The 60,948-nt window shown below is 30.6% G+C and overlaps 6 protein-coding genes across 14 annotated transcripts; 2 read left to right on the top strand and 4 right to left on the bottom strand.

The window, feature by feature from the left end:
* The first annotated feature begins 1,149 nt into the window (after positions 1 to 1,149).
* LOC113868098 (type IV inositol polyphosphate 5-phosphatase 9-like) lies at positions 1,150 to 5,327 on the top strand. The gene is made up of 8 exons (XM_027503663.1): positions 1,150 to 1,313; positions 1,429 to 1,536; positions 1,667 to 2,006; positions 2,149 to 2,333; positions 2,874 to 2,982; positions 3,171 to 3,325; positions 3,946 to 4,060; positions 5,289 to 5,327. The coding sequence occupies exons 1-8, from the start codon at positions 1,150 to 1,152 to the stop codon at positions 5,325 to 5,327; spliced, it is 1,215 nt and encodes a 404-aa protein (XP_027359464.1).
* Positions 5,328 to 6,502: 1,175 nt separating this feature from the next.
* Positions 6,503 to 10,419, bottom strand: LOC113867864 (N-alpha-acetyltransferase 40). Of its 2 annotated transcripts, none has more exons than XM_027503363.1 (9): positions 10,268 to 10,419; positions 10,071 to 10,173; positions 9,449 to 9,528; positions 8,957 to 9,286; positions 8,570 to 8,646; positions 7,731 to 7,773; positions 7,592 to 7,654; positions 6,981 to 7,304; positions 6,503 to 6,673 (listed from the first exon to the last, which is right to left on the bottom strand). In XM_027503363.1, exons 1-8 carry the CDS (start codon positions 10,355 to 10,357, stop codon positions 7,281 to 7,283), a joined length of 810 nt encoding a protein of 269 aa, XP_027359164.1. In that variant the 5' UTR covers positions 10,358 to 10,419; the 3' UTR covers positions 6,503 to 6,673; positions 6,981 to 7,280. The 2 variants fall into 2 exon arrangements, with proteins under 2 accessions (XP_027359164.1, XP_027359165.1); XM_027503364.1 differs by lacking the exon at positions 6,503 to 6,673 and adding an exon at positions 8,191 to 8,333 and having other exon boundaries at positions 7,275 to 7,304.
* A 946-nt stretch (positions 10,420 to 11,365) lies between these two features.
* LOC113867049 (putative 3,4-dihydroxy-2-butanone kinase) lies at positions 11,366 to 20,100 on the top strand. Of its 3 annotated transcripts, none has more exons than XM_027501991.1 (20): positions 11,366 to 11,550; positions 12,182 to 12,255; positions 12,363 to 12,426; positions 12,720 to 12,832; positions 12,941 to 12,988; positions 13,304 to 13,375; positions 13,467 to 13,556; positions 13,661 to 13,834; positions 14,084 to 14,167; positions 14,879 to 14,934; positions 15,545 to 15,675; positions 15,758 to 15,850; positions 16,035 to 16,099; positions 17,451 to 17,594; positions 17,679 to 17,719; positions 17,987 to 18,070; positions 18,157 to 18,230; positions 18,348 to 18,460; positions 18,542 to 18,637; positions 19,720 to 20,100. In XM_027501991.1, the coding sequence occupies exons 1-20, from the start codon at positions 11,511 to 11,513 to the stop codon at positions 19,840 to 19,842; spliced, it is 1,779 nt and encodes a 592-aa protein (XP_027357792.1). In that variant the 5' UTR covers positions 11,366 to 11,510; the 3' UTR covers positions 19,843 to 20,100. The 3 variants fall into 3 exon arrangements, 2 of the variants coding, with proteins under 2 accessions (XP_027357792.1, XP_027357793.1); XM_027501992.1 differs by having other exon boundaries at positions 11,511 to 11,550; positions 17,679 to 17,722; positions 19,720 to 19,993; XR_003505128.1 differs by lacking the exon at positions 18,348 to 18,460 and having other exon boundaries at positions 11,511 to 11,550; positions 19,720 to 19,732.
* A 4,261-nt stretch (positions 20,101 to 24,361) lies between these two features.
* LOC113868026 (zinc-finger homeodomain protein 11-like) lies at positions 24,362 to 24,985 on the bottom strand. Its single transcript, XM_027503579.1, has one exon. The coding sequence runs from the start codon at positions 24,978 to 24,980 to the stop codon at positions 24,456 to 24,458; it is 525 nt and encodes a 174-aa protein (XP_027359380.1). The 5' UTR covers positions 24,981 to 24,985; the 3' UTR covers positions 24,362 to 24,455.
* Positions 24,986 to 38,341: 13,356 nt separating this feature from the next.
* On the bottom strand, positions 38,342 to 47,737 carry LOC113867102 (protein BASIC PENTACYSTEINE2-like). Of its 6 annotated transcripts, none has more exons than XM_027502110.1 (3): positions 40,059 to 40,081; positions 39,732 to 39,857; positions 38,342 to 39,645 (listed from the first exon to the last, which is right to left on the bottom strand). In XM_027502110.1, the coding sequence occupies exon 3, from the start codon at positions 39,554 to 39,556 to the stop codon at positions 38,708 to 38,710; it is 849 nt and encodes a 282-aa protein (XP_027357911.1). In that variant the 5' UTR covers positions 39,557 to 39,645; positions 39,732 to 39,857; positions 40,059 to 40,081; the 3' UTR covers positions 38,342 to 38,707. The 6 variants fall into 6 exon arrangements, with proteins under 6 accessions (XP_027357911.1, XP_027357907.1, XP_027357909.1 ...); XM_027502106.1 differs by having other exon boundaries at positions 38,348 to 39,645; positions 39,732 to 39,885; positions 40,059 to 40,133; XM_027502107.1 differs by lacking the exons at positions 39,732 to 39,857; positions 40,059 to 40,081 and adding exons at positions 47,222 to 47,345; positions 47,558 to 47,737 and having other exon boundaries at positions 38,533 to 39,645.
* A 7,964-nt stretch (positions 47,738 to 55,701) lies between these two features.
* LOC113867207 (zinc finger protein SHOOT GRAVITROPISM 5-like) lies at positions 55,702 to 59,280 on the bottom strand. Its single transcript, XM_027502348.1, has 3 exons — positions 58,560 to 59,280; positions 57,958 to 58,357; positions 55,702 to 56,981 (listed from the first exon to the last, which is right to left on the bottom strand). The coding sequence occupies exons 1-3, from the start codon at positions 58,669 to 58,671 to the stop codon at positions 56,093 to 56,095; spliced, it is 1,401 nt and encodes a 466-aa protein (XP_027358149.1). The 5' UTR covers positions 58,672 to 59,280; the 3' UTR covers positions 55,702 to 56,092.
* Positions 59,281 to 60,948: the final 1,668 nt, after the last annotated feature.

The raw sequence follows: 60,948 nt of genomic DNA, 5'->3' as shown, positions 1-60,948 counted from the left end.
TCTATTCATTTGGTTTAGGGGAAGTGGAAGGAGAAAAGGAGGGTAAATTTTTTTTTTTTTTTTATCTCCTTTAGTTCAAAAATTTTAAAAAAGAAAAACAAAAGAAAAAAAGAGATTCTGATATCTCTCTCCTCTTATTTGTTTTCTCTCCAATATTAGTATTCTCTCCTATGTATTCACTAAACAAACAAGGAAACTTCCCTTCCTTTGATATTAAAGTGAAAAATATTATAACCATGGTTAAACTTAAAACCATGATCATAAAATCATTGCATACTTAAGTAAAACTAAGATGATTTAATGTTTTTCACTCGAATCAAAACCTTCATGGAGGAGTTAATGATAAAAAAAACACAAGAAATAAGTTAGAAAAATATAAAATTGTGCGGAAATAAAATGTGATTGTGTTAATCAAGTCGAATTAATATTCTATTATTGTGTGCACATGAACACATAAATTAATTAAATAAAAGTGACATTATATAAATAAAAAATGGTATGGACGTTCTTCCTTTTAAGCTAAGAGAGCTAAATAAAAAAAAATGGAAAAATTGCACAAACATATACAATCAAGTATTAGCAAACACAAAGTGACATGTATATGAGAGAGATCCCAGGTTTTTTCTGTTGTCCCTATATGGCTAGAACTTGTCCTTAACCACTAATCAATCAATTCGACTCACATGCATGCCTATAAATCCCCTTCCTTCTCCCTTGACCCATTCTCCTAATATCTGATGAAATTTCTCTCTTTTCTTCCTTTTTCTTTGTTTTGATATGCCATTTCTATACTTTGGTAGTACTATTGTAGAAAACCATTGGCAAGGATATAAAGAGTGCAAGAAGTAGGTATCTCTTTCTCACTCTGTCTCTTCTCTCTATTTTGGTTCGTTTATATAAGCCTATTTGGAAGAACTTATAAATAGCTTATGAAAGGAACTTATCACTATCATAGGTTCTTCAGTAAGGTTCTTGATATAATTTATCAAAATAAGTTGTTTTCAGCTTATTTAAGTAATTTTCATGGTTAAATTTATGGCTTAAGTCATATTTAAAAAGAGGTTATTAAATAAAAAGACTTAGTTAAGCTGTGTATCCAAACGTGTCTTATATGTTTGATGACTATGTAATATATTTTGTCCAAAGATCATGCAGGGCTTCAATCTGAAGGAAAGTGTGATCCTAAGAAAGAAATTAAGCATTGATAACTTAAAAGGAGAAAATCAGAACTCATCAGAGGCCAAAAAAGAAACTGCTAGTTTGAATCAAGCTTCTGCAAACTCAAGAAGATTTTTCTTTCATCAAACCAAAAAGTATGAGGCCATAGTGTAAAAAATTGTTCTGTGCCACTTTAAAATTTTTCTGGCTTTGTTTAATATATTATACTACCTTAAATGCAACTCTTATTTGGATATTAATTTTCACAAGGATCTTTGTTGGTTCCTGGAATATTGGAGGCATTGCACCACCCAAGAACTTGGACTTGGAAGATTGGCTTGACACGGAAAATAATTCGGCAGATATTTATGTTTTGGGGTAATCATTTTATATTACTGAAGATTAATGTGAGAGTCAGTTGCATAGACACTGAACTGTTGGATTCCTTTCATTTCAATCTATTCATTGACTAGTATTTGATGATGTTATAAATCTATTCATTAACCAGGTTCCAAGAAATTGTACCTCTAAATGCTGCAAATGTGTTAGGTCCACAGAATAGAAAAGTTTCTAGGAAATGGAATTCTCTAATTGGTGCAGCCCTTAACACTAGAATACCAACAAAGATGGTTGATGAAGATAAAATAGCTGAACCTCAGAAGATATATCCTTTGAAGGAACATATTTGTTCAGGAGGTGAACATGGACAAGATTTTCAATGCATCATAAGCAGGCAAATGGTAGGAATGTTTATTACAATTTGGGTTAGATGTGATCTCCATAAATCAATCAAGCACTTGAGTGTCTCATCAGTTGGATGTGGAATCATGGGTTGCTTGGGAAACAAGGTTTTTTTTTTACATTTATAGAGAAATAGAAATGCAACTTTTTATATTTTTGTTATATAAGTAAATCGATGTTTGAGAATACAAATGCAAGTTTTGAAATTTTAAACGATTTCTTAGATCTTTCATTGATCTTAAAATACAGGGTTCAATATCAATTAGATTTTACTTGCATGAAACAAGCTTCTGCTTTATATGTAGCCATCTAGCTTCTGGTGGAAAAGAACTAGATCGAAGACAGAGAAATGTTAATGCAGCTGATATTTTGTCCCGGACAATCTTTCCTTCTGGTCCTCTTCAAGATATGCCTCAAAAAATTATTGATCATGAGTAAGTGTATACTGAATTTTTGTGTATATAAGAAACTATCACTTACGTTGAAGGCATAAGTCATTAACTAGAACTAGAAGGCTTTTTTTTTTCTTGATGACAAAGATATACTAAAATTATATATATGTAACTATTCCAATTCCTCAAACTTAAACTTCGATTGGAGAACATCTTATGGTGTGTCTTGATTCATGTTTGAAAGATTATGAATCCATGTTTACTTCAATATTACTAGTTGTAGCTTCTGCACTGAATCTATGTTTACAAGTTTTTTAACGTGTTTCCAAACACAATTAATTTTGGATCTGTAATCCATTACTCTAGCATCCAATCACTAGTGAAAGAAAAATCTATTAACAAACTGAATCCCTCCTGTTTGTTGGATTTAAAATAATGATTTCAAAGTATCTTCTGTAAAAACAAATCCTTAATAAAGCTGAGATTTTGTGTGATTGAGACTTGTATGCTATAATCACCTTTATATAAGTTGAGCTCATTCCATATAACTTCATCTAATATTGTGTACCTGGTCCGGTGCAGCCGAGTAGTATGGCTAGGTGACTTGAACTACAGGATATATATGCCAGACTCTACAACACAATCATTGATCAAGAGAAGAGAGTGGGAAACCTTGTTGAAACATGATCAGGTAAGGCTTATCAAGTTACTTCTTGGATGACAAATTTTTTGATTAATTAGTACCATAATTATTAGTTTCAAGATATGTAATTGGTTTAAGGCAAATCATGTTACTTCTTGCAATGCAACATTTTGGATTAATTAGTTACCATATGGTATTATGAGTTCAAAATTTAAAATTCCATGCAAATTATATAGCTGAAGATGGAGCTCATGGAAGGCCATGTATTCCAAGGTTGGCGTGAAGGAACTATTGAGTTTCCACCTACATACAAGTATCGCCCAAATTCTAAAGATTACTTAGGCTGTGATCAGCAGCAACCCATGAGCAAAAAGAGGCGTGCCCCAGCATGGTAAGCTTACATCAAAGGATTTAGATCATTCTCATTTCCTTAAGAACATGATAAGGGGATCTGCTATTACTTGTTCAAGAGTCCACCAATTTTTCTCTCCTAGTGTGAAATAACACTAACAATAAGGATGAGTCTTGATACAACCTACCTAAGTTATTGCCTTGTGATTAGAGGTGTCAAAATAAGTTGACATGATTAAGCCTGCTTTGAATTTTAGGCCTAAATTAATTCTAAGTATTTTTTAGCCATCTCATCCACTTTTTTAAATTATAAAATGTGAATTCAAATTAAGTTTGAGACTGAATTTTGTGAGCCAAATAAAAAGTGAAAATTTTTTGGTCCAACTTGATGAAGCCTAAAACTTGATCCGAGTTAGCTCGCATTGGATTGAATAACCCGTTTTGCTAACTTGTAACTTGAAAAGAAAAAAGGCTACATAGTACATGCATGAATCCTTCCAAGATCACACTTGGTAGGAGTCTCGTGCATTGAGTCACCCTTTTTAACATGGCATGATGCCAATGTTCTTTTAAGGAAACGATGATCAAATTCCCACTTCAAGTGCTTCCATATGAACCATTAGGAGGCAGGGAAACTCTAACCACAAGAGGGTATTGCAGGTGTGATCGAATAATATGGTTTGGGAAGGGAATGAAGCAAACACAATACAACAGGAGTGAGTCAAAGCTTTCAGATCATAGGCCTGTTCGAGCAATTTTCACAGCTGACATCAAGGTGCCAAGAAATAAATTATAGATGATTTCAAAACATTACAAAAGCATTTCGTTCAAGAGATTTCAGTTCTCATGCCAACATTCTCCAAAATGAGGTTTTAGGTTCACAGGAAGACATGCAAATAGTAGCTGAATTGAATTCTTTGTGAAACTGACTATTTGCCAATCGGGATTAGCATTTGTAGTTTATTTTTTTCCACTTCCTTTTATATTAGAAAATACATAGGAAGCGGAGAAAAAGCTGTACTATACCGCCCCAGTTTAGGTGGTGAAGTTCTTGTAAAAGAAAAAATTAGTATAAAATTTAAATAAAATTTTTCTGAAAGTTTTATTATTTAACTTCTCTAAAATTTAAAAAATAAGTTATTTTTAACTTATTAAAAAATTATATTTATTTATGATAAATTGAGTGAGGAGCATTACCCTCAAATAGTAAGCTGGTGGTGCAAGGCAAAGAAATTTGGCATGCTAGTATTTTGATCTCAAATATAAGAAACTATTGTATCAGGACTTCAAATTCAATATTTCTATGTTATGTTATGATTAAATATCATTATAAATTTATATTTAGAATTAAGTATACTACCGCATTTGGATAATGTTTCACATATCATCTGAAATAGGAGAGCACCTTAGCTATTGGGCTGCATATACTTTTGAGCAATTTCATCTTGTGGAATATATTATTCTTGCCACAAGCCCAAAAAGCAAGTATATGAAAGTGTATTTAGGAAAATTTACGTATTTCTTACGAATATAGTTTATAATTTTCATAAATAATTTTTTAATAAATTGTATATTTAAATTTATGTCATACATCATATAAATTATTAAATTTAGACTTAATTAACTTGCGTATCTAAATTTACCATTGATTAGACTCCCGTACTAATGTCATTTGGGTCATATATGTACGAAAGTCATATTTCTTTTTTTTTTTAATAAATAATAATATATGTACGTAGGTGTAGATAATGTGTATCATACCTACTAGAACGGGTACGACTTATAAAATGGAAAACTTGTGCTTCAGAGATTTTGAAAGTAATGCCAAATCATAAAAAACATAAAACTTAGGGCGAGCTTACGAAAACTTGATTATTCATTATTTTTTATTCCTTAAGCACCTTTTATTTATATAAAAACTGAACTTGTTCAAAATCATTTCAAAATCAAGGGCAAGATAGAATAACTTAGGCTGAAACCCCAATTATTGTGTTGGTCTAAAGTCAACGTATACAGTGTTAAGAAATCTGTCACTAAATTAGAAACACATTGGGACAAAATAACAATCAAACTTGGAAAATAAGGAAGAATACAAATACCCCTTTCAACAAAGTCATTGCAAGACTGATAATTGAAGCCCTCCTTCGTGCATTTGTAAGGATTATTAGTATTCCTTCAAAGCAAATGTCCCTCCCAAGCCACAAGTAATTTGCTTGGTAATATCACGAACAAAACTTATTTATTGATTTAAAATTAAATTAATTTTACTATTAATATATTAAGATTTATTCTAGCAAGTCTTTAGAACATTAAACTATCACATAATAAGAGAAAATATTTACTTTAATGTGTTCCCTTTCACTCACGTCAAAATCTCACTTTTACTATTCTCACTTCTTAGCTTTACCATCCTCACTTCTCATCATAAGAAAAACAACATAATTTTAGAGGCAGTTCAGTTTTGGGAAATGTTTTCTATTTTCATTATGTTTCCAAAATTTCATATATTTGTACAATAAAACACTAAAAACAACTCTCTTTTTTGTTTTCACTATTTCCTGGTTAAATATTAGAATACAAGAAACAGAATGAAAACAAGATAGTAATTTTGTAATTAAAAATGAAAACAATAAATAAAAGCAGAAAACATTTTCAAAAAGCGCTTAATTTCTTCATCAGATTTTGTTTATTGTTCCCCCCGTGGTCTCTTGTCTACTTGTATTAGTGTACTTCATTTTCTTGTATTGATTTGGAGCCTTGAATTGCTGAGCTACATTTTAAACCCATTTTTACTACTACATTTTTTGGGCTGTATTTTTTAATCGAGCTTCATGGTAACTGTTGACTTTTAAATACAACTCAATATCCTTAAACTTCTTATAATGATCTTTTATACAAATTAATATCAAGTGCAATCAATAGAGAATGATGTGGTGATTAATTTTACTTTTCTTTTTGAGTCATATAACTGCCAAAATCTTGTCTTTGTCCCTGTGAATCTTTAAAGAGGCTTTACGATTTTAGAAAGGGATTCATGTGGTGCCTCATTCATGTCATGTGCACCATTTGGCTTTGTGTACCACTACAATTCTTGTTAGCACACGTGGTGCCTCAAGCTTTAAATGATAAATATTTGTGTTCCACCAACCTTGTATTCATAATTAACATTTGGGCACAGAAGAAGAGTTAGGCTCACTTTATGTTGGGCAGATGGCGTCTACAACGTGACAAGAAACTTCTTTTACAAGAACAGTAGAAGAAAGAAAAAACAAAAGAGATTCCAACATAAGGGAAAGGAATGTAATAGAAACAAGGGCACTCAATTAGTGCAATAAAGAAGTCTACAAAATGAAACTAATTACTTGAACCGTCTTTGTCCAACTCTATCCTGCAAACACAAAGGCCGTATCAAGAAAAAATGATGGGGGAATTTCTCCAAGTTAAAATTTCATTTACATTATCTTTAATTCACTCTAGAACCAATTGAAAAATATGTTACCATGCGTTTAAAAGAGTTTATAGAAAATTTATAGAAATAACTTATAAGTTTTTTATTATTTATTTCAATAAGAATCTTCATATAACTTATCAAAATAAACTATTTTTAACTAATGTCAATAAATTTCATGGTTAAATTTATGGTATAAACAACTTATACGATAACATATTGAATAAACGTTTAATTACGTTGTTACCTAAATGCACCCCTAGCGGCTGAAATACTGAATACATGTCCACACCAGTAACATGCTGATTTTTTTACTGAACATACAAGCTAACGAGGTTAATGCTTGTGTTTGAACAAAGCAAAGAACAGAAAATAGCAAAGGAAAAAGGGACTGATGGAGAACAAGTCTCGAATCTTCTTTCTTCTACAAAGAAAAAACAGCATGCTAAGTATTGAAATGTTTACAGATTACCTTTTTTACAAGAAATGATTGGTACTATGGTACATCACCAGCTAAATGGAGCACAGATTCACGGATCATATGCAATCAAAAGCTTTTGTTTTCTGTTACCTACAAAATAGTTGTAATGTAACAATCAGAGAAGTTCAACTAATGTAGGCAACCCCCCAAGCATGGGTGGAAAAAAAAAATGAAACTTCTTTCATTTAGCAATCAGCATCACATTGGCACACATATAACTAGAGATCGAATAAAAATATGTAAAAAAAGCATAGTATTTTTTGAATGAAGGAAACTGTAAAAAATGTAAAATCTGCTCATAAGGAGAGATGTTTTATTAAGTTTAGGGGGAGTGTTTCAGAAAACCAATCGAACAGCGTTCTCGGTTGGTGCTTTACCTCCAAAATAGTTTTAGCTTCATCGCTAATCGTCTTACAAAGAATCTCATAACTCGTCTCCATCTGCAAAAGGAAGAAATAACAGCAGAACTTTCTTCCAGTAGTAACTGGAAAAAGAAAGAAATAAAAATTTATATACCATTGGGTTTACTTTTGAAGGTGACATCGCTGATATTGTATATCTGCAAGAGAAAAATTCCATCATTCAGCAAAACAAAAACCAAACAAAAATAGGAGGCAAAAGGTAGTCTAATAGCAAAATATAAAAAAGTAGTTAGAATGTTATATAGCTTGATAACATGGGATAAAATCATATAATGTCATCCATAAGAAATTTCTAGAAAGTATGAAATAGAAACAGTTGTATGACTGGCAAAGATCTGCAACTTTTCATTCAGAGATATAGAGAGAACTGTAATGATCATAATGTTCTTACTTTTATGTTTAATCTCCATAGACAACAAATAAGATTATCATCACAATTGACATGTCCAGGATTTGGGCTAATGTGATTGCATAAGCAAACATCCCCTCACATAATCTGCCATCCAGAACACATTTATATGTGGATTTTGCATGAGTTTGAATAAATGACTCACCCTCTCCCTAACATATATGAGGTTCAGGCTCCAACCTCAATTTTTTCAAGACATGTTCATGCATTATCTGTTACACCTCAAGATTTGTTGACAAATTTTCTCCATCCAAACCCACTGCATCAGAAAGCCAATTTGCAACAAGACTAGGAAATAGGACTATCAATGTCATGTTTTCCATCTGGTATGCTTGATCAAAAGCAGACAAAAATACATTTACCGTGGAATGTCTTCAGGTTTGCATACAATTAGTATGGATAACAGAACAGGAGCAATTGGAGATAGGAAATCTATTCTTCCCTTTCATTCTCAACTAACTTGACATGTTTATCTTTATAAAGGAAAATAATTCAATGATGATATAGATAAGTGAAAATTTTACCTCAGTTTATTTATATAGAAATCCATAGCTAATACATTTGCCTTTTGAACAGTCAGCATGACAGCACCCATGCAGTTCTACAAGAGATATTAAAACAAAGAAAAGAATAGATCAGAGGGGCATAAAAAAATGGCCCATAAAACTCGTACATTAGTGAAGAAATATGTCCAGATAACCTAATGAGATGCATAAAACATTTTGCATTGGAAATTATGAATGCTATAAATTAATCAATAAATAAACTTTGTTTGTTCAAATATCATAAATTCCTAATTTTCAACAATCCATCATCTTTTTCCATGCTTAAAAACTGTCCATTGCAACATAGGGCCACGTCTCTATTATCATCAATGTCTGAGTAAGATGTTAAAAACACTTTAGCATTACCTTTTGGACCATAAGCTCAAGAAGTTGCATTAAAAACTTCCCCACTCCTTTCCCTTGTACACGAGGCTCAAGCTGTAATTCATACACATAAAGCACTGGTATCTCTTCTTCCAAAATAAAGCGATACTGTACAAATCCAACCAAGGGGCCACTATCTTCCAGACAACAAGTTGAAGTCTCTTCTGCAATCACCATCTTTGTCATCTCATCAAAATTTGAATGGGCAACCTCGTGCACAAATATATAGTGTGCTTCAGGAGCAATCATTTCTCTGCGCTTCACCTTTTCTTCCTCTGGCCACTCAGATCCATATGGTCCTTCCATGTTTAGCTGCAGTTTTGACATAGACAAGTCAAGCACATTCATTTCAACGAATAACAAACGAAAACTAACCATGAATAGAAAAAAAAGATAGATTTTCCTTTATATTATAGAACAAACACACAGTCACACACACACATTTCAGTCAACTAATTCTAGTATTCTTTCTACCTTAAGGAGACTTTGAACATAATGCTTAACAGATGAGGAAAGTTTACTCCCATGTCCTGACTTCAAACACATAGAGAGACCTAGAAATCATGTTAAAAATAAGTACTTAGAAGCAAACAAAAAACAAATCAAAACCAAAAAATCAATATTATCACATTCCTATGTTGAGAAATTTAGGACTAACACCTATTTGCTATTTCATTGACTCTTGTTCTTGCAATTAGGGCCTGTTTGGAAGAGCTTATGAACTACTTATGAATCAGCTTATTTCCATAAGCTTCTTGGTACAGCTTACTAAAATAAGTTATTTTATCCTAAAAGGTGTCATCAATAACTTAATGGTATAAGTCATTGTTTAAAAAGAGTTTATTGAATAAGTGCTTAAATAAGCTGTGTATTCAACCACACCCTTAGTGCATTTGGTCTAATCAATTAGTGCACATTTGATTAAGCTTAAATTTTAGGAAAAAATAAGTATAAGAGCATCAAACAAGCACTTAAATAACTTAAAAGATTAGTTAAGTTAGTAAAACAAGCATCAAACTAATGTACACAACTTTTACGTAACTAGCTGTTGAATGAACAAACTAACCTAACTGATCTATCAATCCAAAATGGTTACCGTTTTTGTGAAAATCGCGAAATGTGGGAAAAGAAGCAAGGTGATCCTTCTCAGCATGTGCCTCTTTGATGAGTTCTTCAACGGCTTTCTTCTTGGCGAGTACCTACAAAATGGAACCAAGTAAACATGGCTTCGTTCACACTCATAAACTCCTCACAAAGCACAAAGCAGGTCAGGTCAGAGATGAAACGACGCACCTCACTGCGTTTCGACCTCTTCTCTCTGATAGGGCCGTTGTTGTGGCTGTCAAGGCTCGAACGGCGTCGTTGTAAAGTCTCGGATTCCATAGCCGGTGAGTGCAAGAACAGGGGCGGGTTCTACGAAGTCACTTAATTTTAGTGAAACCACAGTTTAGGGAAAATAAAAAAAATATACAATAATTAGCAAATTATTAAATTATAAACATTCCAAATATAAAAAGCGTTTTAAGTAATAAAAAATAGGGACTATAAAAAAATTATCATAAAACAAGTTAAATGAAGAATGACAAAGAAAAATATATTTTAAAGAAATATGTTAATTCTAATCTTTTATATTATAGATAAATAATTAAAAGTAATACACTCTTAAAAAAAATATTTTTTTGATTTTTAATGTGTATTTTAAGATACATATTAAAAAATAAAATTTTTTTTTTAACAATACAGCTAAGATCACTGTGAGTACAGTAAAGCTTTCAAGTATTTATTATTTTAAAATGATAAAAATATTCAATGTATATTGTTTATAATAAATTTAAATATTTAATAGAGTAATATATATATATATTAACGTACAATAAAAGAAACGTCCTATTTATTATTTTAAGAATATAGAAATATAATAAATATTATATTTTATAATTAAAAAAATATTATTTATAAACGTTTAAAGTTAACGGAGATTCACAATTTTAAAATAAATATGGAAAACGTACAAGAATTGTTATTAGCAGGTAAGAATTAAGGGTTGACTCACTTATGGATTAGCTAAAAGAATAGACGTTAAGCGTATATTAATTAAACTAAATTTAGCTGGAGTTTAAATTTTTTTTTCTCTTTACTAATGATAATAATAATAATAATAATAATAATAATAATAATAAATCAGAAATGATTAAATTTTAAAAGGTTGATTGACGATTAAAAAAATTTAATTACGGGGAATGACGAGAGCATTTGAAAAATGGAATTTGGATAAAGGAAGAGTTTAAATTAATTAATTAATTTAATTTTCCTTGCTGGAAGAAGCCAACTATCAACTCCCCCGCTTTCCTTCTCTTGTGTATATAATAAGCTACACACCACCACCAAACCAACAAGGCAACAACAAAAACTCTTCTTCCTTCTCACTCTCTCTTTCTCTCTCTTTTCTTACCACTGTTTCATGCAAAACCATTTCTAGGGTTTTCAGTTTTCGCCATTCGCTCTTTCAATTCTCGTGCTCCAACACCTCCTCGCCATGGCATTTCCGACTAAGAAGCTCATCAACGACCCCAATGGTGCGTCTCTCATTTCCTTCTCCTCAATCTCTATTTCTCTATGTTCCGTTCAATTTCTCGGTGAAATTCACCTGCAATCTTAGTCTCCTTTGACTCTCACCGTCACAATTGCTGTGCTCTGTATGTTTTCGCCGTCGTTCCATTAGGAATCGCTTCTTTTTTTTAAACTGTTTTGCTTCTGTGCATTTTGTTGACTTTTTTTTGGTTTTTGTAAAATCTGTTTGAACCTGAACTGTTTTAGCATTCGTCTTTGACTGAATCGTACTGAGGTTTTAATGACGGAAATCGCTGCTTGAGTTCGTAATATTCGATTGAAACGTTGTAGAATTGTTTATTATGATATTTTGTTGATCTAACGTGTCTACTTTGAAGATTACGATTCAATGTGACAGTGAGATTTCGATTCCGAAGTTTTTTGTTTTGGTATTTCCTTGCTAGCACGGCAGTGAAGATTTTGTTCCTTTTTTGGTTTTTAGGAGTTTATGTTATATAATTACTAATTAAACATTATATTTTTTATTTTTCTGAGCTTTTGTATTCTAATTACAAATTAGACATTACATACATGTGTGTGATAATAATAATAATAATAATAGTAATAGTAATAACTTTTTCTTTAATTTGATTGCAGATGTTGTGACGGAATACATTGAAGGTCTTGTGGAGACGTATCCTGGACTACAGTATTTAGATGGATTTCCTCTGGTATGTTTTGATTACACATACAGATGGATGCATTGATGTGTGATATGTATAGGAATTCCTGAAGGATGTTTTTTTTTTTTTTTTGCTGTTTCCTTGCTTGAATGTAGGTGAAGGTTGTGTTACGTGCTGATGTCTCATGTGCAACATATGACAAAGTTGCAGTGATATCAGGTGTGCGACCATCCATTGGATATGTTAAATTGCTTTTTAGTTCATTTTTGAGGGGTTGTGTCATTAGTCCGATCAAAACATGTAGATTTGTTAGCCAAATAAGAGGGAAAAAAAAAGGTTTCCAGAATGAAGAATAGGATATAGGACTGGCCAGGTGCAAATATGCTATTTCACTCTATGAAATATATCTAAAATGAAACTTCTTAGGATGATTTTACAACTTCATTTGTTCAATATGATTACTTAGGTTTAATTGAGAAAATTGTTGTGCACATCCATATTTTATGTTACAGGGGGAGGAAGTGGTCATGAGCCTGCACATGCTGGATTTGTGGGAGAAGGAATGCTGACAGCAGCCATATGTGGAGATATCTTTGCCTCTCCACCTGTTGATTCAATTCTAGCTGTATGCTTACTTCATATTATTGGAAGTGATATGTATATCATGCTTTCAGTTATAAGCATACTGCTCTCTTTTATACTTCTGATGCTCATATTATGGTTTGATATTTAGGGGATACGAGCTGTAACTGGTCCTGAGGGATGTCTCCTAATTGTAAAGGTATTTTTGTTTTGTTTTTCTTGTGTGATACTTTAGCATTTTGCCATCCTAACTACATGCTTTTGTATTGGTCTTTCACATAAGTATGTATATTACATGTCCTATACATTGAAATTGTTATTAAGGCAATAAATGGTGAAAAGAATTACAATATTTTTTTAATTTTTATTATAAGAAACTTGACATCCTGTGAAATCAAATTTGAGCTGTGAATAACATAGTGTGCTTTTTGCACTAGTATGGTCAGTTCATGATGAGTCATTAGGATTTGCTTTTGTTTCTGGATTCATAGTGTTCGAATTTGGGTGTTGATAGAACTATACTGGTGATCGTTTGAACTTCGGTTTGGCTGCTGAGCAAGCAAAATCTGAGGGTTATAAAGTAGAGGTATGTCTTGCTAGCTAGTGTTTTTCCTTGTACTTAAAATAATTAAAATATTTAATATGTAGATAAACTGAGTTGTATTTTTCCTATGTAGACTGTTATTGTTGGGGATGATTGTGCACTACCTCCACCTCGAGGGATTGCTGGAAGAAGAGGATTAGCAGGGACTGTTCTGGTTCACAAGGTTCACTTCTTTTCTTTTTGCATTATGTTTGTTCCAACTGTATAGTTCCTAGTTGTTATTTATTTACACATTTAATGAATAATGATATTTTTGTTTTGAGCCAGGTTGCGGGAGCTGCTGCTGCTGGTGGTCTTTCTCTCGCTGATGTTGCTGCAGAAGCTAAACATGCATCTGAAATGGTGGGGACAATGGGTGTTGCTTTGACTGTTTGCACACTTCCTGGTCAGGTTACATCAGATCGATTGGGACCAGGAAAGATGGAGCTGGGTCTTGGAATTGTAAGTTTTCTTTATGTTCAAAATAAAACTCTTCGCTACTGTGCAGATATGTCTGTTTTATAATGTGAAAAATTAGCCCTTGCTATTTTCTTGTGGTTTTCAGCTCATGGCACTGGAGATAGTGTCACTTAATTTTCCTTAAAATACTACTCTGTAATTATTTGATTTTCTCCCTAAATATTGCAGTCTGTCTTTATTGCTTTCATTCAAATTCAAAATTATGTTGATTACAATGCTACTTTTTTACAGCATGGAGAACCTGGTGCAGCAGTGGCCGATCTTCAGCCTGTAGATGTGCTGGTTTCTCATGTTCTGCAGCAAATATTGTCCACAGTATGATATAATATTGAATGGAAAGCTCTTGATGGGGATATGCTGGTTAATTAGGAACAAATTGTTCTTCTAACATGAACTTTGATTTATTTTTGGTGAATGAACTTTGATAATTAGCCTTTAGCTTTACTAGCGTCACTCTGTTTGTGATTTTCAAAGAGATTGCAGAGTTTGAGCCATTAAGTTCTTTTTCTTCCACTCTGAATTTCATATGGAAGATGCCCTATTCTATTTTTCTGATATTCCATTTCAATAAACTATATCTACTAACACTGGCGTCTAATTTTTAGAGCAAAATTTGTTTACAACTTTATATATATTGAGTCACTAAAGGGACCAAACCATGCTTTGCTAAATTATGTTAGTATAGATTAGTATAAATGAGAGAACAGGAAAATACACTAATTATAAGTTTTCTCGGAATTAAGTCAACAAGAAACGATGACCAATTAAAAGTGGAAAACATGTTCAGATGATAGCCCTCCAACCCTACTAATATTGTACAAACAAATCCCATGAAAGGGCTATTCTCTAATCAGCATAAAGATGTCAAATGTGTAAAAGTTAAAATTTTACTGCTGTATCTGCTCACAAAGGACTCTGGGATCGGGGGAATAATGTGCATAGTTTGATCTCAAAATTGCATCAATTTATTCATTTACTATTGATTCAAGGTGAATGAGTCTCAATTTTTGTTTGTAATGTTTGCAGGAAACAAACTATGTTCCAATAACTCGAGGCGAAAGAGTGGTCCTAATGGTCAATGGGTAGGTTCACAAATATTATCTTTGCTTGAGAACTAAATTTAATTTTTACAATTTTTAGTCTAAGTTTAGCTGATGTTGAGGCAGGAACACCATTTTACAAACATATTCGCATAAAGTATATGTCTGCATGTCTGAGTTGCACACTGTTTCATAGATCTTCTCATTATAGAGTATTGAAAAAGAAGATAACATCTTCTGTCTACACCTAGAGGTTTCATTAAAAAATGTCTAATCTAATGTATTTCCACAATATTGAAAATATTTTGCCTTTTATTTAGGAGGCATTAATAATTCATCAAAATTTTCTTTTTTACTTTGCTCACTCTTTGAGGGCTTTTGACATCCCTTCTTCAGTCTTCTCTTCTCAGTCTTCTGTATCTGTAAATTCTTATGATATATTGTTTTAAAAAGCCATATTTTTATTCTGGCATACATATTGCATTTAAAATAGATTTTTAGATATTCGTACTCCTAACTCAGTGAACCCCATAATTCAAATTTGCAAATATTACATATGAAAATCTTTTCAATTATTTTAGTGATGTTTTAAGCAGAAATTTTCCTTTAGGGATAAGGTTTATTTACTATATAAATGATTATTCATATGCAGGTTAGGTGGCACTCCTATAATGGAACTAATGATTGCAGCTGGAAAAGCAGTTCCAAAATTACAGCTAGAGCATGGACTGGCTGTTGATAGAGTTTATACAGGGTCATTTATGACTTCTCTTGATATGGCAGGTTTGTTGCCTAGAGAATGGCAATCAGCTTTTCTTTGTGATTCATCATGCAGTTCTGATTAGCAACTTTCATTTTCTTTTAGGTTTCTCAATTTCTATCATGAAGGCTGATCCATTAGTACTTCAACGATTAGACGCTGTGACTAAAGCTCCTTATTGGCCTGTTGCAGCTGATGGTTGGTAATTTGCTCCTGTTGTTTTAATTAATCAATTTTATTACATGGAAATTTTTCAATTTTATCTGTATTGTTTTAGTATGAAGCTTTTACCTCTAAAATTTTCATTCAACTGTAATGTTGATTGAAACAAGTGAATTAATTACTCATTTATTGAACTTTTGAAGTTGTTCTTTCTTTAAAGGTAATCACCCACCAGCTAAGATTCCTGTTCCAATTCCACCATCTCGATCAACAAAGAGTGATGAGGTATATCCATGGAAATTAGAGAAATCTTTCTTTTAACATCTCATGGGGACATGTAAAGGTGTCTACGTTGTGTTTCTAAGTGTGTTATTGGGATGTGTGTATACCAAAAAGATATAAATAAGTGAAAGGTTGAACTAATTATATACAATGTCACATACAATATAAATTTTTAGTGGTTTAAATAACATGGCTGTGGAAATTATGTCATTTCCCTTGAAACCTAACAATTATTTTATGAACTAGTTAATGACAAATATTAATAACAACCCTATGGAAATGATCGGGTGAATTCTTAATCAAATTAAGCAGGCATTATCTAGTAGTTTTTTCCGTTTTAGCTGTTGAAATTTGACTGGCATTTTTTTGTTTTATATTTGATACTAGTTTTTTTGGTTCACTGGGTTAGCTACACCTAGTCGATCTGTTAATTTGATTGTTATTTCATTAGAAATTTAATACAAACCTGTCAATGCTTCTAAGGATAAGCATAATGAAAATTTTATACAAACCTTGAAATTTTATACATAATAGGAGATTCTGGCTCATAAACTTGGAAGAAATAAAAGGATAAGCATATTTCATGTGTACCAGTTCACTAATTATGTCTACCAAGTTTAGTTTTTCAGTTACTTTTAGCTTTACTTGGTCCATAGAAAACATTGTTCACAACAAATTTCTCTTTTCTAAATTTTATTTATTATTGATGCAGCAGTTCATCTATTTAAATCCCTTCCCATTCTACCATAAACTGGCCACTGGGTTCTCTTTTGTAGCTCTCTTTGGAGTCATGCTGCATCTTCCTCCAAATTATGTTTTTTTCATCTCCCATGTTCATACTATATATGAGTCTGCAATCAGTCCTGTATTTAGTGTGAAACTAATCTCATTAAGATTATCCATCTTGTATTAAGGTTAATTTATTGCACTAATGGCATGACAACTATTACTACCATCCAATTGACTTCTTAGTTTCTTTGACTTTATGATTACTTTTAATTGTCTGTAATTTACAATCTAGTTGCCTTCCTCTTTAAGTGAACCCCCTGCTAGTCATACATTCAGATTCAGTACAAAACAAAATTGTGAGTGTAAATTGCAATTGTTTGTGTATATATATATATATATATATATATATATATAAAATCCTTCAAATTGTATTATGTCTGTAATGCAGCTTTTTTGTTCTTGTTTATGGAAGATTTTTTGTCCCTTTTGGCATTTGATGTCTTGTTTCTCCTAGAGGCGAGTAAATACATTGTAGTTACCTTTCTTTTTCTTTTCCTTATCCTCAAATCTTCTTGTGTCTTTATATAATTTGTGAAATCTTGTTTCCATATTTGCTTCATGTAAGCAACGAAGTCGGCCACTGCAACTAAATGAGCAAGGCAAAATTCTTGAGGTAGCCATTGAAGCTGCCGCAAATGCAATTATAGATCTCAAGGACAAGCTGAATGAATGGGATGGTAAAGTTGGTGATGGTGACTGTGGATCAACTGTGAGTCCTCTCAATTTTTTCCTTTGTTATTTTTAGTTGTTGATGCATCATATAAGTTACTTGCTTCTGTTTTTCTTTCTGCAGATGTATAGAGGTGCAAAAGCAATTCTTGAGGACATCAAAAAGTAAGTTTATGCTGTGCAATCGCTTAGCCTTGCTCATGATTTTGGTCTTGTTTAGATATAACCGTTATTAGTGCTAATATGTTGTGTTCATGGGCAACCAGTTATGTGCTCCCATGTATTTGATTAATGGACTATTTGTATATGTTTTTTCTTTATTGTGTTGTAAGTGTTTATTCGCATGGGGAATGGCAAAGGTGGTTTGCTGCAAGTTGTCAATTTGGATGGTAATAGCAAGCAGTCTGACCTAAACTGCTATTATTTTTTCAGTTACCCTCTAAATGATGCTGCAGAAACTCTAAGTGAAATTGGATCATCAATTGGAAGAGCTATGGGAGGAACAAGTGGGATCATGTATTATGCCATTCCTATGCCTTCTTTAAAGTTAAAATCATTTATACCATATGATTATTGTCAATCACCATTTTATTTTTTTCCAGATATACAATTTTTTTTAAGGCGGCTTATTCACACCTGAAAGAAAGCTCCCATTCTGGTGTCACATCAAAACAATGTGAGAACATTCTACGAATCAAGCAACAATCAACTAGAATCTTGCAAAAAAATTTTCCTTTCTTTTTATCCCTTTTTGGTTGGACTGTTTGTATCCCTCACAAGTCTTTTGATTCAGGGGCTGAAGCACTTGCAGCTTCCATTGCTGCTGTGAGTAAATATGGGGGAGCTAGTGCTGGTTATAGAACATTGTTAGATGCCCTTATTCCAGCATGTTCAGTTCTTGAAGAGGTGTCAACAATATCTGTTCACCTCACTTCATTATTTTCATGACACCCTATTGCTGTTACTTACCACGATTTGACTTTACAGAAATTAAATTCTGGATGTGATCCTTGCACCGCTTTTATTCTCTCCTCTGAAGCTGCATTAGCTGGAGCTGAGTCAACCATAAACATGCAAGCACAGGTGACATTTTATTCTTCTTATTAGTTCTTTGTTAAGTGAAAGAATGTTGGTGATGTAGATGCTTCCTTTTGTAGTGACAAGCTTTTATCTTGCAGTAATATATTTTATATTATCAATAATGAAAGTGTAACCTTGTGATGCTCTAATTATGTAATTTTACTACACCATTAGTGGATAAAAAATTAATCTTATAATTAGTAGATAGTGTTTAAGGATTTTTTATTAAAATTTATTTTGTGGTAATCGTAACCAGCAAGGGTTTACAAAATCTCGTTAACATGGGAGAAGAGAACTTACACAAGAATAATAATGAAAACAAATTTAGTATTTGGAAGAAAAAAACTTCCAAAACACTTCCCTAGACTTGGGCTGTACATTGCATTTTGCTGTTTTTTTTTCCCTCTGCATTTGTGAAACTTTGGCTGTGCAGTTGTTTATAAAATTTGTAACAATTCTCATTTTTCTTCTAGTATGTGTGAAAAATAGGATGAATGATGTATCATGATTTATACAAACAACAACAAATGAAACCTTATCTCAATAGGTGACATCAGTTACATAGATCATAATTTATGAATATAAATATTCTCTGCAATACACACACAATTTAGTTAGTGACATAATTGTAGGATATGTGGTGCTTGACAACTAATTAATTGCTAAAAGATAAATACAAAATTGAAAGGATCTTTGCTTGGCCAATAATTTCTATAATGTAGTGAAGTGTGGTAACACAATGAAACGTAAACAATGTAATGTAAATGTGATCACTGTACTTGAGATACCTTCTTTCCTGTGTCCTACCGTTATTCTATTCAAGTTTAGTTGTGCTCAAGTGAACCTTGTTTTCCATGATTTTTTATGATTGGCTTACCATCTTTATAAAAAAGTGCTGAAAATGAGTTTCAATTTTGAAGTTTCATGATGAATAGCAATAACTACGCAATTTTTAAACAATTCATGCTAGGAAAAATTATTGAAGTCCGAAATGGTATGAAAAATGCAAAATTGTGCCAGAAAATCACTTCCATGTTTTTGTAGTTATTGTCATAGTAGTAGATCTGATGGGGTAACATATGCAGGCTGGACGTTCAACTTATGTGTCTGGCGAGATTCTTTCGACAGTTCCTGATCCTGGTGCCATGGCTGCAGCGACATGGTACCAAGCTGCGGCCTTAGCTGTCGAGGCTAAACACAAGAGTTAAGCCACATACATGTAGCTCTTCATGCGGATGTCCTGTTTGTGCGGATATAGCCAAGTTTTGTTCCGAAATTTGTACTCCTGTAACCATTAGGCTCTCCGCTTATGTCTTTTCTGCATAAAGCTGAGAGAGCAATTGCCAGTCACTTTTATATACGCCGAACTTTAAAGTGGATGTAAATTTGAAACCCGATTACTACAGTGGACAATAATATCCATCTCAATTTAAGCTTATGATTGTGATTTTCGTGGTTGGTTTGTTGATTTTTATCAGTTTACTTGCTGTTAAGAATGCTCGTCTAATTGCTTTCAAGTGATGTTCAAAGTGGCCGAGTAAAAGCAGCGTTATCATCTGGGTTAAAACAGTTTGGCAGGCTAGGGCAAAAAGATGAGAACTGAGTTGTGAAATAAATCAGCTTGGAGGAAGAGACGTTGATCACGACATACCAGACTACATTCATTGTGCATTTGGCAACCAAATAGTGGTCTTGCGACCATGATGTCTATGGTATCGACTGTTTACCTTTAGGGAAATAGGGATAATTAATAATTACCAATGAATTTCTTAATAAAATATATGCAAATGCACAATTTTTACAGAATCATACCATCTCATTTTGTTCCTTGTTTAGTTTTTTACCATAATTCTTGATCTCACAATATTCTTGGTAATATTGTTGAAAGGACTAGAGCAGAATCACCAAAATTGCATGAGTGCAATTGGACAAAAATAATTAGAGTGATGGATCCGTCGTTATCTTGTCAACGTGGCCATTTAAGAAGTTAGTGGGCTGTGAGTTCGTGCATGCATTTAGCTCTGCCACCGCCCCGAGATGAATAAGACATACCCTGCAAGGAACCTAATGCGGTATGATAGTGTCCTCCTATATTGGCCCCCTTAATCATGCGCGACTAACCAATTTTTCTGCCTTTCATTAAATATTATTGATTCAATATTCGGATGGAAGTTTGAAAATTAGGCCACTCTTTCAGCCTAGTGATGGTACTCGCACACTCGTAGCAAAAACAAACAGAATTAAAAGAGAAAAGTCACCACCCAATAGGCTCAGCTTAAATGGTAGAGGATTGCTTGATTTTGAAGTGGAATTAGAACATGCTAGAGAACACTCAAGCGCTTAAGCCCTCCAGGCTTCTGGCAATTATTATCAGCAAATGAGAATGAGATTATTGTGTTTCAATTAACAACACGAAAAATGCTCAAGCACTTCGTACGAAGCAGAACCAATTTATAAATTCGGTTTTGCTAATTATTGTTGTAAGAGAAATGATTAAGGAATCATACAAATAAAACAATTTCATAAAAAAAAAAAAGAAAAAAAAAGTAGTAATGATATGTTGATTATATTAAATGTCATATTTTTTTAAGAAAAATATTTTACTTTTAATTCTTGGGTGCAATAGTTAATAAAACTGTTATTTAGATTAGATCATTTTACTTATCATTTACCACACCCTTTCGCTTCTCATTGAAGTCCTGAATCTAGACAAGGTGGAAAAAGGGAAAACCACCCCTTTTCACCTCCACGAAGAAAAACTTAAAACTTACACTAATGAGTGGTAAGTGCAACATAAGCACTAGTCATTGAGGATACCCTCTTTTCAGAAAACTCCACTGGAAAGAAATCAATGTGCAGCAGTACTGCAAGTTGCCTATATATAAAGGGCTGTCTACCCTCTCAACATCTTGTGGTTAGGTTGCAATTTGCGAGTGCATGTGCTGTCTTTTCTTTTGTCCCTAATTAGAAGAGCAGAACCTCAGTACTGGCAACATGCCAGGTGGTTTCACCTAAACTGTGGTCTTGTCCTTGGGCTTCTAGGAAGATGTTTAAATTTCATATTCCATTGATGCTTTTTTGCCTTTTACATTAGCGTAAGCAAGATCATCTCAAATTCCACAAGGGGTGGGAGCCATTAACCTTAATTTGTAATTCTAACTTCCTTCCTTTCTTGTGGTGGAAGGGACATGAACATCTAGTTGAATTCTTTTTGGATTTGCGTACAAACCAAGGTAAAAATTGAATCCTTGAGGGTCATCAGTACGTGGTCCTGCAACGTCTGCAAAAGATTCTTTACGACGTATTGATCTGAAATTTAAGTCCTAACGTTCATTTAATTAATGTGAAGAGACAATGAGAGATCTAATGATTGGGTTCCGAAGGCCTTCAAATTCAGTCACTGGTTGCTTCAAGGTGCAGTTGAATAGGAAAATGTTTTGCTCTCGTTTTAACAACTAAAATATTAAGGGGGTATTATTTTGAGACATACGTAGATACAAAATAAATAAAAAGAAGAAATATAAAATTGGGTTCAATATAAACATTACATTAATTGTGTATATTTTTAATTATTTCATTTTACAGAGTCGAAGAACTGATGAGTCTAGAAAAAATAAAAATCGTCTAACCAGCAGAACTTTCGTGCACAATTATCTCCCCCCTCCCTTTTTTTTTGGTTACACCTACTTTCTTTTTAACTCAAAACTTTTTTCTTTATATTTTTGGTTCAAATAATTTATAACTTTTTGTTCAAGTAAAACATAAAATTATAGATACTAATCATTGTAGTCTTTAACGTTAGATCAGTCATGTTCAATTTTTACATTAGAATATGTCAATTTCGTCTCTGACTTTCACAGCTATTTGTCATTGTTTGAATTCCCTAACTTTAGAGTCTATATCAGTTAATTTAGCCTTAAGTTTTTTTTTTTTACTAAATTGATTAATAGTTGTCAAATTTAAAGACCCAATTGGTGATAATTGTTAAATTTAATAATAAATTTAATAATTAAATTAAATTAATTGATTTGATAATATTAAGGGATAAAGTAATTCATTTATAATATTAATTTTAAGGACCAAATTAATTGTCAGTAATCAGGGTTAAGAGGTTTTTTGTTTGTAATACCGGAAATCAATTTGATCAATAACACTAATTTTAAAAACTAGATTGATATTTTAGCTTCCACTTCTTCATTTCTTATTTTACTAGGAAATTTTAATATGTATCTTTAGAGTGCCGAAGTAATAGACAACTCTGAAGATGCAAGAATGAAAAAGGAGATAATTTCATTGTAAATTAGAAAATATCAAACGGATTCACTTAGTCGGTACTTGTCCGAATTGACAAAATGAATTGAAGTTTACGATCCAACGAAAAATATTGGAAAATGTTTCATTGATACTCCATTGAGCATGGGAAGAGAAAAGAGATAAATAATGAATGTGATGATTGATATGATGTGACAAGAAAAATAAAATAAAAATAAAAAGTGTTAAAGATAATAAGGCATTAGAATGTTTATAATTAGAAATATAAATTAAAAAAAATTTGTTTACTTTTAGCAAGTTGAAATTTCAGAACCCTCAATTTGCTCCCAGATTTACAAACCGACTCCTCTAGTTTAAAAAATAATTGAATAATTATATATATAAAAAAAGATAACATATTTTATTAAAATCAAACTCCCTCCTTAATTATAGTAATTCATACTTTAATTAAGAAAATAATATCATCACAGAATTCAATAAATACATTTTGAAGGAGTTACAACAAAGCCAACCCTTAAATATTAGCCAGTTAATTGTCATTTGAACTATCTATAAACAAGCGGCATAAATATAATTTCTTATTTAATTTATCGTTTATAAAACTAATTGTCAAATCAAGAATGATAATTAATTTTGTAGAATTAAAATTCTTAACATTACAGATAAAGTTCTTATAAGATCAAAATTTACTTTTACTATGGCCAATTATTATTAGACTCAAATTATTTCTTTAACAAAGTTCTAAAAAAATTATTTATGCTCATTCCCTTTTTTTTTCCGCTATTCTTTTTCTTTTCCCTCATAAATTATCGTCATCCAAACACACACACACAAGAACAACAACCAAAAACCCATTACTAATTACTAATAGGGGTATAGTAGAGGTGTAAAATTAAGAAAAGGAGTTAACATAAAATAATTATGGTTCAAATTTAGTACCTGTTGGTACTCCTTCAAATGTAGTTTCAAGATTAAACCGTTGAATATAATTTACATGCATGTATAAATTAGTTAAAAATATTTTATTTCAAATATTAAAATTGGTTTTTTTAACACAAAACAAATAAGCCTTAATTGAATATTTCATAACATTCGTAATCGATACCTTACATTCAACCAAGCCAAGTTGTAAATGAAAATACTAACAGAGCATAGAAGTGCAGCTTGCTTTTATCCTCGGAATTAAATCTAATTGAACTCATTTTGTGTGATATAAAAATCACTTCGCAGCCTGTAAAATACAAAGGATAATTAACCCCCCACATGAAAATAAAATTAATTTTGTGGAGCTTTTAGTGATATATCACATCACTTCATCATTATCAACAGTTCTACCGTACTTACTATGTGATTCTTCTTCTTCTTCTTTTTCGGAAGACATGAAGAGAAAAAAAAAACAAATTTATACTAACACGAGAAGATAAATTACAAAATTATTACATCGATCCAAGCCTCCATAAAAAAAGAAAGAAAAATATTTAAAAAATAAAGCAATAAGATACAATATTCTCTCTCCTCTAATGATGTGAAAGTAAGTCTAATTAAAAACTTACTGAGTGAGAGAGGATGCATTGGCAGAAGAATTATTAGAGTTCTTATGGTTATGCATCCAAACCTTGAAAACCTGTCTACTAACCCCAACACTTCTACAGAACCTCTCAATCTCATCATCAACCTCTTTTCTCTGCAGCTTCCACCCCAACTTCTCAGCAAATCCCAACATCTTCTCCTTTTGTTCCAAACTGAATTTTGTCCTAAACCTCTTCTTGTTATTACTATTACTCCTCTCTCCAACCTCTATCCTTCCCTCGCCGCCGCCAGAGTATTCCATCATGTCACCGCTGCCTGCGGCAGTCAAGACTTCCGCCGGCGGACACGTCACCTTCCGGTGAAAGTTGCGGTGACAGCCGCAGGCAGCACACTGGAGACTAGCGGCGGGGGACGAGGCGTCGAGGTCGAGGGTGAACTCGCCGCAGCCGTCGGTAGCGTAGCTGCCGAGACTGGCTGCATGGTTTCTCAAGCACTCTCTATAGACGCAGTTTGATGATGATGATGATGATGATGAGTTCTCCATGGCTTTCTTTTTCTCTTCTTCTTTTTTTGGGTGTGTCTGTGATTAGGTTTTAGTAATATTTGTTCATGTGTTGTGTGTATATATGCAAAGAGTGTAATGATGAAATGACTAAAATGGGTATGGTTGGAGAGGATATTTACAGTGTTCCCCGTTGTGTGGACATGCTAGCATTGTAGACAACTAGGCAATATCTCTCAAATATATCTACCATCTACATTAAGTGTTCAAACTTTAAATCAAGATGAAGTAAAATAATGATAATAAAAGGAAAAAAAAACATGATTTATATATGTACAGCAGAAGAAATATATATATATATATATATATATATATATGACTTAAATATATTTTTTATTGTTTATAAATATAGTTAAATATTGTTTTTAGTTCTTGTGATTTTTTTTAATATTTTATTTAATTAAATATATAGTCCTTGAATTGACCAACAGATGTTAAATTAAATTTACTATATATATATTAACCCATTGTATATGGTAAAAAAAAAAAAGGACACACGAGCCATTAATGTGGGAGAAGATTAATCTTTTTATATGACACAAAAGTTAAAAAAAAAATTCTAATTTGCATCGTTTATAAGATTTATTTAACATATGTACTGTGTTGGAAGAGGTGACAGAGTTTAGTTAAATATTTGTTAATTAAGTTAGTATTTGGCGACAAATTAATAACAAAAATTCAATTTTGAAAAAAAATATTATGGTGAAAACAGAAAATAAAATTCATATTAACTAAAAATAAACCTTGTTATATTTTCAGTGACAAATAACATATTTAAACAAATATCTATTTAATATTGATTTAGAATAAGATAAATTTATAAAGTACTTTAATTTAAATTATGATAATGAAATATTTATTTTCTAAGGTTACACATAACTTAAATAGCAATCTAGGTATTTTTAATGAATTTAATTTTAAAAGTAAAAGAATTATAAAAAATGATTGGTTAAGTTTCTTTTTCATATTTTAGAAGAATATATATATTGAAAAATTCATATTTTAAGGACATATCTAAGTAATAATTGATGGTATTTTGTCTCTAGTTTTTACTCTCATGGGATATTCATGTATAATATTGAACAATAATCAGCCGACTTAAATGTTTTCCTTTTATTTTATAATTGGTTAAGAGTAATAAATTCGTGAATGATGTCATATTTTTTTAAGTTGTGATCTATTTTTTGAGAATTTTTTATTGATTTTATTTTTCAGAAATTTTTTTAGATATTATTACTACACAATTTTTTAGACATTAGGATATTCCTCCCCCTAGGTTCATGCCTCTAAACTTCAGTTGTTCATTCAAATTACGATACCATTTTTCTCCTGTGTAATTTGTTTGTGATTAAAACAAATTATACCATATAAAAAATTTAATTAGTGTTCATATTTGATTCATGTTGATTGAATAGTATAAAAAATATGAATAATATTAGAGCATTTTTAATTGAATTCTTCATATTTTTAAATATTAAAATTACGTAAAGGTTTTTAAATACTCTTCTAAAATTTTAATTTTAAAATGTATTAAAATTTTTAAAAACCTTGAAAGTAATTTACTAATTATTTTAAAAGATTATTTAACAAAGTTCAAAGTAAAATTTCTGACAAATTATAAAAAAAAATTATTGAAAAAAAAAGTAGCTTCAAAGAGAAAAGTGTGATTATTTTAGTTCTATAGTTCCGCAATCTTCGTAACACGAGTTGTTCCTAATCGTGATTTTGAGTCCCCACTAAGGGCTTCGTTGTCCAACCCAAAAAGAAATAAACTTAGTGGCCCCCTAAACGCTATGCCCATATGGGTTTTATCCAATAATTCACTTTGGATGGAAAAGCAGAAAAATAATATCATAATAAATATTTGGAAATTTAAAAAATTTGTAACCAGTAAATTCTTAAATTGGTCTTTAAAAAAATGTACCTTATTCTGTTGTTCGATTTAACATGAGTTATTAATTTAATTTCTTCTCTTCAAAAACTGATTTCTGAAAATTTTGAAACATTATATCATGTTCAGTTTTATAGGATTCAAAATGATTATATAAAATAATAAATCTGATGAGTATTATTTTACATTAATTTAGTTAAAAGAGTATGGTAATAAGGCGTTAATTAATCTTAAGGCTAATTTAGGAGCTGAGTTTACTATTTGTAAGCAATATTCATTATTTAAACTTTTTACAGAAGAAAAATGGCTATTCTAAAAGGAGTTTAGAGACAAGTTTAATTTGATGGAGTTTTTCTCTTTTTCAAAAATAAGAATTCACAAGATAAATTTAGCTTAACTTAACCCAATTCAATCTTTTTATCGAGACATTTCCTTGAATTCAACCTCAACTCAATTATGACTTAAAACTTAACTAATGACTTGAATAGGATCTAGGTCAATTAGATGTTTAGATAAAATGTATAGATTAACATTATATGTATAGTTTAGGGCGTGTTTAGTAAATTTATTTTAAGAAACACGAATTTAAAAAACTCAAATTAGAGTGGATTGACTTAGGTTAAATATAAAATTTTTTTAATCTAACTAATTTCTTAAATTTAAGACCAAATTATGTTGTATTTACTTAATATAAACTTTTTTTTAAAGCATGCACCCTCCTTTTTAAAAGTAAACAATTATTTTAACATTATTTTTGTAGTAAAGCTTTCCAATAAACTTACAAATAATAAATATACTTATAGCGAGTTATAATATATAAATATATATATATATATAATCAAAATTTAATGCAATAATAATAACAATATTGTGGATATTTTTTAAGCAACCTAATACACCTATCAAACATTTTTAATAAATAAATTTAACCTAATTTAAACTTAATATAAACAAAATTATATGATTTTCACGAATGACGAAACTTATTTTTATCCCTTTATACAGCCATGCAAAGAGTATTTAAGGTTTTTAAGACTTTCACTCAAAAGTTTGGCAACACCTCGACTTGTCAAATACTCTTCTATTGTGGTTCAACGTTTGCATTTATTAGCTTGCAAAATGCAAATCGTGCTCTTCACTCTTCAGCCACAACTTTTTATTATATACAGATACTGCCATTTATATTTAAACTCTCTATAACATATCTTAAAACAAAAAAGAGAAAACAAAAGTGGGACATATATATAATCATTTTTTTATTAAAAATATAGAATTTAATATAATTCAATGCATTGATATTATTAAACATCATAAATTTTAATAAAAAATTATTATTCATTATATTTTTATTATGTAAAATGTTTAACATGTTAGAAAAATCAAATGTATGTATATATGTATTTATATTACTAAGTTCACAAAAGGATGTTATCCATGGTTGCTTAGCTTTTTATAGAGTTGTTTTGGGACAACCCATGCTGAAGGAGGGTGTCAAAAGATGGCTACACAGAAGTGAGAAGGCACATGGTAAAACGCATGGTTTGAGTTATGGAGTTTCATTTTTCAAATATATTGGCTGACAGATTGGAATGATATGTGCCCCATGTTCCCAAGGGATCAAAAATTGCCCATACAATAAGTCTTTGGTTGACAATGAAGCTAAGACTTAAGAATATATAGATGGTACTAGTCTACACCTCAAGCATATGTCAGAGATATCAAGTGCAATGAAGATCATCATTATATTCATCAATTGCCCTATTCCTTGCATTTCCAAGCTCAGTGTCATGATTTATAACTATTGTTCACAATTTATTGCATGAGATTATTGGATCCAGAAGAAAATAATAAATAAAAAATTATTTATTAATTAGCTATCAAAATAAAAATTACAAGCTATAACCACGATTGAAGTCACATGAAGCAATCAATTTTGAGAAGGAAAAAAAACATAACAAATACATATTGCCTCATTGTATCATTTTTGAAACTTTGATACTATTCCATACACTAAACTACAAACGAATACCCAATCCTTTTGTTTGATTTAGATAACAACAAAGCAAAATGAAATATGATGCATATCAATCATGCATCAGCATACAGGCTGAACAATCAAAATAAGGACTGATTTATTTTAAACTGAGAACCAATTGTTATATTTTATAATAAAAAATCCATTTTATTAAAAATGTGTAATTCAGATATATTTAAACATATATCTTAATTATACTAAGTAACTTAAAATCAATTTAATATAACTTTAAAGGAATTAAACACACATGTAATTGCAAACAGTGATGATAGAAGTGAGGTACATAGGAATGGTGTGATGTAGTGAATGATAGGTGGGTCGGAAATTGAGAGTGCAAAGGATGAATTCACTTGATGTGTCGGAAAATAATAATGTTTCAGTGTCTTTTGGGAAGCAAATTGCTTTGTTTCCTTTTGTGCATTCAGTGTCCAGTCACTGTACTGTGTGACCCTTCCAACAGTGCCACAACACCCGCAAAGTTAGCTTCATACCTCTTTTGGTGCACAAACGCCTTACTCTGCTTGGCTCTTTTTGGTTAAGGCTGCAAACAAAATGTGGGTGGTCTATTTTCTAATTATTATCACTTTATCACTCCTTATAATACTAAGCATGAAAAATAATATTACAAATCAAAACATATAATATAAGCTAACTCATATTGAAAAAGGAAAAGTTAAAGCATGGTTTATATTTGTGGCTTACAAAGAAAGGAAAAGGCTGCACAAATTTGTTAGGATGGTTGTAGTACAAATGATTAACCACTTTCTTCATTCAACTATGGTATTTTTATTTTTTTTCACTTTTTATGTATCTATTTTTATTATTTATTATATTATTTGTATATTTTTTTTATCTCTTTCTTTCTTCCATTCATTTGAAATGCGATTTAGATTCTCTACAGTAGATCTTAATCTCTAAGGCTCTCCATCCAAAAAATTGACTAAATTAAAAAGTAGATTGAACAATCTCATATTGTCATTGGCCAATTACATTGAAAATTTTACTGAATTTAGATATTGTTACTAACCAAACTCACATTTATAATTAACCATTTTTATGATTTTGTTGAACAATGTAAGAACTAAACTAACTATCTATTGCTTTGTTAACTTGACTTATGTAAACTATTAAATTATAAATGTATGGTTGTAACTTTGGCGAGAGAGAGAGAGAGTTGTTCAAGAGGATCTAGTTTATTTAAAATAAGATGTGAAATAATCAATTTTCTTCTTCATTATCCGGTGCATATATATTATTATGTTTTAATATATATCATTGAAAAGCAAAAATTAGGTATCTTTTTAAAATAAGCTAAACAAAATATGTATTTTGCAGTGGTTTATATAATGGATTTTCTTTTCTCTTCTTAATATTAACGCGAAGAACAAAAATGGTTCATCAACAAGTGCAATCAGAAGTCTTGTGAAACTTAACGAGCCTAATTCTTGTTATATGTTAAATACTGCATTCGACAAAAATTTTAATTCTTGTCATTAGATTTTGTCATGTAAACCTCACATTCATACTTACCACTCCAAATATACAAAACCAAATAAGAAAAGTCGTACGAAGTTTTATCAATATGCTAAAACTTCGATTTTTCAAAATAAAATTTGCATAAAACGTTAAAAGTTTGAAGAATTTTTATTAAATTAAAATTTAAAACGCAGCGACAAATAAATACATACCTTGACTTGAGTTTTACACTATCACACGAAATCAGCTGTAGTTAATACTGATAATGAAAGTTTAAGTGAAAATTAACCTTAAACCATAGTTATGACAACTCATAGTAACATTTCGCTTTAACTTAACACATTTTTAAATAAATATTTTTGGGAAAAAGATATACACTATAACCAAACTCCATGTTATATATAGTCATGAGACACAAACCCTCACTACATAGATTAAATTATTTGAGTATACATGTTTTCATAAAGCCATAAGTTGTCATTGCCATAGAAAGATAGAACAAGGGTGCATTTTCTAATTTAGACATTTATGCATGAACTTTATAGATTTTTAGATATATTATTAAGCTTCCATCATCGGCAACTAATGAGGAAATCCAGCTAACTCAAGAGAGGGAATTAAGCTTTAGTGATAACCATGGTGGCAACCTAAATGTACTTGCCAGATACGAATATTTTCTTGTCCACCACTATTAACCCCTTCCATGTTTCAACTGTAATGTGGTCAAACGATGTGGACAGCTCCAAATCCAAGTTCATGAACCTGTCAATGTTTGTGCTCTTCACTCTGATTAAGCCAATTAGAATATTATCCAAGTGTCCCTTATACCTTAAACATGTTCGTTATTATTCATTAAACTATATTATTCTCTTCTTAATTATATCTTTTAATTCTCTGAATAACTTATTCAGAACACCTGCTTTGCTGTAAGCTTGTGAGTGATGAAAAGAGAAATTATTGTTTCATCTCTATCTATATAATTCGCATTCATTCAATTAAAGAATTCACAACCAAAAAGTTTAATTTGTATCTCTCATATGACTAAGAGGGTGTCAAGATTAAGTGTGTGAGGCAAATAATACGAGGCATTCTTTCAAATCACATTTAATTTTTCAAAACTATATTTAGATTATGTGCGTGTGATTTGCATTGTCAGGACAAATTTCTCTCTGATTACTACACGTACACGTATGTATATCAAATATATATGAGTCATGCATTAAACGAGAAAATTATTTTTAAGTGTAAATAAAATAAATAAATAAATTTAAAATTTTATCTTAAACAGTCAAAACTAAATTATAGAAGTCATGTAATGTTGTAAATAATCATGTAATATTAAATAATTTACTTTTGATCGTGTGTGTATTAGGCTCGACATACTGTGTATTAGGCTTGAAAGGATAAGTTAATCTAATACATTATGACTTTTATCTCTTGCTTGTAGTATAGACGCCAAGCAAACCAAAGGCAGTCAAAGCTTCTTCCTTATTGTTTGATGTTTATAACAAAATAAAAATACAATTAATAAACCAGCGTTTACTCTAGAAACCTTTCACTTGGACATATATATACTGTCTTCAATGAAACAAATCAATGTTTGTAGTTTATTTTTGTGTCTCATTTTGCATTAAACAACCCATCTTTGTCACGGTTCAGTTGCATGTGTACATGTGCTTAAACTACTTTACGGATTCGCTTCATGCATCTTACCCTAAATTTGACTTAATTCACATATATTTTAAGTAGACACATTCAAGAAAACACACACACAAAGAGAAAGAGAGAGAAATAAGGGTGTTGAGGATTGAGTTAAGTTGATGCAAATTTGACCATGCGTGTGTTAACATAACTTGAACATTTAAGAGTGTAGTGCTACACATGTAAAATTGGCATCTATATTGGATATCTACTGGCAAGTAAAGGAATCAATGTTTTAAGTATACGGAGATGCTATTGTTGGTTAGAAAAACTTTGAACGACAAGCTCTTAATTTAATATTCTAAAGTCTATTTAACTTCTTAGTTTAGTATAAAAATAATTACTTATGAATGTAAAAGGGTAGAGAAGAACCAAAGTGTCCTGTTCTTGAGGGACATTGACTCGTATGGGTTGGAAAGCTAGAATTAGTCTTCGATTCTGGTTACAGAATCAAACATTGTTCTCTGGCACTGTGTAACAACAGTGCCTGATCATTGTTCTAAATCATATGTAATAAGATACTTGGGCTACAAGAATCTCTACCATTTTCTATATCTACAGGCCAGACAAATGTTAATTAAGTGGATTCATAGCCCGTATTTATGAACTAGAGTTTATATTTTATGTGTTTACGTTATTTCAATTAATTGAACACTTCACCACTAACGCAATCTTTGTGGCCAGCATTGATTTTAGAATTTGGCTTTCTCTCTCATTTTTTGTACTTAATGTTGTGATTTTAGAATAACTCGTTGAAGTAACAACACTGAGCAAAGAAGTCTCACAATAAATAAAAATAAAAAAGTTAAGTAACATACAAATGATATAAGAATTCACAATTTAATACCTTGAAGTTTTGAGTTAAATATAATATCTAATTTACTGGTATAATTTGCTCATATCTAATATTTAAACTCCTCATATATCACAACATAACTCTGAAGTTCTATAGAAGAGAAAAAAAATGCAAGAGTGATTTTTTGTATCATCCACAGACCCAAAAGCAAGATCCTTTAACTTATTAATAATAAGATAATTTCTCTTCAAAAAATTTCATATTAAATCTACGAAGAAATTTACATGATATATATAGTCATTAATGTGAAATTCAAATAAGGCTTATCAAAAGGAAAACTTGAAGATGAGAAAAAGGACAAACGACGATGATGTTAATGAGTAGAAGTTTGATGATTTCAGCATTTGTTTGACACAATGTTTAGTCATTTCAATTTGATCACCATATGGGCTTTTGTTATTTATGGATGGTTGTGACTTGTACTTTAGCAATTAATGACAACGTTACCCTAATTCAACCCACCCAAATACACGCACACATACACACTGTTGACAACAGCAGCAATAATAATAGCCTTTTTCCAAGGTGAAATTATTAATCACCAAACAAACTATATTAGATACGATTTTGTTTCTTAAAATTGAGTTTAAATATTTGAAAATAATATTTTTTATTAAAAAGTAAGTATTTATTATGTTTGGATATTTTTAATATAATGAATACTTTTTGGTTTTTAAATATTTAAACTCAGACTTAATTAAGAGTTGTTGTACATTACATATATGCTTGAGCATTATATAAACTTATTTAAATTTGTATCAAAATATATTGACATAGTTTATCTTAGACAATTTTTTTGTATAGGTATGTATTTTTTAAAAAATTAATAATACAATTTACTATTTTTCGTATTGAAGTTATAGTTAAAAAATAATTACATTGAGGTAGTTCATTTTTAAGATATTTTGCATATTTCTCATTCTGCTCAGTAATAAGAATTTTTAACTTTTTTAATGATTCATTCTTAACAATGCAACAATGGTGAAAAAATGGCAATAATCTTGTAATATACAGCTTTTCTTTGTTAGCTTATTCTACTTGTCTTTTGCTCTGATAACATTGTATCAATGGTGATGGCATTGCAACTAGCATTCTTTTTTCATCTTCTGTTTTTTTGTTGTTGGGTTAATTTTTCACATTGTTTGGATGGCTAGAATTTTGCCTTTTTTGTACCCAGCCCATCGTAGACTCCTACTCGCACACCAGTTCAACAATTCCTTGTGATGGATCAACAAATATATTTCTTATATTAAAATCATAAAAAGACAATAAAACTATTATAAATATCATTGTAACATGATCTTATATTTCTTATTGATTGTATTTATAGAAATGTTTTTTATATAAAATTTAAGAAAATATTATATATTTATTTTGTACTTTAGTAACTTATCTAAATAAAACAGCATATATTGAATTCAAATTATTTTCAAAGAAATAACTAATTATTTCTCAAGAATCCTCTAAAATCTTAGCAAAAATACACAAATACTCGTTTCTCTAAAATAGGATAAATTAAATATGGTTAATTTATACTATTTTAAAAAATTAAATATATTTAGTCCTATAATTTTGCTATATTTCAATTTTAGTCCCTAAAAAGTTATTTTAATCTCTATTTTTAAACAAAAATAACGCTTCCTAGATAATGTGGCCTAACAAAAAATGACACATGATAAAACAAAAAACAATTGACACATTGAATTTTTTTTTTTAAATAAAGACAAACTAAAAGAAAAATTCTCGAAAAAACATATTAAATTTTACAAAATATAAGAATGAAAAACATATTTAATCTCTAAAAAATTGTCAAATTGTGATTCAATGTAGCTTGCTCGAAAAGATATTGCCATTGTGCTGTAATTTTAATCAGGTGGAGTGATACGTGTGCTTACACTAGAATACCTAATCAAGGAAACCAAGTTTTCTAAGTCCAAAAGAAAATCATATTGGATTGCTAGTGTTGTGTAAAAGATGGTAAAGTATTATCAAGAATAGAGAAAACTGTTATCAAAATACTACTCTTAGCATCTATGTTTGATTTTAGATTTATCAAATAATACTTTAACTTTAACTTTAACCCAACAATCATGGCATTGTTACACATTTATAAGATTGCAAGTGCTACTCTCGTACGTTGTTCTAAACAAGAATGTTTCGCATTACTCCGAAACCTGCACGATTGTAACAAACTGATAGGGACTAGTGTTGGGCCATAGTAAGTTTGTCCCACATCGAAAAATATTTTTAAAAAATAAAATGTTATAAATATGAAAAAAAATATTGCATTTACTTTATTTAATCAGCATGTAATTTCTTTTTGCACTTAAAGTTTGGATAATTGTGTGTCAAATAAAAGTTTGTAATTGTATCCTGCAAAATTTATAGATGAAAAAACTTATAATTTCATCTAATAAAAATTAAATAATATTACATTTTCTCAAAATCAACATGCAGTTGCTTTAGATAAAATATTGATCAACTCGTTTAAGAATATAACAATTATAAACTTTAATTTGATTAAAAAAAAAGTGTTATCACCATCAATCTTTAAATTATGGTGTAGACAATTGCGTCATTGTTAAAGTAATAAAGTGCAACTAATAAAGGTTAATCTGAATAACTAATAAAAGTTAATCCAAATAACAAACAACTCAGTATAGTTTCAACAAATTTTGAGTTTAAATTTTTGTGTATATAAAAAATCTTCATAATAAACTCACTCATCACATCTAATCTAAGTACGTGACCTGAATCAGATCCAAATTAAATCTGATGAAAAAAAAAAGTAATAAAGTGCATAGAGGAAAATTTCAACATTTGCATTATGACATAAATAGAATAGATTGTACTTTAGGTGACTGATACTTTCATTTTAAGTAAGCTACCCAAATTTGTGTTATAGATTTCAAGTTTTAAAGTAAAATCAAGAGAATAAAAAATATCTCTGATGCTTTTAAATAAATTTATTATGATGGTTTTATATTAGTTTATTATTGTTAAAAGAAAAGATTTTCAAACAATTTTTTGGAAGAACTTTTGAATGAAAACACTGACATAAGCATGCAGGTTAAAATGCATACTTTACCAAAAGGACCCCCAATACCAATCAAGCTAATGTAGAAATTATTTGTCATTTTGTTACCCCGTTTTTTTACCCTTTTCTCAGATAATAAAAGATGTATTTGCCAACGCACACTACCTCTTTATTTTTTTTCAAACTAAGAAAATGTAGAAATGATGAAATAGTTTTGGTGCAAAAAATAACATCGCCCCAAACTCACTTATCCATGGGCTGAAGTCTTTTGCTAACCTTAGTTTCACGAAGCCCATTGATTGAAATCAGGAGGAATGGCCTTAAGGTGAGCTTACACATTTTTCATCAGAGTTGACTTCAAAAAAAATTGGGGCAAGCTTTTAGTTTTTACCTGAAAACTTGCTATCTACATCACCTACTACACTAATTTAGTTCGAAAACACATTGAAAAATCTGTAAACGTAGATCTAACAGACAACAACTAGACGTGAATTCATGATCATTCAAACATGAAATAAAACTTGCACTTAGTCACCCAGTTTTCTAAGGGTATATGTTTGGATGCTTAATGACAAGTGGAATGCAATGGGACAAGATAGAAAGGAACGAAATAGGCTGGAATAAAATGAAGTAATTATTCCATTATTTGGATATTTTTAAGATGCATGGTAATAAAAAAAGATTGGTTTCATCTTATATCTCTCAATTTGGATGGGAAGAAAAAGAGAAGTATTGAAGGGTATGCATTACATCATGTTTGATTTGAAACAATCCAAACAATAAAACCCATTCAAACAATAAATTCAATATCATTCCATTCTATTCTACTCTTCCATCACTATCCATTAAACCCTGCGAAAAGTTGCAATCAACCCACTCCTCCTTTCTCAAAAAAACATTCAAAAAGGGAAGAATAAGACAAAGTGACTTATTTTATGGCTATAGGCTTCCAACTAAGAAAAATAATGCTTCTTCACAATACAAACAAATATTTTCCATTTAAACAAAACACTTTTAATCAATTTATAGAGAAATAAAACAGGCCTTTTGGGCCTCAGTTCATCCCCTTTTTTTTACCCAAAACAAAAGGACAATTAAGACTAGAACTTCAGTTTTTATACCTCATCTTATGTGTCGTAATCTTTAATAATTATCAGCAAATACATTGTTACCAAGAAGTCTTAAGTTAAGAGCCAGAAATGGATATGATCCCAATTCTCAACTTATGTATCACTATAAATTAGCAAAGGAACATATGTCACAAGTATACACAGCATTCATCACCCAACAGTGATTGGTCACAGTGGAAGTGGAAAATAACCCTAGGCAAACTTTACCTGCAATATCAAGGATTCATATCCTGGAGTAGCCACTTTAGGGAGGCTATTACCTAAGCACCAACCCCAGTTTGAGAGTTAATTTCACAGCTTTGCCTGTGAGGATTCCCGGTAATAGACCCAAAAATGCATAACTGTCAAGTAGTAATTTGGAACATGCAGCCACTGTTAATGCTTGTTAATACTTAATATGCACACAAACATACTACCACTGTAAAAATCTACAGATTCCTCACCAGTCTACAAATGCTACATATTTTTCCTGCCCTAAAACACATCATTTTTTCTTGCCTTACTATTTTCTTTCTCACCTTCCTAATTGAGAAACCGTGTCAACCGGCAATTTCTCATTTTTTTGGTTTACTAATAACCAAAAGTGAGACCATGTACCTCTAACATCAAATTTCACACTTATAGATTAGCCTCATAACAAGTACTACTTCCAAGTAACTGACTCTAGTTCTATTAACACTTTTAGTTGGAACTGATTTTACTATTCTATACAATTAAACACTTTTCAAAAAGCATGAAGCATGCACTTAATAACAATTCAAATTTGACAGATAAAAGCCAACGATTTGATTAAATTTTCATTTTTTTTCCCATGACTGGACATGCATAAAAAAAGGGGAAATTTTCCCGCTATGACAATCATTTCACCTTCACTGTTCAACAAACCTGTTCCTCTAAAAACTGAAGTGCATCTACCAGGAAATATTAAAATGATTTGGTAATCAAATTGCTGAAACTAACACTTGTTTTGGACACTAGTATTTTTAGCCATATCTAAAAGAAATGCAGTAAAAAGGAAAAAGATTCTGGATAAAAACCTACATTGTTGTCAACACTTTCTTAGACAAGATGAACCATTCTTGCAATAAGGCCATCTACAAGCATATTACAATCTAACAAATTGGGTAGTGTTTTCCAGTCCAACCCAGCTTTCACAGGTCATGAACAGTAGGCATATTCTAATTAAGAATGGATTACAAGCAGACGATGAGTATCATGTTGAACAACTGAAGTCACATTTAGTTCGAACTTGGAAGTAGAAATGAGTTCGAAATAACATTCAATCACCAGTCGGGCTATAAACAGATAAAAATTTCCTGCTAAATATTAATAAAAGATCCCATCAGCTAATTCCCTATAAGGATCAACCAACCAACCAAAAGATTTAATTCCCAAGAACTAAAATCAACGAAGAGTAGATAACAACAAAGAAAGAGTTAGAAGAGAAAATGAGATGTCCCGTGACCTTGAAAATTCTTGAACTACAAACCAGCTAAGAAGCCTCTATCCCTGGCCAAATACACATGTATATACATGAAAAACAGGCTGAAAGAAATAAGAGGCCAGTTGATCATAGAGTAGATCTACCTGATAGTGACAAACTTGTTGGTACCGTGTTTTGCCCAATAAGTCCTCAAATCAATCGGATTAGAAAAGTTATAACCCTCGGCTGCGAGTTTCTCTAAAACTTTCTTAAATGCTCCTATACTCATTTTCCTTCCAGCTATCCTAGCACCACGCCGCTTCGTACTCATAGGCAAAGGATAAACGGACATGCCTGTCGTGCAGCACGCAGATTGCCACCCACCAGAGCCCCATCTATAACACTGTTGAGGTGACCCAGTGCATGAACAAACAGGGATTGGAATACTAGAAATATCCATATCAATCCCGTTTATTACAATTTCAGTAGTTTTCTTCGGAACCCTTGCCCGTTGAACAGTAGGAGTATTCTCATCCTTTGGCACACGAGGCCCCCTCTTGGGCTTCTTCACTTTTGGAGATTTCGGCACCTTGGGACCCTGTCTTTTCTTACTAGTGCCGTTCGCCTTCTCAACAGCAGGTTCCTCTTCCACTGGCCGTTCTTCCTTCGGCAATTCTGGCGGTTGAATCATTTGCATTTGATGTGCTGAAGAAGTCTCCGGAATTCCACCATAATTATGGTTTGTAGGTATCATATTCATATACTTTTCTCTCTGATTACTAATCCACGCTTCTCTCATGTATTCCATAGAGTATGTAGCTTGGGGCACACCAATGTCCCTATGATGAAAAGCCCCATTAGCACCAGATAACACCGCAGCATTGCGCCCTCCAAGCATCGGTTTTTCCGGCATTGACGACATCAGCTGCAGCCCCAAATGGCTCTTAAACGACGTCGCCGGTTCATAGTAGCCCCAATTGCGTATGTTAAGACCATTATCACCATCCATCACAACACCAAATGATGAAACAAATTGCAAGAACACAATGTACACTATGTTAAATATCCTCACAAGTTATCCAGCTCCATTGCATTCTCCTAACAAACCAACACAATAAACTCAATATTTAGACAGAGAAATAAAAAAAAAATCAAAATGCAAGTGGGTAACCTAAAAAGCCCACCTTTTGCTTGAACTCAAGTAGAGTCAAACTAGGAAAAGGGGGTTCAACAGGCTAAATTACACAAACCCCATAAATGCACACATGCAAAACCTCATGCCCAAAAGGTATCAGCTCCAGGATTTTGATCTAAGATCCATTTCACAAACCAACAAAGCTAAAAAAAATCAGATCTTTGAGTCAAAAACTAAACAGCACAACAAAATCTAAAGTCAAAATGGAAGAGGAAAACGGAGATTAAAGAAGATTTCAAGGTGAACTCATGCCAAGATTTGAAGAAAAAAGAAGAGGGTGTGTGAATGTTTGAGCAGAGCGAGAAGCGAGCGGTACCTGTTAGGGTTCTTAGCGTCTACGAACGGAAAATGAAGATAGCAAACAGAAAAACAGTTGTCTCTACGCCATCTTAAAATCTAATCTTAAATCTTTAAAAATTAATTTGAAATTCTAATATTAAATAATATCTTTTTATGTTTTATTATGCTTCAACATGTGCAAATTGACCAGACCAATTACCGAAACGTGAATTATTCATTGGATTTAATTTTCAGCTTTCTTAACAGCAGTTTTAAGAATTCAAAATTGATAAAATTTTATTAAAAATTAAAACTGAACTTTCTTAATAAAATCTTGTTATTTTTAAGTACTTAAAATTAAATTCAAAGAAAAATTTTAATACTTTTAAATTTTAAAGGACTGAATTTTATTTTACAATTAGAACACTATAATTTTATTATCTTTGAAATACTTTGTTCTTGCACGTATAAAGATAAATATTTTCAGCCAAAACTTAAAAGAACACAGCAAAAGGTAGCTTATGAGTTGATAATATGTTTGGAGTTTGCAAATCCAAATATGCTTTATCTTGTGTGTTTGGACGAAGAAATTATATATTCCTACATTATATTATATGTATTTGGATGATAAAAAAAAAAGTGATTATAAAATACTATAAAATTTTAACTAGATAAAATTTATATCAAATGGAAAAAAAAATTCAAATGATAAATGTTCAGAAAGAATTTAAAAATCTATTTATTATGTTTAACTTTTTATAATTATTATCTATAATTTTTTTTATACTTTACTTTCACTTAAATCATTCGTTTATTATTAAATTTATATTCTCCACAAATTTTCAAATTATTTCATCCGAATACAACTTAAAATTACCAAATTGAGAGTTAAAAATACATTTTAAAAAAAGGTTAAGTAGAGACCACCGTGACTTAAATATCGTAAAAAATATAGTTGTAATTTCATCATTATTAGAAAACATAGTAGACAAAACAATAATCATCACACTTGTAATACAAATTATCCATAAACATTTTTATTTATTTTGATATGACTTAAATGAAATTCACTAGAAAACAAAAACCTCACCTTGTTTAAAATGAGAGAAAACTATTTTGAGACAATTCCAAAATCAAGTGAGAAGCAGCTAGTTATTAAAAGATTAAAGTATTTTTTTTTAATTTAAAAGTTTAAAGAATTTTAATTTACTAAATTGAAAGTGTGAAACATGATTGGGGTTTAAATGGGGATATTTTTAAGTTGTGTATATCTGATTAATCTAACTCAAACTAAAATTAATAGGTTCAATAATCGAGTATGATCAAGTTTTAACATTAATAATTTAATCAAGTTTAGATTAGATATTGAGTTTGTCTTTTTATAACCATTAATACAGAGCAATTATATATAAACATAAAATAAAATATCATATAATGCTTTGTATTTGATTATTTTAACGTATATTTTTAAATATAATTTTGAAAAATATTTTATTATTTTAATATAAAGTCTAGATTTTTAAATAAAATATCAATAAGGATTTATATTTAATTTGATATTTATTAAATTTCATATTTACATTTGTTTCAAAGTATAAATTTGATGATTCTAACTTAAATTAACTTTTTCTTAGTAATCAAGTTTAAGTAAGTTGAAATCCCATGCCAAAAATTAACTCAACTCAATCTATTGTATTAATTATATTGAATTAACTTTTCATTAATTATAATTTAATTCTTAAGTTATGAAATACTCTTAAACTTAATTAGAGAGCAGGCTTTTTTCACATTAGTATAAATTTAAATACTTTTATTTTATTAACTGTTTAATGTAAATTAAATAAAAAAAATTAAGATTAAGTATAAAAAAATTTAAATTTTCATTAGCGTGAGGATATCCTTCCCCTTAACTATATTTAATTTTACAAAATTAAAGTAGCAGAAACAACAACTATCACACTCGTGTTATAAATTATTTATAAACATTTTCATTTATTTTGTTATAATTTAGATGGAATTTATGGGAGATAAAAAAAAATCCGTATTTAATTAAAAAAAATTTACTTTAAAAACAATTTTTGTTCGTGAATGATTAAAGTCAAAATTTAAATGTTTAAAAGATAATAATAAAGGAATACTCACTTAATGAAGAATAAAAAATTAAGATCGAAGTTTTTTTTCTTTTTCTTTTTCTTTTTTTTAGATTTTTATGAAATTTTAGTGTTATGACAAAATAGTTTTTTGTTATAGAATTTAAGGAAGTTGAATTTATAAGACGATTACATATTGAATATCATATTATCTATTTTTTTTATATGTTTATAATTTTTAATTTAGTTTTGAGTATTTTAAATTTTTTTGGTCGTGATTACGCACTTACATGATTATAAGTATTAAAAAAATTAAAAGAAAAATTCTAATTATAGAAACTCCTAAATAAAACATAAAATTTGAAGCATAAAGTGGATTTGATTCTTTTGGAAAAAAATAGATCACATCTCATCTCGCTTAATGATATAATGTGATACAATTAGTGAATTATTACAAAACTAATAATCGGTTAAAATAAGATTACTTGCCTTCGAAGTTTATAAATCTCAACATTCTTGATGCAAATTATTGTAGACTTGAATGTTTGAAGCTTTTGAATTTTGATTTCATTCATCTTAAAATTAGTTTGCAAATCGTTTTCTTTTTAAAATTTTCATATTCTTAAATATATTTTGGTTAAATAATTAAATTATAAATTATTAATAATTAACAACATGCTCCCTTTAAATATAACTTTTAGTATTTGACAAATTATGCACTCTTGAAAATATTAATAATTAAAATTAATTGATGATAATGAATGAAAAAGAGTAAAAATAGGCTATTTTTCACATTTATTTTACATAGTATTTAGATAAAGCAAAATAGAAGGAATATGAGAAATGCTTTTAGAAGTAACTTGTTTGTTTCAAATGTTTAGATAAAAGGAGAAAGAGTTAAATAAAAATTCGCCTTCCCTCCATTATTAGAGTGATTTATATTTATAGTGAAGAAAAATTACTAGTTTTTTTATGGTACTAATTATGGATATTTGTGTTTAAGTTGAGCAGAAATTATTTTTCCATGCTTAATTTTTTAATATTGAGCGCAATTGAGATATTTGTTAAAATTAATTGTAGTCATATTTTTTGTTAAAACATGTATTTTTATTTAAAAATGCAAAAAAAAAGATAACAATAAATCATATAAGTATTAGATTATCATTAATTTTAACACTTGAATATAGTAGTATATTATATTTTATTTTTCCCATCCTCTCTCGCATTCCTATTAAGTACTTGCAAACTTAATTTTAGATTATCGTGATCTTACAAAATTAATTTTAACTAGAATTAAGCTTAAACTAAAGAAGTATAAAAAGTTTTATCTAAAAAAAAAAGTTATGATAAAAAATAAATAAATTTCCAAACCCAATGTAATATTTTTTTCACTTTTAGTTTAACATGCTTTTTTAGGGATAGAAATCACATTCAACTTAGAAACAGTCAACACTTTTTTTTTTCTTGGAAAAATCATTTTTTTCTCCCTCTACAATTGATTTTAAAGTCTATTCGGATATAAAACTTAATCAAGCATTTATTTAATAAATTTTTTTACATAATAACTTATACCATCAATTTATCCATAAATTTTTTTTTAAAAAATTATTTTGCAAGTTATATTAAATGTTTATAAAAATAAATTAAAAATAGTTTATGAAAGTTGTCATAAGTTGGTTATAAAATCTTTTAAACGAATCATTAATATCTTCTCAAATTAAAAAAAAAATGTAAAAGTGATAAAATATTTTTGGTGTAGACAATATTACCTTAAACTTAAGAAGAATTGTTTATTTTTAAAATTTATCAAATTTAATTTTAAAGTACCAAATAAGATACAAATTAATTTAAACCACATCTTCATTAAATTATGCATTTTTACTAAAAGAAAAAAGCAATTATTAATTTTTCTTTGGTAAAACAAACAGGATCTATTCAGCCTTGGGGTTTTATGCAAATCCTTAGTTTTCAATGCTACTATCCCCAAGTTCAACGAGACATTTTTTTAAACTTATTTCGATAAATTCCTCAATATAAATTATCAAAATAAATTATTTTCAATTTATCTCAATAAATTTTATAATTAAATTTATCACGTAAGCCATCATTTAAAAAAAAACTATTGAATAAATGTTGGATTAAATTGTATATCCAAAGTATCATTTAAACTGCAAAGTTTTTGTTCATATTTCACAGCCTCTATAAGGAAAAGAAAACGTTTTCCCATTTCCAGCTTCTTGACATCCCCGAATTGGTCTAAAACACCTTTTCCACCCTATTTTAGGCTCAGGTTTCAACCTTCAGCTATCAAACTGCTTAGAGCAACGCTTTAACAAGAAAACTTGCATCTATATTGTCAACCAGACCAATTTAGCCACCCAATTTCTTAAGGGTATGCTATGGATACTTCATGAAAAGTGAAATGGAATGCAATTAAATAATATCATACCAAATGGGGTAAAATGAAGTTACCATTCCATATGCTTGGATGTTCTTACAATGGAAAGACTCATACCCTCCCAAACTGAATAGAAAGGAACAAAAAAAGATACTTGGCCTGAAATGGTGTGTATTCCATTCAATGTTGTGTTTGAAAATAGTTTAAAAAAAACTATAAATTTGATTCCAACACATAAGTTACAACTAGTAACATTGAAGTAAATATAGATCCATAAATATTCAAACATGAATCCAAGCAAACACTAAGTACAATTCCAAACAATCTAATTAATGACACCGAATATCACTCCATTCTATTCTATTTCACCTCATTCCCATCTCTTTCCCGTCAATCTAAATATAGCCTCATTGTTATTCAAATAGAAAGCAAGGAAAAGAGTGCTTCTACAGAATACAAAGATTTTCCATTTATTTTTTTTTCTAAAAAAAAAATAAAAATTCATTAATTTGTAGAGAAATAAGCCCAATTCATGTGGGCATCAACCCAGCCTGTTAGTATGCACAGCAACATATAACCCCTGTAACAGTCTACAAAGAGAATTCACATTCCTCACCAGTCTATACTATATGCTGCACTTTCTCATACCCCTTCAACCCAACCATTTTCTTTCTTACCTTCCTATTTGAAAAACCATGTCAACATGCAATTTCTCATTTTTATTGTTTACTAATAACCAAAAGTGAGACCTTGAAGTTCTAACAACAAATCTCACATTTACAGAATAGCCTCATCATATGTACTAGTTCATTTAACATGCTACAGTTTTATTTAGACGTTCTGCTAGAACCGATTATACTATACCATACAATTAAACAACTTCTCAAAGAGCATAAAACATGCACTTAATACCAATTTACATTTGACATGCATAAAAATATATACCACAATAACTACCATCTCACCTTTACACAATGTTCAATAAGCCTGTTTGTCTAAAAACTGAACTGCATCCACCATGAAATATTATAAATGACTCAGCAATCAAATTGTTTTAACTAACAATGCTTGTAAGCAGAGTACTTTTATTCCTTTCTCAAAGATAAGCAGTAAAAAGGAAAAATATCTTGAATGAAACACTAAATATTGTTATCACTACTTCAAACCTGTCAATTTCTTCCAGAAAAGATGATTCATTCATGCAATCATACCATCAAGAAACACATTGCAATTTAACACAATGTGTAGTGTACTCCATTCCAACCCAACTTTCACAAGTCATGAAGTAAACATGTTCTAATTAGGTACAGATTTACACAACAGGAATCAGAGTATAATGGTCAACAACTGAACTCACATATTCAGCAGAAGTGAAAAAAGAGTTGGATGTAACATTCAAACAACAGTAGGTTCATGAACAGATAAAATTTTCCTGCAAGTTCCTTATCAGGACCAATCAACCAAAAGATTGAATTCCCATATACTAAATCCAAGGAAATGAAGATAACAACATAAAAAGAGTTAGAAGGGAACAGGAAATGTCTCATGACTTTGAAAATTCTTGTACTACAAACCAGCTAAGAAGCCTCTGTCTCAGGCCAAATACACATATATACATGCTGAAAGGAACAAGAAGCCAGTTGACCATAGAGTAGAACTACCTAATAGTGACAAACTTGTTGGTGCCATGTTTTGCCCAATAAGTCCTCAAATCAATGGGATTAGAAAAGTTATAACCCTCAGCTGCAAGCTTCTCTAAAACTTTCTTAAATGCTCCTATACTCATTTTCCTTCCAGCTATCCTAGCACCACGCCGCTTTGTACTCATAGGCAAAGGATACACTGACATGCCTGTCGTGCAGCATGCAGATTGCCACCCACCAGAGCCCCATCTATAACACTGTTGAGGTGACCCAGTGCATGAACAAACAGGAATTGGGATACTAGAAATATCCATATCAATCCCGTTTATCACAATTTCAGTAGTTTTCTTCGGAACCCTTGCTCGTTGAACTGAGGGAGCATTCTCATCCTTTGGCATGCGAGGCCCCCTTTTGGGCTTCTTCGCCTTGGGAGATTTCGGCACCTTGGGCCCCTGTCTTTTCTTACGTGTTCCACTCGCCTTCTCAACAGCAGGTGCCTCTTCTGCCGGCTTTTCTTCCTTCGGCAATTCAGGTGGTTGAATCATTTGCATTTGATGTGCCGAAGATGTCTCCGGCATACTACTATAATTATGGTTTGTAGGTATCATATTCATGTACTTCTCTCTTTGACTACTAATCCACGCATCCCTCATGTATTCCATAGAGTATGAAGCTGAGGGCATACCAATGTCCCTATGGTGAAATGGCCCATTAGTGCCAGATAATACAGCAGCATTGCGACCTCCAAGCATCGGTTTTTCCGGCACAGACGACATCAGTTGCAGCCCCAAATGACTCTTAAATGACGTGGCGGGCTCATAGTAACCCCAATTACGTATGTTAAGACCGTTATCACCATCCATTACAACACCAAATGATGAATAGAATAGCAGGAACACAATGTACACTATGTTAAATATCCTCACAAATTATCCAGGTCCATTGCATTGTCCTAACAAACCAAAACACAATAATAAATAAACTCAACAACAACAAAAAGTAAAACAGAAAAAGGAACAACCACAACTACAAAAACACTAGAATGCAATTGGATTACCTAAAAACTCACCTTTGTTTCAGCTCAAATAAAGTCAAACCAGAAAAAGGGGTTCAACAAGGTAAATTACACAAACCCCATAAATGTACACATGCAAAACCTCATGCCCGAAATGTTTCAGCTTCTGGGTTTTGATCTAAGATCCATTTTACCAACAAATAAAGCAAAAAAAAAATATCAGATCTTTAGGTCAAAAACTGAACAGATCAACAAAATCTAAGATCAACATGAAAGTGGGAAAATGTAAAAACAACAAAAAAAGGGGTTTTGACATGAACCCAGGTCATGATTTAAAGAAAAAAAAAGAGGGTATGTGAATGTTTGAGCAGAGCGAGAAGGGAGGAGTACCTGTTAGGGTTCTTGGCGTCTACGAATGGAAAATGGAGAGAGCAAAGGAACAAAAATGTCTGCACGCCATCTTAAAATCTAATCTTTACATTAAAAAAAGGGTAAATAATATTATTTAAAATTTTTTATTCAAATCCAAAATGTGCAAATTGCTGAGACCAATCACTCAATCGGCCAAGTATTTTCCTAGTTGAACACCACTTTCCTCTTTTGCTGCAAACTGCCGCATTTTAAATGTGTTTTTATTTAATTATCATTTTAATGCGGTTTATTATAAATATTTTCATACTAAGTTAAGTTTGTAAATTAATAGAATGATAAATTATTATTGAATAATAATGATAATATATTCTTACCCAATATGAATAATGATAAATACAAATTGTAAATTCGTAATAGATTAATATAAATTAAAAACAAAGTTACTTGTGAACTCTAATTTGTAATTCTGTGGCAATGAGAATATTTAGAGGATATGCTTTTCGTTATAGCCAGTTACTAATTTTATATGTGCTGAAAGTAAAAATTGGTATTACTATTAAAAGTAGTAAACATAGAAAATTTTAATGGGAGTAAATATTTAATGAATCTTAATATATTTGAGTGTTTTAGTAAAAAAAAAAAAAAAAAACTTCTGTTAACTATAAATACTTTTATTATAATTTTCTTAAATAATGAAAAGAAGAAAAAAATCTTTACATTTAATTTTAAAAGCTCCATGAAAATATTGTAGATTATGCTAGAAATCGATTCTCTAAAAATCAAAAACTATATCTTACCATTAAAGACACTTTATCAAAACTATCCTAATGTTTTTATTCTGTTGAAATTGAACAGCAAATGGAAATTTTATTTTAGTATTTCAATGTAATTTACATTTTCTTTTGAGATTATTAGTAGCATTTCATGTATCCCAAAGGATTTTTGGGAGTGAAATCATTGAAGTGGCCACTGGCAAAGGGCTGGTTGGTGGAGTTCCCAAAGCACTAGGCACAGCACAATTATACAGCATTGGGTTGGGCTGTGTAGCTAACCTCATTTCATTAATGAAACCATACAGTTTATTTTTATTTATTTTTTGGTACAGAAATCTTGGATTTGAAAGGTGAAAAAGTAAAACATCTGTAAAGAATAGTTATTAACATACTGTTTTAATATCTATGTAAAATTAATTGAAATTATTAAAAGTTAAAAGTAAAAATTGTTAAATAAGATTATAATGAATATAGTCTTATAATTTTTAATAAATTTTATTTTACATTTTCATCTTATATTTTTTTTTTGTTTAAATAAAGTTTTGATCTTTCAATATTTTACAATTTTCATTTTATTTTTGTTTTAAACTTTTTTTCAAACAAGCCTGTTAAAAATATATTTTTTCATAATTTGTTTGCTGAGGCCAAAATTTTATTTAAGCTTTATTTTTTTTATATTTTACTTTTTTAAGAAGAGAAATGAAAATTATATTAAAATATTCAAAATAACAAAAATATTTTATAGTATTGAACTCGTACGAGTGTTAGTCTAACAGTTTGTTTAGACACAAAAGAGAAGAAAAATTAGTAAAATTTCATGTTATCTAGATTGAGAGAAAAAAATAAGTAAAAGATAAATAATTTTTTTACTGTTGATTAAATAAAATAATATTTTAATATAATTACATTTTTATTTTTAATCAAATCTTTGATAATTTTATCTATAAATTTCTTATTTTAATTATTTTACAAAAATTTACATTCATTGGATGAAAATCTATTCAATATTATTTTGTATTTTAACATTTCTTTTACTTTTTCTGATCCATAAAATTACATAAAATATTAAGACAACCCTGTATTCCTAAGATGGATATTTGATATTATTATATAAATTAGAAGAGATTTATTATTAAACTTCCAAGCACACAAATTAACTTCTTTTGTGTGTGTGCTAATTTATATGTCAAACAACCCCAATATCATATGATCCATCCATTGGAATCTATAAAAGGAGAAAAATTTACCTAAAGATATGATGCATTTCGGTGTATGTTTTTATTGTTCTGCCATGATCTGTGCTTAAACCCCAAATTTAGTTTTCACAGAGTTCTTATCTTAGTTTAACATTTAAAACAGGTAAAACAAAAACATAAAAATCCCATGACAAATATAGTCTTTTACCTATATAATGCCATATTCATTTGGTGTATTTTATAGAGTATATAGAGTACATATTCTTTGTTATTTTGATGTATGAAGTGGTGAGTTGAATAAATGTGTACAACTTGTTAATGTTCGTAGTAAGGTTAGACAAGACAGTGACATAATAGACAACCTTATAAAATACAGCAAGACAAATGGAGCCTGTGGCTCACATTGTTTTTTCCTGATAAATATAATTTTTTTTTTATCAATTCAAAAAGTTGACTACTGTGTAAAAAAATGTTAACTAGTTTGGCAATCTTTTTTTGTGGTCCATCACTAGTTTGGCAGCTGGTGCTTGTCAACTGGGCATGGCTTTGTCTAGGGAAATTACCTTTTGTATTTTTTTTTATTTGTACCACTCTTTTTATGTTATTTATGAAAATTTAATTTTGAAAATGTATTAAATACTATTCTAAAAAATTCATTATAGGAAAATGTTTAATACATGTCCAAATTACAGTGCTAAAAGAATGAGTTTATACACATTTTAAAGTTAAAATTTAAAAATAATGTTCAAAAGGATGATGCAAAAATAAATCACTTTCTTTAGGAATCTTTATTTTGTGTTTTGGTCAATCTTTAGGAACCTTTAGAATGCTTTTTTCTTTTGTGTTGAAACTTCGAATGGACTGACAAAGCCCAAAATAAATTTGGGCTAACTTTCAAACTGGTTCATCTTGAACAAAAAAAAAATGGTTTCATGATGCAGAGCCAGAGAGTGTAATAATTTTTTCTGGCCCCATTCACTTATTTTAAAAAGAAGTAAAATAACTAAACATATACAAAATTTGAATCAAATTTTTTATAGAGAAAATAAAAAGCTTCCAGTGGCTATATCATATATACCCCATACATCACTGTACATGAAAACGATGCTCTGAAATGAAAAAATTTACCAGTTTCCATTCACTTTCAATCACCAAAGATTGGACCACTTTAATTTTTGGGTCATCAATCCATAGAATTTGAAAAAATGTTAGGCCTCGTTCAAATACAGAACAGTACGACACCACTTGAATGAAGTAGGTCCAGTTACAATGATGACTTTGATCATGGAATCATATGCAGCTTCCTTCAAAATTATGGGCCCATGAATGTGGGTGTTTCTGGTTAATTATTGACTTGGATCATTACCAATTTGGGCCTCATTTGTTTTATACAAAATACAATGATACATATCTGTCCATTAGATTCAGACATCAAAATTGTATAGATATTCTCAATTTTAAGTACCCCAAGAAAATTCTACACAATTTATAAATGGCTGAGTTTCTCAATTATGTTTAATTAAAATTATTTAGATATATATTTAAAGAGACAAAATTTACTTAAATGATCTCTATACTTTATAAATAAATACTTTTTGGGTGTCAATTAGAAGATATTGCTGGTGCCAAAAAAAAAAAGATCTCTAATGATTCCAAGTGAACAGAACTTGAACCTTTACCTCATTAAGCCAACCATTTTGAAGACTTATCTGATTACCAACCATTGAAATTTTTTCCATTTCAGTGTATGTTGTTGGTTAACTGAATTTGATTGGTTTTCATTTTCTTCTGCTCTCTCTTTTTCTCCTTAAAGTGAAATAACTGAAGGCCCACTTGATCTTACACTTACCGGCTAAACTGATTGAGATATAACACTTTTTCCTTTTTAACTTTTCCCACTAAAAGCCACAACTCTAGCATTCAGCTGAGGCTTTTTCAATGGAGTGGAAAGATGGCCAAGAGAGTGGACTATTACATGTAGTACTAAATCCTCATTTATTTGTGAGGTTCATAATAATATATAAAGAAGGGGAATGAACTTCTTCCCTTCAAATCATTTTCAAGTTGAGTGAAGGAAAAGCGAAATGTTCAATGAAACTATCTTTTTTAGATTGATCATATTTTCAAACAATTAAGAGGATTAATTCTAACAATCTATATGAGACTTATCTGATTAAAATTCTTCCACTTAGAACACATAAATTAAGTTAGTCAATTATAAGAACAAATTACCCAAAACCAATCTTTAAAGCTCTCGCAAAACCATGTCCAAACAATGTCTAATTTTAAAAGTAACTTTGATATTCCTTATAATACTAAGTTTCTTATAATATGATAATTTAGCTGATAATTTTAAAACTTTCCAGTGTTAAAACACTTTGAGTTTGCTTTGATTTTGAACAATTTTCAACCTATCGGTTGTACTGAATCATTGATAAATGTTTTTAATTAATCATTAATTTAATGTTAATCCATTAATTTGTGTTGGTCTCATACTATTGACGGGAAATCAGATCTAGACACGGAAAACAACCTTAATTGTTATGTAGGATCTTTAATCTGAAGGTTTGGTTTTTCAAAAAAGACATATAACTAAACACGATAACCACATGTCTATGATCCAAATATCCAATCCTATCTAATGGTTTTGTCCTTCTTCCAATCCTTTAAATTTAATAATTCTCCTCTTAAACATTCTGTATCTTTTGCATAGAAGTCAAGGGTCATAATAATATTTAACATTAATCATAACACTTACCGTTCATATGTAGGAGAATATTAAAGGATTATTTAACTCTCTTCCTATCTGCATTAAGTCTTTTCAAACAATTAACAATTAGTTCCTTAACTTACCCATCTTCATGAACCCACAAGATAGGTATTTGTTATGTGTGTAGAAGCTATAGCAAAGAGGTTAAACATGATTTGCGGCTAGTTCCCATTTACCAATTAGGACTATGTGTGAAGGGTTGAGCTCCAAATCTAATAGGGTATCCTTGTTTTCCGGGCTTTTGTCAATGTGATGCCAGGACAAGATTGGTGCATTAAAGCTTTATCTATGGAGAAGGGTCTTTTTCCTTCTTTACTTATTTTTTTTTACCCTCTTTTCCCTTCTATTATATCTTTGGTGAGGTCCCTATAAAATGCTCTTTGTTCTTCTTCTTGACTACATCTTTATCCGCTAAGCTCAATGATATCAAGACTTGTCAAAACAAAACAAATTTTTCTGAAACATGCCACTTTTGTATTATCAATTTCTCAAAAAGCTTCTCGTTTAAGAATTTGATGTTCATTGTAATTACAAAGCAATGATTGATAAGTTGAAAAACAAAAAACCAAAAGGAGATCTATGTGCTGGGTTTGTACATATAGCCCTGAATCTTGCTTCAGTAGGTTTTGTTTTCTTTCCTTTCTTTTATGGTTTGTATTGTATACATAGAAGGACCTCTAACATACCATATATATAATGTTTAGTTATTTTGGAAATATGCATGATTGCATTGAGACCACAGAACCTAGGAGTCTACAATGTTAAATTAACCGAAATGTTAAGCAATGCTAATGCTAATGCTAAAGTAATTTATAATATCTTTTAATTTTTTTTAGGTTAGTAACATGTTATGAGAGAGAAATACACACAAATTATAACTAGACTTATTATTATTTGTTTAGGATTCATTAATTTTATTTTACTATTCTTTTTTCTCGTAATAATTTAAGTCTTCATAAAATAATATTTTAAAGGCACCGATTAAAAATTAATTAAAAAATTATTTAATAAATTTTTATAACAAGTAATACATTAATAATATTAAATAATTTCTAATAAAGATTTCGTTTTTTATTCCTTAATTAGTATCTTAAAATTTCTTATTATAGCGTTTCGCTGTAACACATCTAAAGTAATTAATTTTTTAACAAAGAACCTATTTTTTCATTTTTAGAAAAAGAATATATGTAAAAGTTGTATAATTATTAACACAACTTAGATTTAAAAATATTTTATTAATGTCAATGTCCTTTATTTCTCTCCATCTTTCTTTTCCTATCACATTTATTACCTCTTTTTCTCTAAATTTGTTGAGTGTTTACTAAAAAAATTTCTTATTAAAGTAAAACATAAAAGTTTTAAATTTTAACATTTAACATAATGTTATCTTTTTTCAAAATATCCTCTCAACCGGTAAAACAATAACTTATCAAATACTTTTTCCTTTCTAATAACATTGTTCTACGAAATTAGAATACAAAAACAAGCTCATTAATTAAGTTGCTCAAACTAGCTAGCATGCTAAATATTTGCCATTTTACCCTATCTTGTTTATATATTTTTTCATTTCCTTATTTATTCGTACCTGAACAATGAGGATTATTAATGTTATGATACACAAAAGAAAAGGGTTAAGAAATCGGACTCATCAACCCACTCATCACTCTAAACTTAATGTGAAGGAGCCAACCAACATACAATAGGTCCCCTCGGCCAGTAAGACACTGCAACCTTCCACTTTCATAATAATTGTACAGCAATTTCGTGCACCAGCAGGTAATAGTGGAGACTGATATTGCTGAGGCTAGCAAGCAATTACATATTCCAGAGAGAAGAAGAAGCACGTGGTCCAAGGAGTAAGCAAGAAAAAGAGCCTATAATAGCTGAAGAAACTCAAGAAATACTACCCTTTAAGCTGCTCTTGACTTTGGCTTTTCTACAACTTTTTGTGTTGGTTCTAGCAATAAAATAGTATAATAGTAACATGGCATCTTGCAAATCAACCATACGCAAGACTGCTTGGGTGTAATTTTTTTCTCTCTGGATAATGAGGTCATTTTGATTGAAAAAAGTATATTAATAATATATATTTTTAAAATCACAAATATTTTTTTATTGATAGTTTTATTTGAATTGGATAAGACTATTATAAAATACAGTAAAATTCTATTTCCAATTTTTTTAATCTAGATGGTCGTATGCATACACTATAATAAAATTAATTTTCATAAAATTTATTTGTTATCTCATGGATAAATTATTTTATTTAATTTATATTAATAAAGTTAATATTTATATTAAAATTATATTATTTTTTAAATATAATGTTATTAACTTATTTAAAATAAAGTTGTTTATCTCAAATAAATTAAACAAAACTTTTTTTATACACAAGACTTAATAAACCTAATATTTTATTTTATTTTTAATAAAATTAAACATGCAACACATGATTGAATCAATGGTGAGTTTGTTTGTGTACGTGACTGGGTTTTTTTTTTTTTTTCCTTTCTTTTGTTTTTATTTATTTATTAAATTGTTTTTAGCTTTGTTATTTTTCACAACACAGTCAATTGCATTCAAGGTGGAAAAGCTTTGAATGGTCTCTGCATATTTGGAAAGATGCTGCTGGTGGTTCTGCCTTAATTCTGCTGCTGCGCCCACTTGGCTCTGATTCTGATGCAAGAGACGTGAAGATGATCATCATGAATAGAGTTTGTTTGTGTCTGTGTGCCTTTGAGAGGGACGACTGAGTCTCTGCACTGTCATTAACCCCTCACAACAGTGGCACTGAAAAACATGCATTCTCCTTTACATTCACATTTATAAGTCGCCAGAACAGTAGCAGCCCAAAAGCAACCACTCTCTCTCTCTCTCTCTCTCTCTCTATATATATATATATGCATATATTATGATCATGATGAGTGTGTGTGCAACAATGCAATATACACACACACACTCTCTAATGGAGTATTACATTACCACTGCCTTGTATTCATTTTCCCTCTGAAGCATTTGGGCTCTCTTTTTATTATTGTCAGTACACTTCTTTAATGCTCATCAAATACTGTTCTCCGTTTTCTGCCCTACCCAACAAAGATCTACACATACTCCAAACACAAAATCCAAAACTACCAAAACTTTAGGGTGGGAAATTTTCAGTGTTTTCTCTGACCCCTTATTCATTGCAATGCAGCAAGCAACAAAACCTACATTTATTTTATAATAATCACTACGTATATATATATATATACACACACACACAATCTATATATGTATATGCAATGAGTGTATATATATATAATGATTATAATATATACATACACGCGCACAAGCCATCATTACACCACTGACGATAGTGTAATAGCATAGCCAGAAGAAAAATAAAATTGAAGAATCAAAATTTAATGGAAGATCTTGATGCACACAGGAGAATCAAAATTTATATTATCATATAAACCAGCGAAACCCTTTTATCATAGTCTGCATTTATACGAAATTTAATTAACAAATAACATGGCACAATAAACTGCAAGCTACACGAAGAATTACACTCTTTAATTTCTCCACCCCGTGCGCTATTAATTAATTAACCCCACTTACATAATCAACATCACTCGCCTCCACTTCACTTGGTATACCAATTCACAAAGATATTAGCGTTGAATTAAAAAAAAGGGTATCAAGTGATAACCCATAAAGGAGGACTTAGAAAATTAAAATACAGAATAAACTGTAGAGAGACAAAGAGAGAGAGAATAAGATAATGTTGATGATGGTGACGATGATGATTATCTCTCTCTAATAAGTAGAGTTAGTTGTTGTTTTTGCCATGATCTTTTCCATTATCGTTTTCTACTTCTCCTCCTTCAGTGGTTATAGCAGAAGACACGTAGCTCAACACCAAAGAATTCTCGTCCGGGGTTGCATTTCGAGCTTGGAAGTGTTGTTTGCAAGCGTGGCAAGTGATTTGGAGCATGGTGGAGTTGATTTGCTTCATTGCATGTTCTTTCAAGGCGTAGGCTTTGTCAAGTTCCGATTGTGCTTGTTGTCTTATCCTCTTAGCGTTTGTGAACTCTTGCTCCGCAAGTTCAATCTGTCTCTTTGCTTGTTTCCTTGCTTCCTCCGCATATGCTTTCTCTGCCATGGCTATCCTCAAGTGTTCCCTTGCTTGCTCTTGAACCCTCAACAAAGCCATGGATTGCTTCTCACCATTGCTGTTGCTGCTTTTTTCTGATGAGTTCCTGTTTGATTCATTTTTCTCACTCATATCCGATGACCCGATTGAGAGTTGCAAATGGGTTGAATGGTTCTCATGATGATCTCTCTTAGGTGATAGTGATGTGGATATTGCAGCCTCAATAGGGTTTGAGTTTGATGTGTTGGTGGTGTTGGGGTTGTTGTTGTTGTTGGTGGTGGAGAGTTGAAGCTCCAAGTTTGGGTGGAGTTTGTTGTTCTTGGATGAGGTTTCAGCAGTGGTGAGAGGAGTAGGGTTATTCATGAAGATTGTAGGGTGTTGATCTGTCGTTGGCTTTGGTATTATCATTCTTGTTGGCCATGGAGCTGTGCTGAAATTGGTTTCACTTGAAGGACTTGGACTTGAAGCTGTTCTTGACAAGCATGCAGCTGGTTGTAGAGGTTGAGTTTCAGGCCTGAGCCTTCCCATGTTGCAAGCATCTTGGTGCTCAATGAAACTCTCAACCCTATGAGGAAGATGAGAAAGAATAACCATTGATTAGTGTTTTTAGTATTGAACAACTCAAAAGGGTTGTTTTGTTCATTATTCTTGTTTGTGGGGGTGAGGAAGAGCATTATATATAGAGTTGGAGGAAAAAATATGCAAAGGAAGAAAGAAAAGGAGACAAAGAAAAAGTGGATATAAAAGGTGGTTGAAAAAGGTATCCACTGGTTATTCAAAATGGTGGGGGAAGAGGTTCCAGTTTCCACTAAATAAAGGACAAAAGAAAGTCAAGAATTCATGCCATTTTTAAGATTTATGATGATGTAGTGTGCTCATCGAAGAAATGAAATGTCAATGGAGTGAATGATCACACAAAACACAAAGAAGTTTCAATGTGTTGGAATGCAAATAGGAGGATTTTGATGCCAACATAAAACAGTTATATATGCGACCAACGGAAAACGGAGCTTTGGAAATCGTGTTACCCCAACTGTCAATGAACAGTGCTTGTGAAAAAAAAAAAAATTTGGATTAAGGTTCCATCAGTCAAATATTTGAATTTTTTTTTTAATTATCTCCTTTTAGTTTTCCACCCCCTATTGTTTGCTTTATATTCCATTCCAAAAAATATATTTCCCTTTTCTTAAGTCAAATCCCATGTAAAACAGAAGGCTTGCAAGTTTTAATTGCTCACTTGATATATAATCATGAGATTCGAAAATGGTGAAAAAAAAGAAGAAAGAATCTTGTAGCACATGAGATGGGGAGGAGAAAAAGTAATCAAAATCCCATCACCCCAACAGCCCAAATTTTAATATATAGATCCATCTTCTCTTTTACATATTAATTATCAAATTCCAAAACCATTTTGTGAATCAAGAACCATAGAAAACAATATGAAAAAAAAAATGTTGAGATATATGTGTTAATAATAATAATACATGAAGATGAAAATAGAAGAAAAGAAATTAAATTAAAATAAATTAAATTAATCAAACCTTGAGAAAACTCGTCCACAATCACATGAGTGGCCTCGGGTGCCACATGTTTTGAGATGTGCTTTGTAATCAGACTGCACTGCATAGCCTTTGGAGCATCTCTCACAAACCCATTGTTTATGATTGCTATGTTTCCTCCTGAAATGCTTCTTTATCCCAACAAGATCACCCAAAGCATGACATGGATCATGGTGCAAGCAAGTAGGTTCAGGACACACAAACACTCTCTTTCTCACCACTGGTGTTTCCCTCTTCAATAGCTTCCATGGCACCTTGTGCCTCCTCCTATGCATCTGAAGGTTTTGGTCCCTCTGAAACCCCTGGTTGCAGATCTCACACACATAACGATCTGATTCCAACAAAGTCTTTGGAGAGAGAGACACCACCTCTGCATCTGGATCTGCCAACAACAAATAATAATCAATTAGAATAATCAACTACATCAACATATTAAATTAAATGTAACAACAATTAATAATATTTATTCACAAAATTAACCATATTATTCATAAGAGAGCTAGGGAAAAATAATAAAAAATAAAACCATGTTTGAATTTGATTATTAATAAAATTGGATGCAAAATTTGATGATAATTGTGCACCTGGTGTTCCAGCAGGCCTTCTCTTCCTTTTATTGGTGGCAGTGCCATTTTCAGCGCAGGGAAAAGGCTCAGAAGTGGGAACTGAAGATGGAGATAAGTTATTGGCTAACATGGTACTTTGATGATGTGTTATATGCTATTGTATGGTGATATAGCCAAAGAAGAGAAGCAACCACTGCCTATGTTTGTGTGCGTGGCTATCTTTGTGATAGAGAATCAAGTAAAATGGAAGAGAGAAAAGAGATCATTGGAGAGAAGAGAGAGAGAGAGAGAGAGAGAGAGAGAGAGAGAGAGAGATGAAACAGCTAGACAAGGCCTAGCTAGGAGGAGAAGGAGGACATAGATAGAAGAAGAGAGAAAAAATAAAAGGTCTTTTTTCTTTCTTTCTTTGTTCCTTTCGGTTTCCTCAGCTTTCTTTTAACTTGCTTTTAAACTTTCAGCTTTTTTCCATCAGCTTTCTTTCTTTCTTTTCTCTCTCTGGGTTCCTCTCTTGCTTTCTTCCAACCCTCATCTTCACAAGGGATTGTCTGTAATAGCCCTCTTCTTCTTCTTCTTAATAAACTTTCAAAAAGAGAGTGTGTGAGACCCAATCACAAAGCTCGAAACTTGATCCCACAAGCACCTCAATGGGCTCCAGAAGAGAAAAAGAAATATCCCCACAAGGAAACAAAACCCTCATAATTTCCTCACACAGTAAATTTTTTTGCTTTGCATGCATAAATACAGGCCAAGCCCCCCAATACACACGTAAGCTTCCTATTCTATCACTCTCTCTGTAACATCAGTATCACTCACTATAATCCATGTTATATAATTACACTATTAGAATTATTTCATACAATTTCGGTTATATATATAGTTTGTTGAAGAATATATACGACATAACTGAAATTTATTTGATAGAAATGCTTCATTCTCTTTAATTATATTTTGTGTGTAAAAAAAAGTTTTAGTTGAAAAAAATCTAATATTATCATGTTATACATATTCTAAGTTTGAATAAAAGTTCTTTTCATAAAAAAAATTTGCAATTCAAACTAAAAAAAAAAACTATTTTTATGGTGAAAATAAAGAGAGAAATTTACATGATTTTATGTATTATTATAATTTCAGTTGATAATTAAAAATATATTGATGGCATTTAATTTGTCACAGTTTATGAAGACTGAATGATGGGTGTTGCATGAGTTAAAGTTAGGAATGTCATTTATCTGTCCGAATTCTTCACAGTGCCAACTCATCCAAATTTAAATTATGGCTATTTAATATTTTTGATCCTTAATTGATATGACGGAGGCTTGAAAGTTAGAGGGAGAGGGGGCAGATATGTATCTTTTATAGACCATAGTACCCATACATGTAACTGTGCAGGAACTCTAATTAATTTCAAACGAAGCAGCTTTTATAAAGGCGATAATGAGATGTGAAGTCACCCTCAAGGGCATTCTAGTCAATGGGGGTCATAATTTTTTCTGCCCAAGATGCTTTGCTTTTTGGTAAAATGGGAGCATCACCTTCACAGTTGCGAGTTAAATTTGGCAACATTGTCTCTTCTAGGTGAGTTTCTTAACATTGTCAAGATTGTTGAAATGCCCCATTATACATACAGTGCCGCAATGACCTTCATTTTGCCTTGAATTTAAGACCATAGATAGAGGCAACAAAAACTGGGGCAAAAAATTAATGAGGAAACCATGGTATTGCATGTCAATGTCACTCACTTATTTATTAGCAATATATCATGGCAAGGAAAAATATTCAACAATTTTTACTCATAAAATTATGGATGACTCGAAGGAAACAAAAAAAACATATGTTAATTGTATATTAATCAAAACTATGATATATCATGTAAAATTAATACATACTATTAGTATATTAAATTTATAATTTATATAGTAAAGAAATATATATCAACGAAAATAATCTTAATGTTTACAATTTTCTGTGTTAGTCAATGACATTTTAATTTCTTATTGGCATTTAGTACGTTCAGTATGAACTAAGTGGATGGAAAGTCGAAACCCCAATTAATGCCATTATTGTAAGTACCAGAGATTACTTTTGTATTTTATGCATTATTTACATGAATGTTGATACGTATTTGTCGAGAAAAATGTTCAAACTTGAAAATGAAGGAGTTGCCTCCGTTGTCTCATTGGAGTGAATTCTTTTACTTCACTATTACTCTCCCCATTCTTTGTCCCATTGGGAAAAACTTGAAAATATTTGTATGGATATGATGGAAAATTAATGGAACCTCATGAAATTAAACAAGTTGTTAATTAATAGCCGCAAATACTGAATTTAACTGATAAATAATGTTGAAATGAGGTTTGTGTTGGTTGCATATACATTCATCCCCATTCGTGTGGATATATCTGCCACC

Source organism: Abrus precatorius, unplaced genomic scaffold, assembly GCF_003935025.1.
Source record: "Abrus precatorius isolate BTA unplaced genomic scaffold, Abrus_2018 Scaffold5, whole genome shotgun sequence".
NCBI classification, from domain to species: Eukaryota; Viridiplantae; Streptophyta; class Magnoliopsida; order Fabales; family Fabaceae; genus Abrus; species Abrus precatorius.
The sequence above is the reverse complement of the archived record's forward strand: the minus strand, read 5'-3'. Positions and strand labels throughout refer to the sequence as shown.

Bases quoted from the DNA above. Each gene is read 5' to 3' on its own strand.
- LOC113867049 (XM_027501992.1), top strand. From the start codon at position 11,511: ATGGCATTTCCGACTAAGAAGCTCATCAACGACCCCAATG. The intron at 12,256-12,362 runs GTATGTTTTGAT...GCTTGAATGTAG, and splicing joins ATTTAGATGGATTTCCTCTG to GTGAAGGTTGTGTTACGTGC. The intron at 18,461-18,541 runs GTGTCAACAATA...TTGACTTTACAG, and splicing joins CATGTTCAGTTCTTGAAGAG to AAATTAAATTCTGGATGTGA.
- LOC113867102 (XM_027502107.1), bottom strand. From the start codon at position 39,556: ATGGATGGTGATAATGGTCTTAACATACGCAATTGGGGCTACTATGAA.
- LOC113868026 (XM_027503579.1), bottom strand. From the start codon at position 24,980: ATGGAGAACTCATCATCATCATCATCATCATCAAACTGCGTCTATAGA.
- LOC113867207 (XM_027502348.1), bottom strand. From the start codon at position 58,671: ATGTTAGCCAATAACTTATCTCCATCTTCAGTTCCCACTTCTGAGCCT. The intron at 58,358-58,559 runs GTGCACAATTAT...TGTTGTTGGCAG, and splicing joins AAGGCCTGCTGGAACACCAG to ATCCAGATGCAGAGGTGGTG. The intron at 56,982-57,957 runs GTTTGATTAATT...TCTTCCTCATAG, and splicing joins TGTGGACGAGTTTTCTCAAG to GGTTGAGAGTTTCATTGAGC.
- LOC113868098 (XM_027503663.1), top strand. From the start codon at position 1,150: ATGCAGGGCTTCAATCTGAAGGAAAGTGTGATCCTAAGAAAGAAATTA. The intron at 2,334-2,873 runs GTAAGTGTATAC...GGTCCGGTGCAG, and splicing joins CAAAAAATTATTGATCATGA to CCGAGTAGTATGGCTAGGTG. The intron at 4,061-5,288 runs GTGCCAAGAAAT...GTTGGTCTAAAG, and splicing joins TTTTCACAGCTGACATCAAG to TCAACGTATACAGTGTTAAG.
- LOC113867864 (XM_027503363.1), bottom strand. From the start codon at position 10,357: ATGGAATCCGAGACTTTACAACGACGCCGTTCGAGCCTTGACAGCCAC. The intron at 9,287-9,448 runs GTAGAAAGAATA...TCAAAACTGCAG, and splicing joins ATGTTCAAAGTCTCCTTAAG to CTAAACATGGAAGGACCATA. The intron at 7,655-7,730 runs GTATATAAATTT...TTCCTTTTGCAG, and splicing joins CTTCAAAAGTAAACCCAATG to ATGGAGACGAGTTATGAGAT.